Source organism: Chelonia mydas, chromosome 9 (genome assembly GCF_015237465.2).
Source record: "Chelonia mydas isolate rCheMyd1 chromosome 9, rCheMyd1.pri.v2, whole genome shotgun sequence".
NCBI classification, from domain to species: domain Eukaryota; kingdom Metazoa; phylum Chordata; order Testudines; family Cheloniidae; genus Chelonia; species Chelonia mydas.
Window position 1 is genome coordinate 41,940,238 of NC_057855.1, and position 72,089 is coordinate 42,012,326.

At 43.7% G+C, this 72,089-nt stretch overlaps 1 protein-coding gene across 3 annotated transcripts; it reads left to right on the forward strand.

Annotated features, from left to right (window-relative positions):
• Positions 1-982: 982 nt before the first annotated feature.
• ITM2C (integral membrane protein 2C) lies at positions 983-43,993 on the forward strand. Of its 3 annotated transcripts, XM_037908955.1 has the most exons (6): positions 1,008-1,469; positions 29,961-30,098; positions 33,709-33,906; positions 35,236-35,346; positions 38,996-39,146; positions 40,999-43,993. In XM_037908955.1, exons 1-6 carry the CDS (start codon positions 1,368-1,370, stop codon positions 41,088-41,090), a joined length of 792 nt encoding a protein of 263 aa, XP_037764883.1. In that variant the 5' UTR covers positions 1,008-1,367; the 3' UTR covers positions 41,091-43,993. The 3 variants fall into 3 exon arrangements, with proteins under 3 accessions (XP_043378439.1, XP_043378440.1, XP_037764883.1); XM_043522504.1 differs by lacking the exons at positions 38,996-39,146; positions 40,999-43,993 and adding an exon at positions 38,498-38,947 and having other exon boundaries at positions 983-1,469; XM_043522505.1 differs by lacking the exon at positions 38,996-39,146 and having other exon boundaries at positions 994-1,469.
• Positions 43,994-72,089: the final 28,096 nt, after the last annotated feature.

Consider the following 72,089-nt stretch of genomic DNA (forward strand, 5'->3'; position numbering starts at 1 on the left):
GAATACGAAAAGACAAGGTTTACCCTGATAAAATCAAGTGTTTGCTCATTTATGGTAAGGGCACATCATGTTTGTTCCATTAGACTTATTTATTAATTGTAAATTAACTCACTTCTTGTAGGCCAAAGGCAATACAGGATTGATTTTTGGTTTTAGGGGGGATTCGCATGAGGAGAGGATGTTATGTGGAACAGGGATCAGGGGCATCACATATAGGGGTGCACCCTGTATCTGAAGAATCTGGTCTGTATATATCTTTGAGTTATCTAATGCATATTTAAACCATAGATCACAATGCCTCCATGAGAAATATTTTTCTTAAACTTACAAGCCTGAAAAGAGAGTAAAATAAATGCATAAAACCATGAACAACTAGCATTCTCTCTTACATGGAGAAAAGCAAGGTTAGGCAGAGTCTGTGTCCTCCCCCATTGTCTCTCTTGAATCTAGGATGTTTTGTCATAGAAGTGCTAAGTTTTATTATTTATTATTAATGTAGCACATCTGGTATGCAAAAGTCTCTGCAATCCCTAAACAATGGAGGTGATCAAATATGAATTCCAGCCTTAACTTTCAGCTGTTGGGTTTGCCAATTTAAGCCAGCTGCTACACTATTTTAACATTTAGGGCTAGATTAGATATCCTTACATTGACTAGTATCATACTCCATGAGTGGTCTCATTGGAGTTGTTAAACTACTCTTGGGGCAAAGCATTAGTAAACGCCAGGAAAGGTACCAGGATCTGATTAGTGATGGATGCTTTCCAAATACGTTTAAGAAATGCATGAGAATTTTTGTTTTTAAACTGGAATACTGAAGTGAGAAAACAAAGCCCAGCTTCCACTGTTGTGTGTTGTATTAGGACTAATTCAGGGCAAGTGTGACTCTAGCCATGATGGGGGAAAGACTTTATCCATGTAACTGATCCAAATCTTTGTCATTTGTACGCGGGGGAGGGAGGGGTGTAAGTAGGAGGGAAGAAAAGGGCACAAAGAGGAATGGGGTAAAGCGTTCCTTGGCTAAGCGGTTGCAGACGCTGTAACTTTTTCATGCGTCTGATCAGCTCCTGCAGCGCAAAAGGCGCCCTGCAAACCCAGCGCGCTGGGAAAGGCTGTAGCTGTGTGTAACCGGTGTGTTGCACGGAGCTCCTCTTCTCCCCCCATCCCCTGGAGCCAGAAACCCAGGGGCGCCGTTTCCACCCAGAGAGGCCAGTTTCACAACGCGGAGCGGGTGCCCGGAGGGGAAGCACGGAGCGGCCCTTAACTCTTGCAGGGACTGACTTGCGGCGCCTGCGCCGGTGCTGCCGGGTGTGAGCGGCGGCGGCGGCGCGAGCGGGCTGTCCCGGGGCGCAGCGCAGCGCAGAGCCATGGTGAAGATCAGCTTCCCGCAGCCGGCGGCTGGGCTCAAGCCGGAGAAGGCGGCGGAGGGCGATGGGGCCCATTCGGAAATTCTCCTGCCTCCGTGCGCGGTGAGTCGGGGCGCTCTCTGCCCCGGGCCCGGGGAGCAGCAGGGCGCAGTGCGCCCCCAGCCTCCGCGGTGCCCGGGGAGCCGGGGTGGCCGCTCTGTGGGCGGCCCGTGCCTTGGGCTAGGGGCTCCCCCCTGCACGGTGAGCCTGGCGTTGGGGGCTCCAGGCAGGGCAGCGCCCCCCCCCCCTCCCCGCACGGTAAGCCTGGCGTTGGGGGCTCCAGGCAGGGCAGCGCCCCCCCCCCCCTCCCCGCACGGTGAGCCTGGCGCTGGGGGCTTCAGGCAGGGCAGCGCCACCCTGCCATGAGCTGGGGTGAGTGTCCAGATGTGTTTTCCCATCCCCTACCCGGTTCCTAATCCACCCCGAGTCCAGCTTGTTTGGGGGGAAGGTGCTACAGAATGCATCTGTGCTTGCTTCCTCCGTGTATTGTGAGTAGGGGAAGCCCCGAGTGTCTCCCCCCTCAGCCCCCCGTCCCCCTTGTGCTTTGCTAGTCTTGGTGGCCGCGGGGCTTGTGGGGTCATTTTAGGCCCCAGAGCCGGAGCAGCGAGCTTGGGGCGCACAGAGAGCGCGTGCTGGCTTGGTAAAAAATGTGCATTGCCTCCCGCGCTGGTTTGGGTCTCTTATTTTGCTACAGAGCTTTTAAAGTGAAATCCTGCTTGCGAAGGCGGTTTACCTCTTCCACCCCCTGGGCGGTAGTGCCCTGGTAGAGTGGGGGAGCCCAGAAATGATGTTCACGATGGCTCTGGTGCCTGCTTTTGCTTCGTTTTAGGCTTCCTTGATACCACCCCGCTCCGCTGCTGCAGTCCTGCTGCGTTTCAGTTGTGTTTGATCTTTTCCTTGCACGTTTTCCCTCCTACCTAGAAGGAATGGCTGTCATTTCCCTTCGAGATTTAAATAGCCCTGACTCCAGAGCCTGCCTGGAACATAAATAAAACAGCCCCCTTTACCATTTGGGCTTTGTGTGTGTGTGTGTGTGTTTGTTTCTAGATAGTTGAGTCTGTATGGGGAGATCTCTTCCTCCTTCAACTCCCAACAACCCAACCCATCCCATCCCATCTCCAGATATCCTGCTGAGTCCCTGGGGTGGGCACTGCCTTTGTCCCTGTTAGTTAGGAAACTGTCCTTGACTCTTGTGAACTGCAGCCCCCTTTGTCTGGATGTTAGATGGACTTGGAATGAAAAAGACATCAGCAGATCTTGGCACACCGTTGACTTGTCAGGTAAACGAGTCCGGATGTCCCAGTAACATGTGTTCCCCCCCCACCCCCATAGCTGGCCTCACTTATGTTTGCTGTTAAAGGGCTGCCCATTGAAACAAGGGCCCATTCTTTTCTACCTGTTCCTGAAGTCATATAATGCTGAATTTGTGACATCAGCCAGTTCCATGGCAACAGATTGTGATGACATAGGTACAAGATTATAATTGTACTGCTCAATCAGGGAGAAGCTGGGATGTGAGAGGGGGAGACATTGGGTGTTTGCTTGATGGTAGCAAAGGAAAAACAGAAGCACTGGGCAGCTTTTAATATTAATTATACCCATTTTTCACCTCTCTGCCCACACCAACTTTGACCTGATGTGAATTCTCTGTAAGCCTTTTTGGTGGGGAGGGCTCAGTGTAGCTAATGTTTGTGATTTTCTTGCATGAGCAGACACTCTAAAAGAGCCAAAGCTGTATGGCATTGTGGACGTTGGTTTGTCCTAGGGTGAGAAATGGGCACATTGAGAGGCAGCTGTGCATCCTATTGTAGGGAGTGGTCCTGCTTGGGCAATAAAAATACAAGATGAGACCAATAAATACAAACATTGCAGCAAATAATGCCTTTTGGCCCTAGGCGTACACTTGGGTGGAGGTGATCTGGGGCTAATTGTTCCTGAATGATGATCAAATTAAAACCTCTTTTGATTGAGGTTTATCATTAGCGTGGAGAAGAGAGTGGAAGAAATGAAAATCCGGGGTCTTGAGAAAATTCTGGGGTCTTGGCAAGATTAGGAGCAAGGGGGAGGAAGTAGTGATAAAGTGTAACTAAGAGTATGGCACAATTGTGTTCAGATTATTCAGTTTTTCCAAAATAGGAGTTGATGTTCCCAACTTGAATTTACTTTGCTGGCTTTGATTTACTTTTGGTGATGGATGATTGAGAAAGGAAAGGTCTTGCACAGAGGCGACTATTGGGAGGGGGACAAAGTGAGGCACCAGCTAAAGGGAAGTGGGGGAGGGGGCTCTGAGGGGGGCGCTGTGCTGCGCCTGTGGAGATTTGTTTCCTGCCAGGGACAGAGGTGTATGGGGGTATTATTACCTCCTGGGAGTACAAGGTTGTTCTTGGGATCCTGGGATCTAATTGAGGCTGATGTGTCCCAACCACGGAATGCGGTAATGTGGTAATCAGCAGTGCTTATTGCATGCTAGTGGCTGTGTATATGGTACCTCTCAGTTGGAATGAAGAACTATTCCTACATGAAGAAGTCAATATTGTCACATATGGAAAGGAACCTTTAAGTGCTCCTCAAATCACATGAACTATTATGGGCTCATCCTGCAAGGTGTTCCTTGCGAGTGGACCCCCACTTGAAGTTAATGAAGGTTCATGCAGGTGTGTGTGTGGAGGGTCTGCCTGAACTGAACAACTCACAGGATCAGGACCAGCGTAAATGACAACACCATCTGGTTTAAAATGCTTGTGAAACAGATGGTGGCATTTAAGCAACATTTTACACCTTTTCACAAATCTCTGAAAGTATGTGCAAAGTTTGATTATTTATTACATCCTGATATCCCACCGTGTTGAGAGAAATTGTGATGTATCCATCCTGTTAATATGAAACTGGGTGTTCTGAAGTGCATTCTGGCTCTGGAAAGTATCTCTGTCAAAACAAGATTGTGGAATTCTCTATGAAAGTTCCATTTATAAAGGATTATTAAGAGGTGATTTAGTAAATTGTTTAATTTTTAGAGTCCAACAGGTCAATACGTTGATCAGAACTATGATCTTCTCTAATACCAGCTACTGATGTGCTTATAACTATAGATAGAACATATTGCTAGTGTCTGTGTAACATGCTTATAACATCTATTAATTATTAACCCTTTATAAGCTATGTATAAATGGAACCTTAATATAAAGTATGACCATTTATGGTCTCTCCCTGGTTTCCAGATCCAGTTTGCCCAGTTCACAAATAAAAGGGTTATTTCTCTTTCTCCTCCTCCCGCCTCCAAATTTCAACCCTGAAAACTCAACCTAGAATTGAAAAATCAAGCGGGTCTCTTTTGGCTCGCATGTCATCTGCAATAAAGATTTCTACAACTGGAACTTAGTTAGTAATTTTGCTGATGTTGCATGAGTCAGAATAGGATTCATCTTTCCTTCCTCCGGTCTTTGAAAACAGGAGTTAAAAAGTAGCAAAAGCGTACTTAAATCAGCTGTGTTACCAACCCCAAGCATTCAAAAATCATGAGGTTGGCTTAAATCACAAGATTTAAAACAAAAACAAATGCTGGGTCATTCTTCTTTGCCTTTTGGTTTCTGAGCCTTTAGGATGCACTTGAGTCATGTTTTCAAGCTTTATTTTTTCCTGCAGCCCCGAAGAAATATATTATTTTTTAAAATGAAAGCCGGGACTCTTGAGCAGTCTCTGGAGTCCAGCAGTTGGGGCTTTAAGAAAAACACCAAATATTGCAAGATTTGTGATCAAATTGAAAGTTTAGATGCACCAAGTCGGTGAAGTAAGCAGAAATGATAACGAATGGACATAGGGAACGTGTGAGAGAGTGGTATTTTTATGATGTCACTTTCCAGACTAGAACCATACTTTAAAGGATTAGATACTTATTGATATTATCTTGTGTGTGTAACACGTGCTAACTGGACCAAAAGGAGGGCATATTTCTTTGTGTGCGTATGTTGTATGACAGAACAACTTTTACGTACTCAGTGGGGTTTATCATTCAATGCTGGGTTTTCTTGGCACAATGCTTGTTGCTGCCAACAGTTCCTGCTGTTTCACCCTGTGCTCCAGCTGCTTTGTGTTAAAATGACATTGGTGATGTAGAAACAAGGTTCTATGTGCTCTTTTTCTTTTGACCCCAAGAACTTCAATCCCATCTGTAGGAGATGGGACTGGAAAGTGATGGAATTTGGACATCACTAGTCTGTGAATTTGGGCAGATGCACTGTAGATGCAAAGATGTGACAGGGAGGACAGCAGACGCTTGAGATTCTAATACATTATAAATAGGGGTCTACTTAAATTATGGAGAAATAACACTTTTTTGTGGGTTGGTCATGGCATAGATAGCAAATTTTGTGGATATGTGACATGAATTTTGGTATTTATCCTGTGATTGACCCATGAAAAATGTGTGATTTTTTCTTCAGTATTTCTCAAGCTGGGCCCCGCAACCAGTTTGTAGGGGAAGGAGTAAGGGGGCCGCAGTATTGCTACCCTTTCTTCTGCACTGCTGCTGTTGGCGATGTTGCCTTCAGAGCTGGGTGCTGGGCCAGTAGTCGCCACTGTTCACTCTGTCTTCAGATCTGGGCAGCTGGATACTAGATTTCACGGGGGAGACCAGATTTCATAGTTTGTGACGCAGTTTTCATGGCCATGAATTTCGGAGACCCCTAATTACAAAAAGTTAGTAAATGAGGAGTCTGACAGCAAGCCCAAGTGATGCAGCATTGCACTTCCCTGCTGCACAGTTGAGATGATTGATTTCATTTGGCGAGACGTAATTCAAACTCAATCAGAAAATCCACATAATTTTGAGGCAATCACAATATTTGATGATTTTGTAGTGAAAACAGTCTACTTGTCATTAACGCAGCCTTGCTGAGTGTGGCTGCAATAGTCTTCGAGGTTATGTAGTCAGCTGAATGACTTATATTCTCTTTTATTCAAAAATATTTCAAGATACTTAACTGCTTTCAGTGTGAGTTTTAATCAGATTGATTAAAGACTGATTTTTGAAGTGGAAAAGTACAATTATATATGCAGGTATTTTCAAATACACTGATGACAAAACAGCTTATTGTCTTTTGTTTGTGTATGATCATGACACACATGTAAAATCAAAAGATTTGTCTAGTCAGACTTTAAAAAGGCACTCAAGATTAACAGACCTAAACCGTGATGGCCACAGCTCTCCACCCCAGTAGTAGTGGGTAACTATCCTACAAGGATGGTGTAAGACCTGGAGTAACGGATTTCTTAAAAATCTCTTACGGGAAAGTGGGATAAGGGGATTTGGAAGATAGCGTTGCCAACTTTTGAGTCACACAAAACCGCATACCCTTGCCCTGCCCCTCCCCTCCTCTGAGAGCCTGCCCCCCCCACTCCCTCTCCCACCATCCCTCAATTGCTCATTTTCACCGGGCTGGGTGAGGGCTCCAGCTGGGAGTGTGGGAGAGGGCTCCAGGCTGGAGGGTGGAGCTGAGGGGTTTGGAGTATGGGTGGGGACTCTGGGCTGAGGCTTTGGGGTGGGGCTGGAGATGAGTGGTTTGGGATGTAGGAGGGTGCTCCAGGCTGGGATTGAGGAGTTTGGAGGGTGGAAGGGGATCAGGGTTGGGGCGCTGGGGGTGCGGGCTCTAGGGTGGGACTGGGGATGAGGGGTTGGGGGTGCAGGAGGGTGCTCCGGACTCAGATCGAGGGGTTTGGCGGGCAGGGGATCAGGGCTGGGCAGGGGGTTGGGGCGCAGGAGGGGGTGAGGGGTGCAGGCTCTGGGTGGCTTTACCTCGAGCAGCTCCTGGAAGCAGCGGCATGTCCCCCCTCCAGCTCCTATGCAGAGGCATGGCCTGGTGGCTGTGTGTGCTGCCCTGTTCACAGGCATGCTCCTGCAGCTCCCATTGGTTGAGAGGAGCCGGAGGCTACATGTAGGAGCCGGAGGAGGGCATGCTGCTACTTCCGGGAGTCGTGCGGAGCCACAGCAGGCAGGGAGCCTGCCATAGTCCTGCTGTGCCGCCGACCGGACTTTTAACGGCCCGGTCAGCGGGACGGCAATAGGGCTCAGTATGGCTCTGGTAAGACTAGACTTCGAATACTGTGTTCAACTGTAAAAGCGACAAAGAGTCCTGTGGCACCTTATAGACTAACAGACGTATTGGAGCATAAGCTTTCGTGGGTGAATACCCACTTTGTTGGATGCATGTAGTGCATATAGTAGCCACTACATTCATCTGATGAAGTGCATATTCACCCATGAAAGCTTATGCTCCAATACGTCTGTTAGTGTATAACGTGCCAAGAGACTCTTTGCCGCTTTTACAGATCCAGACTAACACGGTTACCCTTCTGATACTTGTGTTCAACTGTTGGCTTTTAATTTTCCAGGGAGATAGATGTCAATTGAAGGGAATGCAGAAAGGAGTCATAAAATCATCAGGGGCTTGAGGGATTGATTTAAGATGAAAGATTGAAGAGCATTGTTAAATAATGATTAGATCTGTGAGATATTCACCAACACCTTTCAAATATTTGTAAACACTGAGAGGGAGCAGAAATACTTAGCATGGACTGAGGGAGCTGGGGATGTAGGAGGGGGATACAGCTGGGAGTAACTGGATGAAATTAAGGAAGGGGAAATTTTTAAATGTAAAAAAAAAAATAACAATTCTTCCTGACACAAAATGGGCAATGTGCTAACTTGGTGTGGGTGTAGGGAATTATCTAGCATTGGAAGAGCTAGCAACCTCATCCCTTTCCTATTGACATCAGATGGGAATTTTGCCATTGATTTAATGGGAACAGGATTGGGACCTAACATTTTTAATTGGTATTCATGCTTTTCATCTTGAGCCTGGTCCAAAGTCCATTGAAATCCATGGGAATCTTTGTTTTCTTCAGTGGGCTTTGAGTCATGGCTGTTCGGTTCATCACTGTGTGATGCTGGAAGTGCTTATTGTGCGGCCATGTCTGCTGCCCTGTGATTATCCTGAACCCCTTGCTGGAGCCTAAATCCTTTCCTCTGGGCTTCCCTTATGTCAGATGGACCCTCCTTTTGTGGCATCCCGATTTTCTCCCTAAAGAGTTGCTAGCGCCTACTGTAACAGCTCTGATGATGATTACAACTAGCACAAGAAGAATAGCTCTGGCTGTTGGAGTAACAGGGAGTACTTACTGTGAGCATGAGTTACCTGGCTATTAAGGCGTTAACAGTGAAAAAAGGCCTAAATTCCTTTTCTGGCAATTGTGGGGCCTTGGGGATTTTCTTCCTGGGTGACTGTACTTCTTCACTCCCACAATAATGACCCTCCCCCACTTCAGTGACTGCCATAATCAATAAAAACAACGAGGAGTCCCTGTGGCACCTTAGAGACTAACCAGTTTATTTGGACATAAGCTTTCATGGGTTCTAGCCCATGAAAACTTATGCCCAAATAAATTGGTTAGTCTCTAAGGTGCCACAAGGACTCCTCGTTGTTTTTGCTGATACAGACTAACACGGCTACCACTCTGAAACCTGCCATAATCCAATATCCCAATAAAAAACAAAAGGTCACTTTGAAATGCGGAAGGTTAGCTCTTCTGTGCCACAGTGTGAGGTGAGCATTGTCTCCTGTTGTGGGGACTGAGCATCAAGCCAACACATCCACTCTAGTTTCTTCTCCTTTCTTTTTTTCCCTCATGCTCCAGACAGGGAGGGTTGGATGTGGCTCTGCCCCTGAACTTACTAATAACTCTGTCTCTCTCAGCTGAGGGGTTCACCTGAGGTTTATAGAGTTGCTGCTCTGAGGGTGGCTAAGTTTCATATGTGACGTGATGTGTTCCCAAGGAGCTGTGATTCCTGCCACGGGACCAGTTAGCCGACATCCCTTGTTTTCTTGGTGATCTGTGTAGAGTAGAGGTGGCAAAGATATGTTTTAAATGTAAGTTTTTCTCAGCCTGCACTTCTCTTGGCCTCTCCAGTTGTTATAGAAGGTATTTCTATGTCAGGAAGAGGTTTCTTTTTTGGTTTAAGCCTTCAGTGAAGACTCAGAAGAGCACTGTCCAAGCCACGTTGGCAGAAGTGCTTGTCAAAGTGATTCTGGTGCAGGTGACACTAGGAGTTAGGGTATGTTGTGCAAATTGGGACTATGAGTTTACCTGAATTGTGAGCTGTACTGAAAAAAGTATGTAAAAATTCTTAAGATGTTTCAATAACTTAAATAACAAATGTTGATGTGAAAAGGTACAAAAGGGAGATAAAATAACTGTATTAGTCAAAACAAAAAGGCCAAGTTGATATGATTCAAGGACTATTGAAATTATGCTTGTTAAAAACAGGAGATGTGGAGTTGTAAATTAATGAGCCAAAGTTGGTATGTTGGAATTAGGCCTAACTAATGGACAAAATAACGAGGGGATAGATTGTTCCGCCCATCTCTCCCTTTTTGGGTTCTTAAAACGAAGAGCTTTTGTGAGAAAAACAACAAAAACAACAACCCAGAAGGAAAGAACAGATGGAGGCTACTGGAGCAAGCTTTGCCATCATGCCTGCCATCCCCCCCATGTCTCCTGCAACCCTGAGCCTTTGTCAGCCTGATCCTGAAAGGTATCTTGATGAGACCAGGCCAGAGAGAGGGATCCAGATGACATTGCCACCCTTGCTGGATCCAGCTGACTCACAATTACTACCTGAGATAAAACGGGATTGGATTTTAACAGCAGAGCTACAACAGCTATAGTCCATCTCAATTGATTTCTTCTCTTACCTAGTTATTACCGTCTTTAACGCCATCTAAGAGACTGTCAAACAAGGGTTTGTTTTCCTTCTGAAATGCTCTGCAGCTGAAGGGAAAGGGAACAAGAAATGTTGTTAAAATGCATACCTTACTTAATGCTTTACATTTCAAATGCTTTAACTGTTTGTCGTTTTCTGTATCTTTAATAAAAGGTTAACAGGAATTTTAATGGAGTGTTTGCCATGGTACTACACAGGCTGAGGTCTCTGCATACCAAGCCCTAAACCTTGTTTAATACTGTTTTAATGTTCGGTAATGGGTTATGTTAATGCCTTTAGCTCATATTTTCCATCTAAATTAATACAACATTTTCTGTGGTGATGGGCACACGATAAAAACCTAGATGGCTACAGGGTGTGCTTTGCCTACGTGTAAAAGCTGCTCAACACCAGGTCTAAATTAGCAGTTACACGGTGTTTAGCCAAAGTCATTCTGCCAGTATGGTTCCAGCCCTCATATACTGAGAGTCAGGCTCTGGTGTGTGACTTCCATGCAGGATGGCTTGTGGAGCAACAGTGCTGGGGGTTAAAGAATTTGGGGGCCCTGTGCACTACAGAAATTGCCCTCCCCCAGTTCCTCCACCCCTTCACTCAATTTGGTCTGGCACCCAGCTGTCATGATGCAGGTGCAGCCAAGCCACATCTTAACAACACTCTGACCCCGTATGCCAGGTCATGATCACACTCACTCAAATTTGGCCTGTCTGCCGCACCATCATAGCAGAGGGATGGCTAGGCCAAACCTGAGCAGCGCTATGAGCCTGTATGCCAGGTTGCAATGCCGCCCGCTCAGACTGGGTGGTCAGGGGGTCCTCTGAGATTGAACCCAGTGCATGTGTACCGAGTGCACATCTCTTAGTCCCAACCTGGGGAGCAAAGAGAAGGGGATGTAAATAACATCATATAGCAGAGACAGTAACACAAGCATGTGACATCTAAGTAGGTTTATTTTGAATATGCTCATCTAATTTTACTTACAAGCATTAGAGTCGAGTTCAAGCTTCTGAAGTTGTTTGTACTTTCACCATGTTAAAGTAAATTAGATGTTGCTTTGAAGATGTTTTGTTTTATTTTTTCTTTATCCCCAAGTCTTACATATCCAGTAGGGCTGAAAGAACTTCCTCTTCATTTTGCTGCATTGGTCATGAGACCAGAATCTGATATTTTAAAAGAATCATGGTCTCTGGTTATCAGTTTTCCAGTGTATTGGGGAGAGGGGAGGAAGGGCACGCAGAGGTGGGAGGATTAGGAAGGCATTGTTTGAGAAATGGCAACAATTTCCTGCAGGATCCACTCTTGTGGAATGATAGGATATTAACTGGATTTTAGACATTGTTGCTGGATATTCTAATCAAGGATAATATAGGCTGCTGCTAAAACTGGAGGAGAAAAAAGTTGTTAAAAAAGCTATTTCTAGCAGAAGTGCTAAATAATACTAGGTTTAGAAACATGGGAATCTTTTTCAGCAAATGAGATGTAGGTTGAGGTGTTGGAGGATTTCTGAGCCTGTGAATCTTGGTTTCTTAAAAGTTAACCCTCAATCCGAGTACACTCTTTTAAAAACTGAACAGGATTCCAAGTCAATACAAAATTGTAAATATGTGTGTTTCTAGCATGAAAACGGATCTTTCATTTACCTCCCTTCCTTACTGTACCTTTCCCCTTAAAAAGTTGGTAGTACAATAAGCATTGTGGCAAAGCATGGGGATATAGTTAAGTGCCTCAAAAAGGGATAGTCATTTTAATAAGCATGAGTGGAATGAATGTGAGAAAGAGGCAGTAAGCTTATCTCTATGTAGAATGTAGTCATCCAGCTGCCTCCCCCATGCCTCCCAGGGGACTTAAGAGTGATTTTTTTTCTTTTTAAGTTTGAGACATTCCTTCTGAGATGCAGTAAGCTCTCTGCCAGTCTGTCTGAAGACAGTATTATAAGAACATAAGAATGTTCATACTGGGTTAGACCAATGGTCCATTTAGCCCAGTATCCTGTTTTCCAACTGTGGCTGGTGTGAAATGCTTCAGAGGAAATGAACAGAACCAGGCAATTTTCAAGTGTGCCATCCTCTGTCATCCAGTTCCAGATTCTAGCAGTCAGAGGTTTAGGGACACCCAGTGCATTAGGTTGCGTCCCTGACCATCTTGGCTAATAGCATATCATGGATTTATATAGTGGCATTATGATATTTTCTGTCTTATTACCTATCCATTTCCTAATGGTTCCTAACATCGTCTTAGTTATTTTTGACTGCGGCTGCACGTTGAGTGGATGTTTGCAAAGAACTATCCACAATGACTTTCAAGACCTTTCTTGAGTGGTAACAGCTACTTTAGACCCTGTCACTTTGTATTTGTAGTTGGGATGATGTTTTCCAATGTGTATTACTTTGCATTTATCAACATTGAATTTCATCTGCCATTTTGTTTTGTTTTCATCTGCCAGTCACTCAGTGTTGTGAGATCCCTTTGTAACTCTTCACCATCTGATTTGGACTTAACTGTCCAAAGTAAGTTGGTATCATCTGCCAACTTTGCTACATCACTGTTTACCCCCTTTTCCAGATCATTTATGAATATGTTGAACAGCACAGGTACCAGTATAGATCCTTGGGGGACATGGCTGTTTACCTCTCTCCACTGTAAAAAAATGTTTAATCCTACTCTTTCATAAGAATGGCCATATTGGATCAGACCAAAGGTTCATCCAGCCCAGTATTCTGTCTGCCGACAGTGGCCAATGCCAGGTGCCCCAGAAAGAATGAACCTAACAGGTAATGATCAAAGTGATCTCTTTCAAAGTGATTCCCCTCATCTTTTAACCAGTCCATTAAAGGACCTTCTGTTTTATCTCATGACTGCTTATTTTGCTTAAGAGTCTTTGGTGAGGGACCTTGTCAAAGGCTTTCTGAAAGTCTAAGTACACTATATCCACTGGATCACCCTTGTCCATATTTGTTTGACCCCCCTCAGAGAATTCTAATAGATTGGAGAGGCATGATTTCCCTTTACAAAAGCCATGTTGAAAGTGTTCCACAACAGATGGTGTTCATCTGTGTGTCTGATAATTCTGTTCTTTATTACAGTTTCAGCCAGTTTGTCTGGTACTGAAGTGAGGTTTACCAGTCTGTAATTGCCAGGATTGCATCTGGAGCATTTTAAAAAAATTGCATTAGTTATCCTCCACTCGTCTGATACAGAGGCTGGTTTTAGTGATAGTGATACCACAGTTAGTAGTCTGCAATTTCATATGTGAGTTCCTTCAGAACTCTTGGGTGAATACCATCTAGTCTTGATGACCGTGATGGGATGGATTAAGCCTTGAGGCTCTGCCACACCCTGCCCCAGAAAAGGGCAGTAGAGAGGTCCTCCAAGATGTCTAAAGCGGCTGTGTGTGAAGCAGCCAATCAGGGCCCAGCAGGTCAGTATAAGAAGAGCTGCAGGGCCAGAACGAGTTCAGTTCCTTGCTAGAGGTGGAGGAGAGTGGATGATGCTCCAGGCTGGCTGCTGGGACTCCACAAGGACAAGGTCCTGAGGTAAGGGTGAAGAATGTGTGGGAGCCATGGGGCAGTGGCCCAGGGAATTATAGCAGTAACACAGTTTATTTAAAGGGATGTTGCGGACAGCTGCTATCTATAGGGTCCCTAGGCTGGGACCTGGAATAGAGGGTGAGACTGGGAAAGTGGCCTGGACTTTGAGGCAGCCCAGAAGGGGAACTGAACTGTAGTGGCCCAGCTGAAGAGCTTGGGCCAGAAAGGCCCTGAGAGGGCAAAGACACTGCCTCCAGGGAAGGAGCCCTGGGGCACTGCTCTATTCCGGAGCAGGGACAAACTGAGAGAGACATTACAGAGGGCACTGAGAGAGGCCCCTGTTGGATTTGTACCCCAAAAGGGGTTTGTGTTGCTTTTATCTGTGAGACTGACTGTTTATGACTTGGCCGGAGGGCTGAGTCACTGAAGACCCACCACAAACAGAGTGAGTGTGCAGGCACACTCACTCCGCCAGGGAGCGCTCACGAGAGGTGAGTGTGACCCCGTTACAGTGACTTATTACTGTTTAATTTATCAATTTGTTCCAGAACATCCTCTATTGACACCTCAATCTAGGACAGTTCCTCAGATTTGTCATCTAAAAAGAATCACACAGGTGTGGGGATCTCCCTAACGTACTGTGCAGTGAAGACCAAGGCAAAGAATTTATTTAGCTTCTCTGCAATGGCCTTGTCTTCCTTGAGTGCTCCTTTAGTGCCTCAGTCGTCCAATGGCCTCGCTGGTTGTTTGGCAGGCTTCCTGCTTCTGGTGTACTTAAAAAAATTTGCTGTTAGTTTTGAGTCTTTTGCTAGTTGCTCTTCAAATTTGTTGGACTGCCTAATTACACTTGACTTGCCAGAGTTTATGCTCTATTTATCTGTTCTATTTTCCTCAGTTTGATTTGCCTTCCAACGTTTAAAGGATGCTTTTTTGTCTCTAACTGCCTGTTTTATTCTGTTGCTTAGCCATGGTGGGTTTTTTTGGGTACTCTTACTGTTTTTATTATTTTATTTTGGGTATACATATAGTTTGAGTCTCCATTGTGATGTTTTAAAAAAGGTTTCCAGGCAGCTTGCAGGCATTTCGCTCTTGTGACTCTTCCTTTTAATTTCCATTTAACTAGTTCTTTTTGAACTTAAATGCTGTTGTGGTGGGTTTCTTTGGTATTTTCCACCCTACAAAGATTTCTAAGTACTATATCACAGAGTAGTCTCTGCTGGTCTACAAGTCCTGTGGTTCTCTAAGCCTATGTTACAAGCTATAATCAAAATACATTTATCATGTTGTATCTTGTTGAAACCTCTCTTGCTCTCTCTGTCGTTATTTTTCTCTGACCATTACCTTCATGACCGTGCATTATTACAGCTGGAGTAAGTAGCTGAGATAGAAATGCTTATTAGAGATTTCTATCTCAGCTACTTATATGGCTGCTGTCATTGGGGTATTTGAGCACTTCCCAAGTATTTAGAAATAACAGCAATCTCTCCTTTCCCTACCTGTAGGCAAAATAGCTTGACAAATAGTTGGGTTTTTTTGTCGTGGTTTGTGTGAGAGTGGGGTATGTGTCTGTCTACTTGTTTGAGAAGGAATTGTTGCAGGAAAGCTAATTGAAAGAGATGGATTGTGTATAGTTTCTGAACACAGTGAGGTTAATGGTTATTCAGTGATCTCATCTGGACATGAATTCTCTCCTTTGGCTGGGACCAGCTCCCATGACATTTCTGCCTCTTGCACTCCTGAGCCACTCGCTAGTGATCAGCGTTATTTTGGTTCCAGTAGAACACGGCTGTTTGATTGGCCATGCCCACTGAAGAGGAAGCCATCTCTTAAAAGGGACATGTAGAATATCAGGATGGAGGAGGTGAATCAGATTGTGTTCAACCCAGTTTTAAACTCCAAAGTCAAATCAAGCCTTTTCTTTTCAATCCCATAAAGGTGTTAATTGGATCGCCACCTCTCCATGAGGTCTGGGAGCCATATAATAGCAACACTGCTGTTGCTGCTCTCCCCCCCGCACTCCCCAATTTGTTTATTAAGTCTTTTTCCTCTGTCATAAAAATATACGGTGTATACCTATCTTTCTATCTATCCATATGGCAATGACTTGTTCAGAAGTCCGGTGTTTTGATTATTATAATACACTGCTGCTCAAGTGAGGGCAGTTCTTCTAGTTAAGAAAATACTAATTGTAGATCAGAAAAAATTCTAACCGGGTCCTTTGTAAGGAGGATGCATTGTCCTTAGATGCATTTTTGCAAGTGATCTGTTCTTGTGCTTGCTGTTTGTTTGGACAGGCATGAGGTTACAGGGAAGATTCATTTTCCTTTGTGAGACTGGTGTTTTTTTCTAGTGCTACGCATGCTAGCTCACAGAGTCATCAGTTTTGGCAAATACTGTTCTAGCTTTTAAAAAAAAAAAAACAACAAAAAAAACCCGTCCCTGATTTTATTTCCTTTGCTGTCTAGATCATTAGTGAGCTATCACCTAATCTCCTAACTCTGAAGACTCTTACTAACAAACCTGAGAAGACTGAGTTTGTCTCACTGGGTTTTTAAAAACCGAAAACAATTCCTGTGCGTGGTAAACTTTCTAGTGCAAGACTTATTTTGTCAAGCTTTTTTAGGTACTGTTGCAGTCAGTGTAACTTACACAGAGAATTACAAAAAGGGTCTGTCACAGGGTGGCTGGCCCTTGTAACTGAAGCACATCCAACTCCTCTGTGACAGAACAAATGCTCCCAGTTTGGCCAATGAAGAGGGCAAGGCAGCACCTGGGGGCTGTAAAAGGTTAGGGAGAGTCCCAGTGAGTTGGAGAGTCCTGGTGAAAGTCAGGGCATATCTACACTGCAGCCCTAAGTTGACCTAACATAGTGTGGCTGATGTCCACACTACCCTCCTTCTGTCAGTGGGGCGTGTCCGTGTCCTCACCAGGAGCACTTCCACTGAATGAAGAGTGGCAGTGTGGGGGTCTGAAAGCCAGGGCTCTCCGCTCCACACAGATTCCTGCCAGGAGCCCAGCTGCCCCCCAGGCTTCCCACTCTCATCCAGTAGCAGATAAATTGACTTCCAAGCACTCTCCTGTTGACTCCGGTACTCCACTAGGGTGAGAGGCGCAGGCGGAGTTGATGGGAGAGTGTCAGCTGTCGACTTACCACAGTGAAGACACCATGGTAAGTAGATCTAAGTATGTCGACTTCAGCTAAGTTATTCATGCTCCCCCACCCCCAGTCTAGACCAGGTCTCAGTGTAGTAGGGCACTTACATCTGTGGGACAAGGCTGTAGTCTGTACGCTGACATAATTAGGTTGATGTAAGTTGCCTTATCCTGACCTAACTGTGTCGTGTAGACCAGGGTTCAGTTAGGAGGTTGGAGCAGAGAGCTCCCCAGGGAGGGCCTGCTGAAAGCTCTCTGCAGGCTCTCCCTGGGAGGGAGGAATTGGATAGGAGACTATATGTTTGGGACTTGAGAGAAGTCAGGAGAGCAGTGAGAGGGGTTTGCTGGCTGCCGTCCCTAAGCCAGGGAGCCTGGACCGGAGAGCTGGAGAGGACTGAAGGCAGGAGCAGCAGCAGAGGGATTTGCCTGCTGGGTCTGAGGTGGAGCTAGGGGCTGGTGGGGGCAGAAGAGTAGTAGCGGAGGAGCTTACCTGCTGACATGTTCAGGGCCAGAATGCTGGACCCAGAGGAACCATGAGAGGGTCGGGGGAGTGAAGGATGCTTCCCTGGCAAGGATGCTTCCAGCAGAGAAACTGTAGGGATTATTGCTGGGAAGAGTGGGGTTTTGCTCCAGTCAGAAGGACCGGAGTGCATGTCCTGGTACAAGAGCTGTGCTGGAGAGCTGGGGTGTGCCTGGTGGTGAGCACCGGCATTGCACTGGAGAGCTGGGGTGAGGTGGGAGATGCCAGGGCATGGTGGGGGAACACTGGGGCTATATTTAATGTGTTGGGACTATGGAGTTGGGAGGAGTTGTGTGCACGGGGGGCTTTCTTTGGTAATAAATTAACCCAGCCAGGGCTGTTGGCTCTAAGAGAGTGGACTGTTTCAGGGAACACTGAAAAGGGAACCTGAGGCAGTCATGCTGGTCATACTGTGGCCTGCCGCAGGAGCATGATCCAAGTGGCATGGCCCTATGACAGGATCATGGGCAAGATTTCTGGAAGTGAATAATGGTTCAGTTTTTTGTGTCCAACTGAAGACATATTAAAGATTTCCAATTTTCACAAAGCACTGAGCTCATTATAGTCTGAAAATCTTGTTCCGTTTATTATTTGTATAACCCTATCTCCTAGGAGCCCTAGTCCTGGGCCAGGACCCCATTTGCTGGCACTGTACAAACGCAGAACAGAAGGATGGTCGCTGCCCCGAAGACTTTTCACTCTAAGTAGATAAGACAGACCGGGGTGGGGCGGAGAAACACACAAGCAGAGTGAACAGTGTGATGGCAGCAATTGTCATGTTCCATAATTTTGTGGGGTTTTTTGGGTGGAATTAGTTAGGAGGGGATCAGTTACGAGAAGGGAAATAGGGCATTGAAGGATAGGGGGTGGAGGGGCACAGGGAAGAGGAGAAGATGGTAAGAGGAGTAACACTGAGGTAAAGAGACTGTGTGGGGAGAGGGATGGTTGGAGCAAACAGACAATCAGCACAGGGCACAGAAATCCAGTCAAAACGGTAGAACGTTCTCCAGGGCCCTGTTTCTGTTGCATTGTAAACCTGCTTGTGGACTCGGTGTTTCCAAGGCTGTACTTGATTGTCCATTCTGTGTTGTAAACCTGGGCTTACAATTGCTGGACCAAGGTGTCTCAGCCGTGCTAATGCATCCATACTGCACTACGCAGACCACTTGTTTCGGGTCTGTGCCTTGACCTGTGTCCACACTGCAAACTGACAGGGTTGGGACTGGGACTTGGGCTCTGACCTACCCTCCTAACTGGATCTTAGGACTGGGTCCTGGGTTCTTGCTGACCCGAATCATACTCTTGGGGGAATTCTGTGCCAAAAGATTTAAAATTCTGTGCCAAAAAAATTAAAATTCTGCACACGATATTTTTAAATTCTGCACATTTTATTTGTCAAAATAACACTACATAATCACATCAGTTTCAAATATTTTGGTAATTGATTTCAAAATACTTGTCAGCAAATATGTCTGTAACAATGCAGAGCCACACAAAAACACCCGCACCTCCTCCTCCCTAGAGCCCAGGGATCTAGAGGGAAAAACATCTGGATGCTTGGTCCCAGGCTTGTGTGGAGTTTCCTGTGCGTCGCTGTCTCCTTCCTTCAGGGCGTATGGGGAACTGCAGCTGCTAGGAACCCTCTACTCTCTCCCCCAGTCTTCCCACCCCTCCCAGCAGTGTCTTCTATGTTCGAGCTGGGCTCTTCCAGGTTCAGAGACTCCTAGTAGCCGCCAGCAGCACTGCAGCCCATTTCTGTGGGGGAAAGGAAAATCTGCACAAAACCCATTCATTTCTGCAAAATTCTGCATTGCACAGTGGTGCAGATTTCCCCTAGGAGTAGAATCAGACTGATTTGTGTGTGGTCAGAAATGGAGCTTGGGCCCAAACCTGAGTCAGAGCCTGACCTAGTGAGTGTTCAGTGTAGATATACCTCAAATAGGATTGCCGACTTCCTAATCGCACAAAACCGAACACCCTTGCCCTGCCCCCTTTCCCAAGGACCCGCCCCTGCCCCTTCTCTGAGGCCTATCCCCGCTCGCTCCGTCCCCCTTCCCTCTGTTGCTCGCTCTCCCCCACCCTCACTCACTTTCACTGGGCTGGGGCAGGGGTTTGGGGTGCGGGAGAGGGTGATGGCTCCAGCTAGGGATGTGGGCTCTGGGGTGGGGCCAGAAATGAGGGGCTCAGGGTGTGGGAGGGGGCTCCAGGTTGGGGTGCAGGAGTGGGTGCGGGCTTTGGCTGGGGGTGTGGGCTCAAGGGGGGGCAGGGATGAGGGGTTGAGGGTGCAGGAGGGGGCCCAGGGCTGGGGTTGGTGTGTGGGAGGGAGCTCCGACTGGGGGTGTGGGCTTGGGGGTGGGGCCAGGGATGAAGAACTTGGGGTGCAGGAAGGTGCTCAGGGCTGGGGCAGGGGGTTGGGGTGCAGGCTCTGGGAGGGAATTTGGGTGCAGGAGGCGGTTCCAACTTGGGGCAGGGGGCTAGGGTGCGGGAGGGGGTTTGGGGTGCAGGCTCCGGCCAGGTGGCTCCCGGTTAGTGGGGCTAAGGCAGGCTCCCTGCCTGCCCTGCATCCACGCAGCTCCCAGAAGTGGCTGGCATGCCCAACTCCTAGGCGCAGGGGACAGAGGGCTCTGCATGCTGCCCACACCTGCAGGCACTGTCCCTGCAGCTCCCGTTGGCCGCGGTTCCCAGCCCATGGGAGCTGCAGGGCCAGCGCATGGTGCCTCCCCGTGCCTAGGAGTTGGACATGCCGGCCACTTCTGGGAGTCGTGCGGAGACAGGGCAGGCAGAGAGCCTGACACAGCCCTGCTGTGCTGCCGACCAGACTTTTAACAGTCTGGTCAGCGGTGCTGACTGGAGCCGCTCGAGTTCCTTTTTGACCAGGCATTCCGGTCGAAAACTGAACGTTTGGCAGCCCTAACCCCAAAGGACCAGAGGCCCCTCTTTTGGCTGCTTCTGCCTTTAGCAGCTGAAGCCTCTGGCTGGCTCCGCTTTGCAGCTTTCTCCTAAATCCACATGGTGGGGAGGAGGGGAGATGCCCTGAGACCTACTGCCCCCATATTGTACTAGGGGGAGGGTCTCCCTTGTACCGTGTTGGGGGTAGGAGTTGCCCCAGCTGGGCTCCTTTTTAGTGTGTGTCAGTTGATTGTTGAAAAACAGAGGCATCCGAAATTACTAATCATTTTTGCAAATCTCAGCCTATATCTTTACAGAAGCTCAAATTTGTTCTTAAATTGTACATTTATTTGGACCTGAAGTGTACTAATGGGACTTGGAGTCTAAGGGGAAAGCATTGCTAACTTCACTGATACAACAAAGCAGTGAAATGCCCTATTGCTCATGTACAAAATAAAAAATTCCCCCAAGATTCAAAAACACTAGAAGAGATGAATAACTTCAGAAGGGTGAGGGATAGGTCAGTGGTTTGAGCATTGGCCTGCTAAACCCAATGTTGTGAGTTCAATCCTTGAAGAGGCTACCTAGGGATCTGGGCCAAAAATTGGGGATTGGTCCTGCTTCAAGCAGGGGCTTGGACTAGACAACCTCCTGAGGTCCCTTCTAACCCTAACCTTCTCTGAACCTTCTTATCTATAAATGCAAAACCCTTTTGATGATGGGAGGTTTTTTGGCATGTTGTCTGTTTCCAAACATGTCAAGACTGCAGAGCCTTTTCTTCTTCTGCAAAATTCATTAGCGCATCATAGTAAGTCAATAACCTACTTGGCTTTTGTTTTGGCATTGCTTGGACAGTCAGACCAAAAATGGCTGGTCTTCTCTGGGTTGGTCTACGCTGGGAAATTAGGTCGACCCAGCAACATCGCTCAGGGGTGTGAAAAATCCAATGATGTAGATCGTGTCTACACTGAAGCACTACTACAGCTGTGCTGCTGTAGCATTTTAAATGTGGACAAGCCCTCTGTTGGAGTTGTACATGATCCATTGTGGCATTTGTATTTGAAAGGAGATTAGCAGACTTTCTCAGTGGAAGGTCTCCGCAAATACGGGGAGCTGCCTGATCTGTATTTATCTTGCTTTTGTGGCATTGAATCGTTTGTTTCCTTGTTTACATGTACTAGATAAGGTTTTTTTCACATTTTTTAAGGACAGATTTCTCAAACCTGGGTGCGCAAAGTCATGCTCTGAATCCATACCTAAGGATCTAAATAAAAGTGGCCTGATTTTTCAGTGTTGTTGTGTGCCTGCAGTCCTGTTGATTTATGAAAATCAGGCCACTTTTATTTGAATGCTTTAATATGGCCTTCGGAGCCTTATTGTAAGTACCACAACCATTTATTCTCTTCTGTCTTCACTTCTGTTTTACTTGGGGATTGGAAATCTTGCTAAGAGTCGTACCAGAATAGGCTTTGTTAGTGCTGCTAATACCTTACATGGTTTTCCTCCTGGGAAACCATGAGGGAAGCTGGAAGAAGTTCATCTGAAAGCCATTATGCATCTGCCAAAGAGATATATTTATATAAATGCAACAAGTATCCCCTACTCTTCACTAAGGGGGAAAATAGAACAGCCCCTTGGTTCCCCGAATCTTTGAAGGAAGGACAAGTTGGGGAAAAGAGAGGGTTGAATACCCACCCCCTTTTTACTGATTGGAGAGAATGAAAACATGATCACACAACTCTGAATGTCACATTAAGTTCCATATTTAACATCCTTCTATCTTTGTCATCTAGCAGCAAAGCCATGTTTTAATTCATTAGCTGTTAATGTTGATATTCTAATTCACATTGCTGCAAAAAGGCTAGAAACAGGCAGTTAAATTTTATTTCTAGTCACATGCGGTTGTATTGTTTAAAGATGTGATTAGATTAATTGTGTGACCTTTTTGCCTTTAAATGTGGTAGTCTGTTAATTATAGCAGTTTCTTTTTGTCTCCTGCACCTCTGTGTCAAAAAAACCACTGTTTGCGTTCTCAGTGGAAGTGCTGCATTTGGGGCCCTGTACAAACATCTTGTATAAGTACTTTGCGCAGGAACAACTGGTTGCCTTGGAAACTATGATGCAATATTTTTCGTTTCTAAATCAGAGCATTAAAAATGCTTCCCGATCCATACGATGTCTGGATTCTTTGTTTTGCTACAGGAAATGATGTTGTGGACCCTTCATAGTATTGCTGTACTATGGCACCTCTGATTCGCACCCCTGGCGATATTCAAGACACTGTCTCCTGCTTATATGTCTTTTCCCATTTCTGTTTATTTCACTGGCCTCTCCTACCTGCTTATAACCATTTCTGATTATAGAAAGCAGGAGCACTTATCCTAATGTATCAGGAAACCTTTTCTTAGTGTGGGAAATTGTTGAAGTGGTTCAGAAGAAATTTCACCTACTATAGATCTTAGCCTTCTTAAATTTGCCTTTTAAAAATGTTTACCCCTCCTCACCCATTAATTCATCAGCCCATTCCTTATCTGCACCCCACTAGATTTTCTTCCTTAAGATACCTGTATGTAACTTGCTACCCATCTCTGACATCAAACCTTGGATGACTACTCCACTGTTAGCTGTTAACTTCCCCCCAGAAGTACTTGGTTTGAGCTTCTATGGTGTAGATGACTCCTTGGTACTTACCTGAACTTTGTAATGCCTCTAAGTATGGAAAGCACTGATACTGAATGCAGATTCACATTGCCAGAGTCTCATGGTATGAAGGTAATGGACTGGAGGATTGGTGGAAGGGAAGTATGCTTTGGTGTTGGAAGAAGGGGATTCGGGGGGGGGTGTGTGTGTGTGTGTGTGTGTGTGTGTGTGTGGAGCAGAGCTTTGGGACATTTTTTTTCCTTAGGAAGATGATCTAAAAGATTTTAGTAAGTATGCTAGAGCTTTTCTGTACCTTTTCTGAGGTCTGACCATCACTACTATATGCACTGCACTGTGGCTAGAAGACTCACAAGAGTTAAGTATATTTTATTTCTTCCCAAAGTAGTCAAAGGTGTTTTTCATACAGACCTTTTAAAACTCCATGAAGTGGTTGCTAATGTTGGAGAAATTGGACACATAATGATGGTTGCAAATCCTGGATATGGGTAGCTTGACCCTTTTATCTCTTCCCATAATTGACACTGACCTTTGGTTGCCAGAATTAGAAAATTGCACCATTGTGTAAATCTGTATTTGTTTCCAGAATTTCATTTTGCTGTGTGCTCCCATGGTTTGCAGTCTGTCTGGTGTTTATAGTTCTGTTACCATACCTTACACTTCCAGAATACAGACTGTTCTTTTAAAACAATAAACAACTGTCTGAAGATAGCCAGCATTATTGTAGATGCTGCTCTGTCTTACAGATTATCTGTTGACTTGTAGAGTTTCCTCTTAAAGCTTCATCCCACTTTAAGGTTCTACTCCTAAGTTTCTACCTTCAATTCAGTTTAGAATATCAAAATATCTTATCTTATATTGAATCCCCCAAATGTGCCCCGCTTTTGGGATGCATATTTAGAACATTTGTCAGGCAGTCTCTCTTACCCATTAAACCCTGATAAATCTAGGACAAAGGATTCCAAATCTGAATAGCACGCAAATGTAAAAAAGCAAAGGAAATAGTTGGTATAGAACTAGACAAGCCCTTAAACAGCTGAATACAATTAAACAGCTAATTTTAGTATTGCATTATCAACAGGAATATGTGTTTATTTTAAAGTAATTGCAGATCACACCAAAATGAAAGGGGAATGTCTTGAATCCCCCGCAGAAGATTTCAGGGGAAAGTGATAAATAATGACATTCTTCTATGTAATTAGATGCCATTCTGGTGGAAACAGAGTGCTGTACTAAAAAACAATATGCTTTGAAGGGCTGAATGCCCTTAACGCTTTTCTGGGGATGTTGTTACAGTCCCATGTTTTGATCTCTTGGCAGCAGCTGACAAAATAAGGCAGATAGACCTATTTTAAAAGCCAAAGAGACAGGTACAAGAAAAGGGCAGGAGTTAAATCCATCTCAGCTAGAGGACTCTGGTAGGGTATGATTTATGAGAGGTGTAAAGTGTGACATGGCACAACTTCCGTTCCTTCACTTTCATTTATCATCCCCATCACATGGTCATTAGGAAGAAGAGATCGAACCTGATATCTTTTTTTCATAACCCTGATGCAGTATTCATAAGCAAAGCTAAAGACCAGGCTAAATGGTTGCCATTACTATGCTTTGTTAATAATACTCTAGTTCTCTAGGCCAAGGATTGCAAAGAATGCTACACACATTTAGGGGGAGATGTTCAAAGGCACAAAGGACACCTAGGTGTACAATTCCCATGGAAAGTCAGTAGGGGTTAGGTTCCTCACTACCCTTTGTGATTCTGAGCTTTGACAAGTTTCCTCTCCTGGTTCTGCTTTTTCTCACTTCAACCTCAGTTCCAACATTTTGCCTTCACAAAGCCCAATTTCAGCTCCATCATTCTCCCACCCAAGGAGGATTGAGTCACGTTAGAGCTCTTCTCCATCAGGCATCAAAAACCTAGACTGCATGGCTGCCTTGTAATGTGAGTTGATGAATGTTCTGTCTCTGCAATGCTCCGCTGATCACCTGTTAGCAGAAACCTGTGTTGGACTTTGTATTCTGTTCCTCCTTTCCCTTTATGCATCCTTCCCTATTCTGTATTGCAGATGTCCTTTCCTTCCGCAGCCTTGTGTGTGGTGCAAACGTACAGGAAACATGCAAGCCGCCCCGAGTTCCGTGATGCAAACAGCCACTCACTTGGAAGCATGCCTAACGAGAAGGGGTAGTACAGATTTGCTGCATGCTCTCTTGGAGCTCAGAGGGGAAGCATGTATGACTGCTTGATGCACTTGTAAGGAAATGGATATTATTTCCCTTCCTGCAACTTGCCAGCTATTCATGTGTTGATGGGGAGCTTCATCCCCATTTTCAGTTTCCATTTCAAGCACACAGATTGGTGCACACTGTGAGTTTGTGCATGTGTGTATTAGTATTGTTATGACTATTTATTGGTATTGTGGTAGTGCCTAGCAGGCCCGGTCATGGAGCAGGATCCCGTTGTGCTAGGTGCTGTACAAACACAGAACAAAAGGACAATCTCTGCCCCAAAGAGCTTATTATTTTAAAAATCATTGTAGCTATTTATTTATTTTTTGGGCCAGGTACATGCTGCACTTGCCTTACTTTGTCAGCACCCCACCCTAGCTTGTTCCCAGGACTTCCCCCTCTCAAATAGCTTGGCACCACCCCTCACCTTAAAGAACTCCATAAGGTCTAACCTGTCCCAGTTGCAGGAAGCTTCCCTATCCAGCTGATTCTCTCTGTTCCCCCCTCTTCCCTTCAGTAATAGGAAGCACCCTGACCCCACTCTTCCAAGTGCTGCAAACCCAGCCTATTCAGCTGTCTAACCCTCCCATCCCAGATGTGTGCTGTGGTTTATGGAAGTCTGCCTGAGGCCCTGCATCAGGCTCTACAAAACCTAGCACCAGTTCTACTTGATTGCTTCCCCATTTTGATATTCTTTAGACCTTGGATCTGTCACTCACTGTGTTCACAGATTCTGTCCAATGCCTAGCCCAACCGAGCCCTGCTCTTTTTGGCCCATAGGTGCAACTGCTATATGTGTTCATAAATAGTTAAACAGGACACTGTTGATCTTGATCTTTTCTTCCTCAAACCTGCTGCCTGTTTATTTAAAATTAAAAGAATAACCCCAAACAAAGAGAGGATTTTTGTATCTGCCTTAATTTTAAGCACTCTCCCAATCAACCTGTAAGGTGACTTCATGTCCATGGAACCGCCCTGAAAGTAAATCGGAGATGTTCAGGATATCTGCCATTCTGTACACGCATGCTGCTCCTCTGCTCTGTTCTTGTGAGCAGGCAAAGCACTGAACCATACCAAAGAGCCTGTTTTATGAGAAAACAGGAATTCTTGTATATTTCAATGCCCTGTCTGCTGGCAGGGATTTAGAAATATTTTCAGCGCATGCATGCCTGCAGATCAAACCAAAGTCAGCGAGGTTGATTATTCAGGTCCACTAGCTTAGATTGCCTCGCTCTATCCCTGTGCTGTGCAGAGTGTTCACTAGAATACTTGGGTAGAAGCCAATAGACACAAGCTCCCTTGTTTAGTAATGGACTATTCCCTACCCCCACATGGGAAAATGTTTTTGTGCTCCTCTCCGCTCCAGACAGTGAGCAGTGTGAGTTTACTGTTAAATCCATAATGCAGACATATCCCAGATTAGCTGGTTCTTTTTTCAGTAAGGCTGCCCTGGGCTCTGCTGTGTTTAAATATTCTTTGTCAGTACTTAAATGTGTGGTTTGCTCACTACAGTGACCTTCATTGTACTACTAGATTGTGTGCCTTGTGTTACAATGTTAAATTAGCATTATCAGCATGTAGTGAAATCCCAGGGACATAGGGGACAATGATGTAATGTCACACACCAGATGCTTCTACTGTGATTTACACTGGTTAGAGCCCTCATAGCATACACTCTGTGTTAGTGTTGAACTCTTATCCCCTTCCTGTGGTTTGCCTTTCCATTAAGCTGACACTGTCTCAGCTTTCTCCTGAGCTTGGCTTGTTCAGAAGGATTCTCCCTCAAGGCCCTTCTCTTGCTGCCCCTCGGTCACTCTTTCCTCTCAGACTGCTCTGGGGCTTGAGCTAATGAGCAGCATCTGGTCTGATGTGTAGGAGTCAGCAAAATAGATCTTGGTGAACAGAAATTTGCACACGAAATATTGAGACACATTTTTAACCTTGTCAGGTTATAATATTGACCTCCCAAGAGAGTGGTTCTTTTTGTGGAAGACCTTTTTATATTTTATTATTTTTTTTAAAAATGCTTCCCAATGCTAGAACTATGAAAGGTGGGGAGGATGGTAGCCCTGCAAAACGTGCAGTAAAGAATAGTGTGAGTATGATATGTTACTGGGCTTCCCTGTGGTGTACTGGTTCCTTTTGAGATATGTGCTCTGTCTAATCCCGAGATGGACTGACTTTCTTATTAAGATTAGTTAAAGGAAAAACAGCTTCCATTTTAGGGAGTCAAACATGCTCAGGGCAAGAAGCTATTAATGAATCAATTGCGATGAATTTTTTTTAAAGAGAGTCTAATGAGCAATTTCCATTTGTAATACAGGAAGTGGCTATGTTGCTGAGAACATACATACTTTGTGACTCTAGCAGTGTGACAGCCCAATAGCAGATGTGGATGCTTTTTTAAAGCGTAAAGATGTGGTTAAAGCAGGTTGTACACCAGTTTTTCCAAGAGCTTCCTTTCTGTCTGTTTCATAAGTGACTCTGCCTGTGGCCCAGAGGCTCAAATGCAGATTGTAATTTAAAAGCAAATAAGTGTCAGTTTGTTCATGGTGACAGATGCTGCTTCTCACCTTACAAGTATTTAATCTGCTGGGCTGAGATGATCGGTGGGGCAAGTGATCTTTACAATGTATTTTGTCATGGTTAATGGTTCTCCTTTAACTGAAAGGCAGCATCTTTAACTTTTGCTTGCTGAACCTTGCTCTACTAGATCATGACGGCTGGTGAGTCAGTTTCTTTTCTCACGTACCCTTACTTTCTTCATTTACTCTCTGGCTTTACTCTTCCATGGTTTCTTTGCTTCTCCTGGCTCAAGCAAGTTTTTTTTTTTTCTTCTGCAAAATTCCAAGCATTTTTATCTTGCCACAAGGATGCTTTGCAGAGATCTGAATTCCATTTTCTGTTGTGTCCTTGTGCTAGAGAGAGCAGCCTGTTGTACCGTTCCTCTCACAGAGCAAGTCTGCTCTCGCTGCACTGTGAAAAGGCAAATGAGAGGGGAATTTGCCCAGTTCAATTGATTTTCAGGTGAAAACAATCTTTAAGTTAAGAGTTTTATGTGCTTTGACATTTCTGAATCCTCTCCAAATGCTCATACCCCAGCTTATCCTCTCCATGCAGTGTTAGCATCCACATGAGGCAACTTGCTGAGAGAGCTGTGGATGCACTTTCTGTTACAGGAACCTGGCACTCGTTTTAAGTAATTCACTCATAAGCGTTAATATTTTTTTTGGCTGTAGTTGCTTGAGTAGCATGACCACCATTTTTTTTTTAAATCCACCCTCACTCACTCTCTCTGCATCATGTCTTTGATCACTAATATTCAGCCAAGTCTGTTTTTTCACGGCCGTTGCCACGTGGCATGTTTTCCCCACTTCAGCATTGCTGGTAGAGATTCCTTAACTTCCTTTATGAATGTGATTGTTTGGGTTTGAATAGTCACTGCTTTGAACTGCTCACTCTGTGATGGGAGAGAGCTTAAGTTTTCTTCAACTTCCTTACTCTCTCGATGAAGAAGGAGTGAAGAATTGATTATGCACTGATCCCACAGCCTTGGGAGTTGTATGTGTTGTGGAAGCAAGGGGGGGAAAACAAATTTAGGTTAGCTTCTCCTAGAGGTGCTTGGGGATTGCAGTTCTTCTGACACCACTCACATTCTTGTCTTTGCAGATATACCTGTCTGAGTAATAATAATTAAAATATCTGTCCCGTTTCAGCTGGGAATTAATCGTGCAGTGAAGTTGTGTAAAAATGAGGTTAACAGTGTAGATCAGATTATTTGCTGGCTGGGATAGTAGAGGTGGGACTATCAGAGCCAGTCATTTTCCTGGAGACAAGTTAGAGCAGCCTCTAGGCTGTTCTAACATACACCAGATGGTAACTGTCCTTCTTGCCTTCCTGACATGCCCGTCTGCACTGGAGGTTGTGGAGAGGACGGTGTAGGAACTGGCAACTCTGTCTCTACGTCTCATCTGGCCTATGCTATACCAAGGGAATTTCCAGCTAGGAAGATAGTCTGCCGAGCAGAACAAAGGGAACAGTGGCCAGAGCCAGCTGCTTCACAGGAAAGTGCTAAAGTCCCTGAAGTGGGAAATTATTGAATCACCTATACTTAGGGAAAGTTTCTTCCTACCTCTGTCAGAGATTGCCTGATGCCCTGAAACATGAGTTTATTTCCCTTTCAAACTCTTTTCTCTTTTGTTCCAAGCCCCATGTACCTTGAGTGTGTGTTAAAGGTGTATTGGAATATGATTCGTGGGAGCTAGGGTAATGTTTTGAACACAGATGGTTGATACAATCATTGCACCCCTATCATTAGGCAGCTCTTTAAAACAACTGTATCCCTGTCCTCTCTTTTATTTACTCCAAGGACTGTCCCTGAAAAATTCAGCTCTTCTGATGATTTTCAGACTTCTTAAAAGAAAGTTGTGCACAAATATAGGAGAAATGCACTTACATTGATCAGGCATTTTATTCCATAACTTCTAGTTATATAATTTTCCTGTTTGCTTTGTTGTTGATCCTTATCACAAATAAATAAAAAATGGTGAATCTCTGGAATCTGACCAGCTTGCTGAGAGTAATATGTATATAAGAAAAGGTATGAAATGTGTCCTTGTCATCCCTGCTGGAATGATATTGTCACATAAAATTAGCAGGATACCCATGTGAGATTACCTTGAAAGACCCTCATCTGCATTTATTAGCTCTGCTTCATAATACCGTGTGTGGGCTTTAAACAACATGTTGTTCTCTTCTGATCTCCTCCTACCTCATCTGACTAATGTTTTTGTTCTTCCTTTTCACAGGAGGAGCTGCCTCCCCCAGTGCAAACCAGGAGGTCGTCTCTCAGTGGGTTATGCTACTTGACTATGGGTCTCGTTGTTTTGCTCATGGGCCTTGTGTTTGCATCCATGTATGTCTACAGATATTTCTTCATTACCCAGGTACTATACAATCTGAAAATTCCAGTTCTCTTGCCTCGCCGCCCCAAATAAATTTAAGCAGCCACAACACATGCCTCATTCATTTTTTTAAAAAAGAAACTTTATTTTGGTAGCACCTGCCTGTCCCAGCCTAGATCAGGGCCCCATTGCACTAGGGACTGCACAGACACACAATAAGAGACAGTCCCTGCTCTGAAGAGTACATGAAAACTTTCCAAAATCAACAGAACTTTTTCTTGCAGCATAAAACAGTAGGACAGTTTCTCTTTGATTTTTCTGTACTGTGTCACAACATAACTGGCTTTGCTTAAGCTATCTATATCCCTGTCTTGTGATTAGCAGTTATATTTGATATAGTCCATTCCATCATTCAGTACACACAAAGCAGGAGCTGTATGTGACTTTTATACACGAAGTTGCTTTAAGATGATTTTCAAAATTATGAGACTGATTTCCAGCAAGTAGAGTCACATACATTTATCTACATTTGATTGTGCATGTGCAGAGTAGTTGCATAAGCAAATATATGAAGCTAGTCTGCGCTTATATGCAAATGCACATGGCTTTTGCCGATTCCTGTTGGGCTATGTGTTTGTCCACGCCTACAAATGCACTGACTTGGGTGGACACAAAATGGGCATGGTTCTATACAATCTCACCTGTATATGGAATAGCAGGAATACACAGTCCAGAAGCCTTTGGTTATTCCAGGGTAAATGTAAATGTCCCGTCACTCCTATATCACAAACGTAACTTTACTAGTCTTAGTCATAAACGATTTTTAAAGAGTGTTTTGCCAGGAGGGAGCAAAAGAGGTTGGAAAGAACAGGGAGCTTAAGAGACTGACTCTCTCTCTCTCTCTCTCTGTGATCTGTTTGTACAGCACCTAGCACAATGGGACTCAGGCTTCTGGCCCTACTGCAGTACACATAGCAAATACTAGTACTAAAGCACAATAGGAAATGTTATTGGCAAATCAGTGTGGGTTTTCCATGAAGCCTGCAGAGGTTAGGTGCCTTCTGTTAGGTGCCTCCTTCCTAGTCTAAGTACACAGCAGTTAAACAACAGCTGTTCAATACACTGCAAAGAATATACATGTAAGGGCCCCTTTAAATATGCATGGGGGGGGGGGGGGTGGAAATTGTTTTCTGTTATGTAGGTCAGATTGCCCTCAACTCCAGAAAGAGATTGGTGTATTATTTATATTACAGTAGTGCCTAGGGACCCCATTGTGCCATGCACTATATAAATACATAGTGAGAGAGACAGTTCCTGTCTCAAAGAGCTTAAATCTAAATAGACAAGGGAACCAGGCATAGACACGTGAAATGACTTGGTCAGGGTCTCTCAGCAGGGTAGTGGCAGAGCTTGGATTAGAACTCAGACCTCCTGAGTCTCAGTTGAGTGCTCTAGCCACTTGGCCACACTGCTTCCCAATATAATGCTATTTAATGTGAAAGCTGGGATCTTTTTGAAACCTCTTGAATGTTCAGCTCTTCTCTATCGTGGCAGAGGTAATTTAAACAAAACTGTTCTATTCAATTAGTGTTATCTAATGAGTCCCTAGAAACGTTTGAGGACGATGAATTAATCATATTCTTTGTTGAAAAGGTGACTTGTAAAATATAGCTTTTGGTGACTATTAGGATCTGTGTGCTGGGTGGGCCAACCAAAATTCAGTTGATTTTGGGAAGGAGGGAATGTAGCTTATTTGTAGACACGGTTCTACGGCAAAACCTGCCAGCTATTTCAATCTTGACTTGGAAATTTCTACCCCATTGGTGGCCAGTTGTTGCTGCTTGTGGTAGTGCCCTGAGTACTTTCCAGACATACAAGAAGGGATGGCCCCTGCCCTGAGATGCTCACAGTCAATGAATGAGACAGACAAGTAAATGGAAGTCAGGGAAGAGGAACAACAAGGGGATTTTCTATACAAATCATCTAGTCATTGTAGGCAGCATATTCAAAGTGGGATTTTGAGAGAGAGAGATCTTAAAAATCTAGGGGGCAGAGCCTTGTGGTTAATTTAGGTGGGGTCAAACCACACATAGGAGATGGCATGGAAGAAAGGACAGCTAGGTGATTGCTCAGGAGACTGAGCAATGGCTGGATAAGGGTGAGAAGCTCAACAAGGGAGGGTGAGGGGAAGTTGCAGTAAATTAGTGCCCCAGATTCAGATCACCACTCGGGTCACAATCTAAGTTGTCCACATAAAATAAGAAGCCAGATCTGTGTATGATTGATGGTTTCTGCTCAAAGGAGACTTGACTGAAGGACATTGATGGAGCTCTTGTGGGGAATTCTGTACATTCTGTGCTTGTGCTGAAGCAGAAAGGAGGACTTCCCCTCCCCCAACCATTTTCATAAGCGCTGAATTCACATACTTTGTTTAAAAAAGGAAAATCCCTTGCCCTAATTTTAAGAGGCAGAGTGCATAGCTTTCTTGCTAGCTGAATTTCTAGCCAAAAATACACCGAGTCATAGCTGTATAGGGGCTTTGTGATGAGGACTGCTGTCTGTTGAACAACTGTTACCAGATTAATTCTCTGAGGACTGCAGGATCTGTGTGTCCAGCTTTTATCCACTCAGCAATTTTGTCTTTTATATGTTCCCTTGATCAATATATTGCCTTGCTGCAAAATTAATTTCTAATCTTCATTTTCAGATATACAAATAGGTTATCTCCGTCTGTCTTTATAAATGAGCTTTAAATCCCGCGACAAATTTCTGACATTTTTTTCACATCTTACCCGTAGACACAATTGCTGGGGTTATTTTTATGTTGGGATTGGTTTACAAAAAGCCTGATGTCACATAACATTTAAGCTGACTGTTGACTGGGAGGTGGACAACATCCAGTATCCCTGCTATCAGAACAAAAGGAGGTGATCTGCTTGCGGAATAGCACTAAGTGTAAGATGACCCATTTAGTGTTTTACATTGGACATCTTAATTGTGTGCTGCATGCAAAAGCAAAGGATAGTTTATATCCAATAACAGAAGCCCACTAAACATTGACTGTGGTGCTTACTGGCATCAAGGCTGTGTGTGCAAGGTCTCCGGTGGTTACAGTTTGCCCATCTGGTGACGGAGATCAGACTCCATCCTTTTATCCTACTTTTGTTGTTTGTTCATTAACCCACGGATTACAACAGGGTCCAGTGGTGCCTGCTTGTAATGAATTTGGGTAGAGTGAAACCATATCTACAGTAAAGTAGAAAATTCCTAATGGTTTCAGTGCACTGAAGTGTGCAAACTGCAAGTCCAGTTAGAATGAACCTCTCTGCTTATGGCAACCGTAGCTGTTCTATGGAGGAAGATAACACTGCTGTAAACTCTGTTCCATTTGGGTTTGTATGGTGGGTGGGAGGGTTCTGCTGCTTCTGTCGGACTAGAAAACAGCTGCTAATGAGGGATGTTTTTGCACTGCAGTGACCCGACTAATAAAACAAATTGACAGACTTGTTCCTAAATGTTCACAGGGACATGTTCTGTGAAACAAGCTTAGTGGCATTTCTTTGTGCCCTCCTTCAGTGCCATGTGAAGTGTTGTTTCTCTCTATGAGATTTGTAATGGAGTGTGTGTGTGTGCCATCTCCACTTTGTTCTAGTTTCCACAGCTTCCCCGGGAGAGCGTGTTCCACTGTGGGGTCCTCTTTGAAGACTCTCTCTACTCGCCATTTAAGGGGAAGTTGGAGTTGCATGAGGATGTAAAGATTTACATTGAGGAGAACTATGAGCAGATCAACATCCCAGTGCCCCAGTTTGGGGGCAGTGACCCTGCAGATATAATCCACGATTTCCAGCTGGTGAGGAATTTCTGTAGGCAATGGTTTTTCGTTAGTATAGTTAAAACATAAGAGCTGCCATGCCAGCGCTGACTGATCATCCACCAGAGTCTTGCCTCCGACTGTGGAAAATGGCAGGAGTTTAGAAGAAGGCACAGAAAGTATTAATCACCTAATTGTGTAATACTAAACCATGTAGGAAATTTGTTCCTGATCATTGATGTTCCTAATCATCTGTTGGTAATCGTGTTATGCCCTGAAGTATGAGAAGTGATATTGTTCCCACGCATAACCTTATGTGAAATGTCCCAAGCTGTTTGCCTCAATATCCCTGAGCACTGAGTTCCACGGGCTAATTTGGTACTCAAAGTAACTTCTTATCTCTCAGATTTTTACTTTCGATGTTATGAGTTTGAGTGCATGACTCAGCTTTTGGTTTCTGAATGCACCTTTAAGACTTAAGTATGACATCGAGACCATATTCGTAAGAGTTGCACACTCTGGACTCCTGTCTAAGTGCCTCCAGGTTCCTGTTGGAGTTCCAAGGACCCCAACTATTTCCAATGCTTTACCGGCTGAAGGTACTGTCACAACGACCATCCTTTCAGCTGAGTGTTACTGGGCAGGAATCCTTCAAGTCCATTGGCATCAGTTCATAATTGACGAGAGGTTTCTGTCAAGTGCTGGATTGCATGGCTTCTTTCTTGAGGTTTAAGTGAGTTGCTTCTGCTTTACACCCAGCCCCAGCAGCAGGGATAGCACATAACTGGACTTTGAATCTGTATCTCTCAGAAGGCCGTGCAAAGCCACCACTGTTAAATGAGTCAGATGACTAGACTGTACAGATGGGATCCCTTTAAATCCCATAAATTCAGTAATGATCCAGCTTACTAACCTCCCACATACAGTATATAAGGCTAAATCTTTGAAAGTGTTTGGTTCCGCTGTGCCCCGCTTGAGTGTGCAGATCAAACCACAGTGCAGAGAGAGACCAAACAGGTGTTCTGTGGAGTAATGGGAGAAGTCAGGCTTAGGAATGTTCTGGGACCAATGAATCCCTCTGATATTCATGTTTCTATGTAAGTACTGCTCAAATAGCTCATGCAGCAGGTGGCACAGTAGCTGTACAAGCAGTGATGTCAAATATCTGAAGTGTAATGACTTGGTGTAAACCCAGGTTGCTCACACGCTCACCCGCATTCCACTAGTGTGTGTAATAGCATAATTTAGTCTTTAATCGATCCTACTGGTGGATGATGCCACTGCTCTACCCCATTTTATAGGGTTTTGTAATTTTTAGTTCACTCTCCCTTTGGACGAATTAGAAAGATCTCTCTGTTTTGGATCTAGGGGTTGACTGCCTATCATGACATAGCCCTGGATAAATGCTATGTCATTGAACTGAACACCACCATTGTGATGCCACCTCGCAATCTCTGGGAGTTGCTGGTTAACATGAAGGTATGTCTGGGTGCTATTTTTTTAATAGACTTCTGTTGAGTTAGCTCCTGTGTGTCAATTAGAATTTTCCCTTGAAAAGCAACTGCTGTCTCTGTGAAAATAGGCATCGGATACAGCTGTATTTCTGTGTACAGTTAAGGTTTCAGAGTTAAGGTTTCAGAGTTTAACTGAAACCTTATTTTTTTTGCAAACAGCATGGTAACTCGGGCATATATAAATTTGTACAGGATGATTTTTATCCTTCCTGCTTAGGTTTGTATCTGTTAAGAACAGAGAGGAAATGCTCTGATACCTTTTATAGATTATATAATTGTAGCAGGTTTCAAGGACAGTTTAGTTTGTTTCCCTGTTATATTCTCTTATCGCTAAATGTAACCAATCCCAAGGATAGAAAAAACCAGAAGAAACCAGTTTATGTATACTGACAGCAGAGTCTAAGGAAAAGAGGGACCCAGAATCGCTGACTGCATAACAAAACAATAGAGAAACAGAAGAGCTAATATTAAATCTAGTCAATGAAAATGCCAGCTTGTCCTTGCTGATAGCTAAATAACAGAGGCAATAACATGCTTTTTCTTACATGGGATTAAAGGTCTGACATTCAAGATGTGAGTGAAACTATATGCAAATCGGGTATCTGTTTGTAAATGTCTGTTTAGCTGAATAATCAGTCATTTGCCTGGGTGAATGCTCGACTTTTATGTGCATTTGCACATGTGTATCTTTAAAATTATGCCCTACATGTGTTTTAAGTGTAGACCTAGTTTTGCCCAGCTTTAAACCCTTCCCTTTTGGGTGAGCTCCCGTCTTGGTGACCTATTGGATTGATAAATGTTAGAACACCCCCTCCCTTCCGGGAAGCTCACTGTGTTCCGGGTCCCCCCCGTCGTAAGCATGCCTGAGCTCCTCTCAAGCTAGTGATTTTTTTTTTTCAGAATCCTTACTGAGGGAACTGGATGGCTCAGGTTGGTCCTGGGCCTGACAGCCTTTTACCTCTGGTCTGCTGATTTGAGTCCAGCCCAAGTCACCATTGCCCAAAATTTATAATCTGATGACTGTTTTGTGATCTCTGTGAAACGAGTTTGAGGGTCCCAGTCTGGTTCCTAGACTGATGTCTTCATGAAAGTCAGTACAGGCAGCCCTTTGAAAATAATTGGGTAACAATGTCATGACCTCCTAACTAAGTCCTGGGATTGAGGAACAATGGTGCTCGATCATTTTAGCTCCCAGAAATAACTAAATCTAAAGACTGAAGAAACTAGATTGACTGACTGACTGTCTCTTTTCCCACACGTTGGGGACAAGAGGAATTCTGATCTCCATCCTTGTATACTAACATGGTAGGTTGTGCTGGTAATTGAACTCGTCATTTAGTCTCTTTCCCTTCCTCTAACGCAGGTGGATCAATAACCTAACTTTTATAGAACTGATGTGTTAGCATATAAGAACTTCCACTAATTGATTGATACTGAAGTATTGCAAGAGAGTTTTATTGATCCAGTAGACTGTGCCTGTCCAGCAGAACAGCACTGTGTTAAGATGGCCTGTTTCCCATTCATTATCTAAGGAGATAACCAGTTTTTTGGCCAGTGGTAATTAAAGGCCTAGGATCTGAAAACTTGCTCTCATTGCTTGATTTTTTTTTTTTTTTTTTCCTGACCACATTGAAATTGGCAACTATCAGGTTTGTAGAAGTAAGGGTTGATGGTGAGCAGAGGATTTGTTAAGAAGAGTTAATGTAGACTTGATGAAGGACTTAAGTTAAAGGTTACCATGCATGAAGGACTTAAGTTAAAGGTCACCATGAATAAAAAATGAATCTTCAAATAAAGGCACAACTAACTTTGAGTCTGTATTCTAAAGCTCCCAAACAAACTGCATTTATAATACAGATCATTCTCCTTCGGATCCCTTGTATTGCCAGTACAGCTCTGGCACAAATACCTGATCATTCCTCAATGTGAAATCACGGCTGTGTCTGAAAATATATACAAACACGTGTATGATTATTCTCTGACTGTTGTGAAGAAAAATTGATAGATGCTAGATGGATCCTTCTCCTTTCTAGGAGTTGGAAGGCCTACCATTATACTGCAAAGTGCAATTTATAAAGATGGTGTGTATGGGGTGAGCTGTCAGAAATGATTTGAAATGGTCACTATCTAAAGCCGTCAGACCAGGGAATAGATACAGTAATCCTGGATATTCTAAAGAAATCAAGAAGTGGAAAGAAACATGGAAGGCCAATCAAGCTTTTGAGGTGTGTTCAGTGTTTGAGCAGTGTTTCTTTTTGACCTTTAAAATGAATTTAAAATATGGGCCTTGATCTGGATTGAGGCTTGGGGGCATTTAGGCCTCAAATTGTGCTTGAATAATGGCTTAAGATTCTGTATCCTAATGTTTTAATGATACCAGTATTTATCATAACTCCCTCCACCCAAACACTCATTTATTTATAGCCCTCCATTCATTTTGCACCCTGATGCCTTGTGTATACCCCAAACCATCTGGTTTCTGATGCTTTTGGTCAATTTCCCACAATGAAGTGGGAACAATGATTGGGTGGATGGGATGTATAAAATCCCAGCAAATGGAGCTTCAGACCTAAAATATTTTGATACATCGATTTCAAAAAGAGTAAGCTCTTTCTGATGAGCTATGAGGAGGCAGTTCTGTTTGTTTTCCTGAAAGGGGGTGTAGCTTTATTATATCCTTTTGTCTGGGTTTGTTTTGTTTTGTTTTATTATAATAGATGTATAGCTTTGCATTAGAGTATTTTTGGCAGTAATGCAAGGAACATACTGGCCACATCCTGTATGAGCTAAATCAGGTTAGCATACGTATGTTTGTGACCTTTAGCATAGATAAGTGACCTGCCAATTGCACTTAACAGGTCCACCAGAAAGAATGTGGAAATAACCACCACCAAACTGATTCAGGCGAGAAATAACAGATGTAAGAATGAGCTAATTGTCATTAATACATTTGAATATGCTAGCCTATGGAGTAAGTGCCCCCCAATATTACGTGGGTGAGGAAATTAAGTTTGGACATGGAAGGGGGGGCACAGAGTGCTCAGGATCTATAAGAGGGGCAAGCCATCATGTTGAGTTGTTAGTTTTAGGTTAGGTTTTCTTGGGTCTTTCTGTAGCTTTCCAGCTCTTTCGCTTCTCCTGAGTTTTTCGTCTTCCACTTGAGACTTGAGGAACCTGGACCATCAGACTCTTGGCATGCCGGATATGAGGTTGGTCCTTTTATCTCTTACCCCCAGGTTATCAAGGAAGGCTGTGACTATGTTAATCTTGGAAGTTCATATGGTAAATATGACCACATACCTCTAGGACAATAGTATTTCCTTTTTCATTCTGGTTGATTTGTTTTCCATTTGATTACTATTCCATTTATGTTAGTAAAAGTCTTTAAGGCTGCCTTTTGTTCTCAGTGTCCTTGTCATACATCCTGAGGGTCCTTGCAAAACTGTGTTGGGGGGCAAGAATCATATTCTTTTCTGATCAGATCAATTGGCGAGCCCATAATCTTTATTACATAAACAATAATATTAATCCGCTAAAAAATCCGGCAACAGGACCTCACATTGGATTATCAAACTGATTTTATTTAATTTTTGAAAAAAAAAATGTCATTTCAGAAAGGGACATACCTGCCTCAGACGTACATAATCCAAGAGGAGATGATTGTTACAGAGCATGTCAATGACATGGAGCAGCTTGGCTCCTTTATCTACCGCCTGTGCAGCGGCAAAGAGACTTACAGGCTGAAGCGGAGGACTGCTAGGAGACGTAAGAGCCTTGTGGTACTTGATTGTATTAACCCTGTTTTCCACTGTGTCACAGCTGCTGACAGCAGCAATTGACTCATGGTGATGAGAGGTACAGACTCTTTTGAATAGCCACAAGCTTTTCAAAACTTTCCCACCGTTGCAAACACCAGTTCAGATCCACCCCTATTTGTGACATTGGAAGCTCCTGTGTAATTGTGTACTGGCTGCTGCAGGAATTTTTACCAGTGTGTGTATTAGCCTAATGGAAAGGTTGATAAAATGCCCATAAGAGCCATTTACATGAGAGCTTCTGGAACTGAACTAGTATTAGGAATGCGGGGAAATTTTTCAAAAATATCCCTAATATACACACCTATTTCAGTGGTAGCTATTGAGAGCAGCTAAAATCTGCAAATAGACTTTAACTGAGCCCTACTGTGGGGCTTATACCGCCAATAAAATAGTGAGACTGAAGAAGTGGTGAATGGGGAGCACTAGACATTGTCTATGTCGGGATTTATTTCAGAATATTCAGGTATTCCCGATTAACTATTCCACTTTGGAAGTGGATTCGGTTAATTTGGAATAAGGCATACTGATCCCAGAATAAAAGCATCCGTACACCAAATTAACCAGGGATAGATAATCTGCTTTAAAGTCACACCCGACCTTATTCTGGATTTATTTTCAGGTATAGACAAGCCCTTAGACTATTTTAGTCCCTAAGGTGATGCGAAGAAATTCATCTGTGAGTGCCTTATATTCAAAGCTAATGTAGTCACAAAAGCTTTTTAACCCCAGCATTTTTAACTTACTCACTATCCGAAGTCCTTATTCTTCTACAATTGTAATATATGTTAGATTGATTGGATCAGATTAGATTTTTGACAGGCAGGGAAAGAGGAGGGTTGCAAGCCTTTTAATATGTTGGTTAGAATCTCCATAGCTTGAAGCTCCATTTATCCCAGGGAGTCTCAGCCTGATTCTTGCCTCACCTACCAGTTAAAATATTTATTCTACATCTTCTTTTGGAACAAAACATACTCATCATTTCCTGCTTCCTTTCTCTATTAACTTACTGCACCAACAAGGGTAAATGGGTACTGTGATGATACTATGATTCTAGAAATGCTGATAGATATAGATACAAAAATAGGTAATCACGGGCTTTGTTGCAGCAGTGTGGAATAGCTGCCATGCAAAGCTGTAATGGAAAATAGGTTCTGCAGTGCAGAAAACTGTTAAGATATTAGGGATGCTGGCATGTGCAATACTTGTTTTCTGAAGAGGTTCAAACTTACTCCAGGACAGTTGAATAAACGGAAACTTAACCTGAGGTGGCAAGGATTTAAGCACTCATTAGCTTCACTGGGTGCCCTGTCGGACTGTCTCTTGAGTCAGACTATCTGGGATGATTTAATTGGGGATCAGCCCTGCTTTGAGCAGGGGGTTGGACTAGATGGCCTCCTGAGGTCCCTTCCAACCCTGATATTCTAGGATTCTATCTCTTGATTTTTGAACTAATATTAAGAAGCTGTGCACTGAAACCAACTTTTCCACACTACTCCCTATCCCTTTCCCCTGCTATTCTGGCAAATGCACTGGGTCAGTAAGGGCTTCACTCTGGTGCAGGGATCCACCCACTTGGTTCTCATTGCAGGATTGTGGCCTAGATATGACATCTGTTTTCTGCGGGAAGTGAATTTGCGCAGCTTTCCTTGGTTGATATACAGTTGTTGCCGTATTTCAGCATGCTGGAGTGGTTTGCATGTCATCTGATTTTTTTTTTTTTTTTTTTCCCCTGCCCCATCCCAGACACACCTACATAATGCAACTATTCTAACTTGGCTTTTGTTTTTGGTCTCTTTTAGGTATCAATCGACGTGAGGTTGGAAACTGTAATCACATTCGGCACTTTGAAAACACTTTTGTGGTTGAAACTGTTATCTGCAAAAAGTCATGAAGCAGCTCTTCAAATGTAACCCTCTGCTTTGCTTGCACACACGAATCCTCTCCTTAGAAGTGATAATCTGTCTTACTTTTTTACTCTCTCCCCTGCTTGGGCAGCACTAACTTCTCAGATCCCTTGTGATTATACATTGGACTCTATTGTCTCTGTACTGTATGTACTACTTACTTGGGATTCTTCGTTGGGCTTAAATTTACACAGTAATCCAAAATGCGACTCAGAATAGACACAGCAGGACAGGAATTCCATCCTGGAGGATACATGCTCTGGGAAGTGCAGGGATGGAAACGGAGGGTAAGAAATAGCATGCCGCGTAGAAATGTTTCATTCTGCCGGAATTAGTGGATGGTTTCATGCGGATGTAATGTTGGCACAGAAAAGCCAAAGTAAAATAATGCCATTAAAGGCAGGTTACCATTTGGATGTAATAACTAGCAGAAGGCTGTTAGGTGCAGTAAGAAAACAGGTATGAGGTTTGCAAATGCTGCATCTAGGGAAGTTCTGCCAAACTAAGTAGTAACCCTAAAGTGTAAATTCTTGTTCCAAGTCATCCAGTGAGTGTGTCTGCTAAGAGCCTATTTCACAAACAACAAATGGAGCCTTTACACACTGCTTGTGCACATTGCTCTGAAATTATCACAGTGTACTTTTCTGAGGAAGGACTATCTGATTCGGTACACATTGACCATTCTGCGCCCCTCAGCTGATCTGCAAGCAGGGGGGTGGGGAGAGGGGAGTGTGGATTCTAGAAGGAGCCAAAGGAAAAAGAGAGTGACTAAATTGAATGGAGAGTGATTCAAGCTTCATTGCTTCATGACCACAAAGCAGTGAATGGTACGCAAGTATATATGCCCCAGCACAAATAATGGGCCCATCTTTGGGTAACTTTTGATAGCACATTGTGATATTTTCACCAGGAGGACACTGTTCTTCAGCATTTAGCCCAACATACTGAGCAGACATTTATCTATTTATACTGGGCAGACAGGCCTTCTCTTTCCATATATTTTCCTGAAGTAAATAAAGGGACAGCCTCAAGTGGTGTAAATTGTCATTGCTCCATTGCAGTCCCTTTAACTGGTCGTTGAAGTCAATGGAGTGATGAAACTTTACACTGGCTGAGAATCTGCCCCATACAGGTCTAACTACTATAATCCATATTGGGGGGGGGGAAAAAAATTCCATGCTTATTTTCTATCTGAATGTTTCCACTGATTTCACACTATCAGAGGCTCTTGGTCCTAAACCATTTCACATGTCCCCTCTCTGTCTCACAGTCTGAGCTATGGGGTATTCCCCTTTTCCATGGGGCATGGAGGCAGACCAGCTAATTGGTTGTATGCTAGGGGCAAGGAACAGCCCAGCCCTTCATTGGAATTCAGCAGAGTTCTCTGCCTCCACTTCTATGCAAGTGGCATGTTAAGGGGGTCTGCTTGTTTGGGGACTTTGAAGATCTTAATGTAATAGTTAAGCAGCTTTTTCAGTTTTTTGACATTCGTTTTCCTTACTTTAACCTGTCAGGATCTGTAATGTGCCCCTAGCCCATCTTGCAAGCACAGCCAGTGACCCCAGCTGCAGAGCTTGTAGAGGTAGCAGCATCAGCATGAACAGTCTGTTTTTGAGAGACTTCTCTTGCATAGTGTGAAACAGTCCTCTTTTTGTAGCATCACAAACACTGGTGTGGGCTATTTTTATGCCAATAAGTATTGTCTAGCCATGTGCAGTCTTGCAGAACTACCTGGCCTGTTAAGAGAGACCACTCAACACCCATATAGTTTTTTTTTTTTTTAAAAATGCTGATCTACAGATGTGATGGAATCCCAGTATAGACATCGGAGCAAGACCAAGATTTGGTTGATCGATATACTGCATAGAAATAGTGTGAGCTGAACTGCATGTCTCTTGATCGGCAAAAAGAAAAAAAATTGTAGGGTAATTATGTATTTTTCTCTCTGCTCTATAAATCCAGTTAAATTAAGTAGGTCCTTGAAATGCAGGCCATTTTTTTTTTTTTTTTTTTTGCTTTTGTGAATGGGGTGGATTTAGAATTGGCACAGTCTTTTTAATTGGTTTCCAAATCTGGACTTGTTCCCCATCTGTTGAAATGAGCTTGATGTTTTAGAAAGAGGAAAGATAAAGTAAAAGCAAGTACAATCATTAACTCCACAGAACCAAAAAAAGAGATGTTTTGTGATAGACAACTTTAAAGTAGTAATGCTGTGAATTAATTATACGAAAGCAAAAGTTTTAGGCAAGCATGCAGCACAACGGTAATTTGTCTGTCCTGAGATATTGAGGGTTATTTATATAAACTTATAAAAAGGAATGGTTAAATTTTAACCCATCAGAATGCAGACTTTTTAGACTTACTCTAATGTTTACGCTTATGGAAAAGGAAAAGTCCTGGACAATTTGCACCGCTTAGTAAGGTATGTTTCCCCCAACACCAGTAGAGTGTGTGCTTTATGTAGAATAGAATTTTGTGTTTTGAAAATTTAATCTGTTTAGTCCTAACCCTGCTTTGCAAAGTGGATCACTAACGTGTACTGGGAGCGGGGGAGGGAAATGAGCACCTATCAGTTTGCTTGATGGAAATACAGCAAATTGGTAAATTTAAGCCCTGCATTTATTTTTGCTTTTAGGAATGTCAGCCAACCTGCACTCAGGTAGAAATACAGACTTCCTTCTGATTCTGCATGTTTTAGCTGGTCATTAAATATGCTAACTATGTGCAATCCCTGAACTTTAAGAATAAGGCCTTAGTTCTTTAGCGTGAACTAAAGTAATCACAATTCATAGGATCAAAACAGCAGTTGCCTAGTAACAAAACTTAAAATGCTTTGTATATTTTGTCTGTTAGAGAAATCTGACCTGTTAATAAAATCTTTTACCTCTGATTTCTTAGTTGTTTCTTCTTTATTTAAAGGGTCAGGTTTTTCTGTGATGCGGTTGTTGAGAGATACCAGATTGTTAGCTATGGAAACTGAAATCACCTATTTTGTCCCAGAACAGATCAAGCACAAATAGCAGCATTGGAAACTGCTATACCAATGTGCCATCATCCTTAGTTTGGAGGGATCACCTCTAGGGATGACTGAGAAATGCAGTCACCAGTGGAGTAGGAGTGAAGGTAGGAGCTCAGTTGGCTCTGTCTGACATTTAGGGAGCACCTGACAAAGGATGACTCCTCTTTCACCATCACCCAGGGTGGCCCAGAAGATGGGGGAGAGAAGAGAATCTGAGAATCGTGGAGTGGCAACCAATTATGTCTCCCTGATAGTCTGCCCCAGCCTTAGGAGCTACTCTAACTTATGCCAGCTGGGGAGAACATTACTCTAGCTTACTTTCCCATCTTCAGGCCCTGGAGCTGTAAGGTGAGTGGCATAGAAGTTGGCTGTGCTGGCTCTGTGTACTCCTGCTGGGGACTTCTCCATACCAAGGGAATCCTCAACAGGGGAACTTGCAGGTATTTTCGGCTCCCTTCTTCCTGCTTGCATAGTGCAGAGGGACAACAACAGAGCAGAGAATCTGCCTCAAGTGTTGATTGTGGCCAACTAACCTTTCTGTAATATTTCGCCTCAAGTTTGGACACTGCTCCTCTTGCTCTCTAATCATTCTTACTGGTCTTCTCTGAATTCTATCCAATTTATCTCCCGAGTGAGGTGTCCAGGATTGTACTTTACTATATTGTTTCTTTTTCTAAATCCACATTCTGGTCAATTTTTGAAGTACTGTAGTTGATTTTTTTTATTCTCTTACATTTAGATTCTTTTATTCTGCTCCTCACCAGGCTATTCACCACAACTATGAGAGTTCAGTAGAAAATATGTATCTTATAACAACTGCAGTCTCCAAAACTGGCTGCTCTTCGTGACTGACCATGACCAGACATCATCAAAAGCTAAAATGTTATAGTTTACAAAAATAACGTGGAGTCCTTGTGGCACCTTAGAGACTAACTCCTCGTTATTTTTGCTGCTACAGACTAACACAGCTACCACTCTGAAACCTGTCACCATAGTTTACAAAGTTAGCTTTCTGGCATTTCTCTGGATGAAGCTTTCTACTGCATTCCTTTGCAGTCAAACGACAGGAAATTCCTACAGTTCTGAAAAAGAGAACTATTAGTGGAAGTTGAAGATCTGGGCTATGCATTGTAATGAGAGATTTTACGGCAAATATCAATTTATTGCCCTAACGTGAATATTGACTGAGGAGAAGCTGAGGTCAATATTTATCTCTTGTGACAATAAATCTCAATATTAATCAAAATAAGAAATCAGTATGTTCTAATTGTTTTCATAGCATCTGGAAATCTCTCCACTGTGGCCATTACTTCCTTAAATCTTATGCCTGGCAGAATAACATCTGAAGGATAAAGGAAGAAATTGTGGAAAATCCTATTACAATGGACTTTTAATGAGTCTGTCAAGAATATGTGAGAGTAAATAATTCAAAAGACAACTACTTTAACAAATTCCACCAATCATTTTGCTCAAAGAATATCAGCAAGAAAATCCTGATGTCTGAATTTATTCCACAGAGGCATTTTTGAATTTAATTGTCTATACAAGTTAGGAATGTTGTAAATTTGAATTGTGTTGCCTAGTTGCGATTGGTCAGATGAGTCACATGGTTGCACAGGATGAGCTTCAGTATTCACTCTTATCCAAACATTTGTGCCTGTGAATTGGACCAGAAAACAAACACAGAAGGGAGGTGTGAACATGGCCAAAGGGAATGCTCAGATGAATATCCATAGTTTTTTTTTTTTTTTTTTTTTAAACAGCATTGATTTGTCCCTTTGGTCTGTGAGCAGAGGTTAGCCCAGGCTCATTACTTTGTGGAGATGGTCTGTGCCACTTTCCATACAGGGCAGGGGAAGAGGTGCTCCATTGCTTGAGCCTAAGACATGTAGGGTCCAGCACAGGATTGCTCCCATCTCATGAAATCTTCAAATATATTTATGGGGAACCCCCTCTTCCCAACAAGTGGTGAATAGAAAGGTGGGATAAATCCAGTTGCGGGGAGTCCTGTAGAGCCTGGGAAGGAAAAATCAATTTGATGAGGAGGCAGCTAGGAAGGAAAGAATCAATTTGCAGGAGACTGAGAAGACACACACACAGTGGGGGCAGGGAGTCCAGAGGATGGATTGAGTGAGCATTTGGAGGTAGAAAAGGATGGGTTGAGTGGGGACCAGACTATGGGTTGATGGGCCTGGTAGGGTGGAGGATATGCCGAAGGCCAGAGAAATGCTAAGAGGGTAGTGATGGTGGTGGGATTGATTGGAGGCTTGATTGAATGGTTTGAGATGGAGTAGAGCATCAGTTGAATGGTGGAGCTGGGGGGCAGGCAAAGAATGTGGGCCAAATCTAGAGGGTGGATTGGAGGCTGAGGGGGAGGACAGTATAGGGGTTTGCCTTGGGCAGAACTTGACTGGAGGATCTGGGGAGGCTGAGAACTATTCAGGTGGGCGGGAGGAGGGAACTGAATGGTGGGCATAGAGCTGGGATTGGGAAGCCTGCAGGAAAAGAAAATACATTGGAGAGTCGAGGACAGAAGCTAGATTGTGTACATGTGGCTGGGGGAAGTGAGTGGAGAGGCTTGTGGGGAAAACAATGGATTTGAGGACAAAATTAGTTGGGGGCAGAAGACTGCTGAGGTTGGAGGGACAGAGAATAGATGGGGGACAAGAGGTGGATGGATTGGGGCTGGGGGTCCTGGATGGCCTGGTAGGGTTGGGGGGAGGTTAGTGGGGGTGGAGGAGGTGGGGAAATGGAGAAGGCAAGAGAGAGATGAGCGGTAAGGACAGAAGGTAAGAGATTATGGAAGATAGAGGGAGAGAAAATATAGGTAGAGAGCAGGACAGACGATGGACCATGGGGGATTGAAGGGCATGAAGTGAAAAGAATGGGGCAGATGGGATAAGGGGAATCGGGGAAAACAATATACTCTGGACTGGGGTCCATGGGTTGTGAGAGCTGGGGGTAATGCAGGCTCTAATGTCAGAGAGGGGAGGGAAAGAAGCAGGACAGAAAATTGGGAAGGTAGCAAATAAAAGAGAGATTTACAAAGCAAATGTAAAGTGTTACAGTTTGGGTGCCTTAATGAGCATTTCCCTACCATAACATGTTTGGTTTTGTTTTAAATGTTACCTTACTTGTGAGTTTCCTGCATTTGTAATGGTTGATCTGGGGATCACTAGTATCCCTATAATGTGTTACTCACACATGTTCAACCTTAACTCCAGTTTAGAATAGCTGCTTATCTGGGAATGTGAGCAGATGAATGGTGTATCACAGGGATTTTGGTTGGGGTTACACAGGGAAGCTATCAATGCACATTCCAGAAGCTTTCCCAAAGTGAAAAGTCAGTTGTGGTCTGAGTAGCTTCTGTGTCTGGAGTGGGAAATGAGGTCCTAGACTGATCTGTTGAGCAGCTGGAATGGTCAAGTAGTTGTTTGGAGGCTCCATTTTCACCCCAAGGGAATGAATAATAGATCTCACTGAGGTTGTGGACTGTTACTTGAAGGGCAGCATCTCCAGTTTTTGGGAGAGGGGTAAAGGTTGGGGCTTCAAAGGCAGGGAGGGTTGTGGCTGCTCCCTGCCCACAGCTCTTGGGCCATACCACTTGCATGGCATTATTGGAATGTTCCAACTGTCCCATGCTATTACTGATGGTTAGGACCTCCCTCTGGCTGTCCCTGGGAGCAGCTGCAGCCAGTCCCCCTTCTGGCTGCTCCCTCCTGAGGGTTCCCGCAGCATTTCTAGCAGATTGTGGGTTGTTTGTCAGTTCCCCATGCAAAGCCCCCTTTTCCCCCCCTGGGGCTGTCTTCCAGGCTACCCTCAGCCAGTTAAATTTGGCAGCAACTTCACCTTAGCAGGAACTGGCTGGAGAGGTGTGTCTGCCTCACCCTGTGCAGGCTTGATGCTTTTGGACCCCCCACACCCATTAAGCCCCCGACCTGTGTTGTGGGGTATTAATGTGTGGTCCTTGCAGAGCTAAGGAAAGCTTCTTTGAACCACTCTTCCTCTGAGCCTGGGTGTCTAGCACAGGGGGGCATTTTCTTGGGGGCAGTGATGCCATCTGGCAGAGTGAGCCAGGCCCTAGTGAAGCCTTTACCAGCTTGACAAGGATAGGTTGAAGCTGTGGACTCAGCTGGGATTTGTCTCCAAGGCAACCTTTTCGACCTGCCAATGTCATTCCCACACCTGCCTCACTGAGGACAAATATACAACTGGAGACGCTTGCTGCTATGCTTCCAATCTCCATAGCTAACAACAAAAATTGGCCTGGATCAGCATTTTAACCTTTCACCTGCTAAGGGACCTGACATTTGGAGGCAGTTGGGCTGTACCCCTCACCACGGGAATGCGCAGGTGCTGAAGGGCATATGGAGAGGAGGTGGTATAGCCCTCCAAACCTACACTCAATGTTAAGGGTCCTTGGGATGGACTAAAGCCATTAGAAAGTTCACTCTGTTTTTTTTTTTTTCTTTTCATTTGGCACCAGTTCCCAGAGCAGTGCTGTCACTGAGATGAGCACGTCTGGATGACTGACTTTGTCTATTACCCAGTGCTGTGAGTTGGTTGCCTTTAAACTCCATGGGCCATCTTGAGTTTCATCTGATCCAAGGAAAAGCAGCCTTCCAACTGAGACATTTCAGTTGCAGGCTGCCAAGAAGGCTATGCTCCAAAATTGACCAAGCTCTGTTTCTTGGATTCAGCCTCTAGCAAAGAATCCTCCTTTGGCCTCTCTCTTGCTGAAGTAGATGAGCATAAACTAGCTAACCGACAAAACAAAGTATTTTATGTTGACTTCAGCCTTCCTCATACCACCCAGGGTTGTGCTTGTGCTTACTCTGTTCCTGTGGGATCTCGCAGACCTTACTCTCCAAGAGTGAGAATCCTGGGGTAATGGTATCTCTAAAATAAGGGAAACGACCCCCCTCCCTTCCATTTGGGGGCTCTGCCCTGTGAGGGAGTGTGATGTGTCACAGATATCATCTATTGCCTTGTGTTTATCCTGACTGGGGACATGCTGCTATGCTTACAACCTCTGTGGCTAACAACACAGGTTGACCCTGATCAGCACCTCAACCTTTTACTCCATAAGGGAACTGCCTGGTGGAGGCACTTGGGCTGTTCCACTCACAACTGGAGTGGGTATGTGTGTGTGGAGTGGGCCTGATGCAGTCATCTCACTTTGGGCTTTCCTGACAGAAGGCTTGGGACCTGAGAGTGGGAGTCCTGTGAGGATATTGTTCTCAAAGAAACAGTTACATGGGTAAGTAGTTTTCCCTTGTCCATTTAAATATGGATGTGCTGATGCAACATAACTTTAATTTGGTGTTTCCTGAATATACTTAAGTGTATCTTCATTTAGTGATTTTTTTTAGAACATTCAAGCTTGGTTCCCTATTATGGTAAATAGCCCCTGGCTACTTTTAGACTCTAACTCAATTCTACTTTTTAATTTGTGTCTCTGCCTGATGGAAACTGCTTTATCTGAACTAACAGCAGGAACATGGAAAAGGATAGGAAGCAAATCTACCATGATTGCTTTTGAAGCATTCAACAGGCCAATTTAAACACTAAAAATAAGGGTTAATAGGGTCACAGCTAAAAACCAATTTGTTTTGCCCTTTGATTAATAGATCCACCAGATGTTGCAATAAGAATTGGAAATTGTCACTTCCCCCTGCAGTGCAATGCAAAGTGAGTTTAAAGCTTTGGTTTAAGTTTTGCACTGCAATTAGTATCAGCTTAAAAACTCCAACTTGGTTTAGAAGCCTTTATGTAGAGCTGCAAAATTAGATAACTGTTCAGCAAGGTTAATTTTAAGACAAAGAAATTTCAGCAGTGTCTCTTAAAATGTGAGCTCACAGTGTTTCCTTCAAGTCCTTCACCGGTTTATTCTGTCAATCGTGTCCAGTTCAAAACTGACTTAGATTTCGTTAAATCTAATATGTGGTCTCCATTGCGATATCTCTCTTGATTGTCTAGATATTTTAAAGCACCCAATTACCATCATATAGAAGTGCTATTCAATCCTAAAGAATTAGCATATGAAAAAGGCCTTAATTAATTGTCAGAAGTCTGATGTACGATGATATCACTGTAGCATTTCTCCATGTATTGGCATGTTTGTTTCTCCCAGTTTTGCCATCTGTTTTCAGGGTGAAAGATGTGGGTCCTTCAGGCAGTTTGAAGAATGTACATTTATTGTGTGGCAAATAATTAACCTGTGAAACTGCTGGCCTAACACACACACATGTAAAAATTGAATAGTCCGTGATGTTTTAGATTATGAAATTGAAAATTATTCTTCTTTGGAAGTATAAAGGATCTATTCAGTTGAAGAGATTATGTAGCGACGAAATGCAAGACAATTCCCATCATCAGATCTAATATTATCCACTCTACATGAGAGACAAATCACCATCTGATATTCCACATCAATGCAAAACTAGTGAAATCCTGTTCTCCACACTAAGTGTATATTTTGCACATTGAGGGGCCTGAACTGTTCCAATTCATCTCAATGGTTCTGACGCGTAATTATGATATTTTAAATGTCAGTATTGTTAACTATTGCCCTGCTGATCAAAACTCCCAAGATATAAGAAGGCCAATCATATTTTGAAGATCTATACATGGTACTGTGAGAAGCATCTCATTTTAGTGGCATGAGAAAACAGAGTTAGTGGTATTCTCCCAAGCTCTGCTCGCAAACCCATCTTTTTCCCTTTGGACTCCTGTTACAAATGATACCGATCTATGTGCTGTTTGTGGTGATGGCCTTGATGCACCATTGAAATGAGTACTTACAATGGGGACTGCTAGGCAGAAGAAAGTTTGCCCCCCCCCCCCCCCCCCCCCCCCAGCTGAGCAGAAACAGGAGAGAACTGGATGGACACTCAAACATTTCCATGGATGGTACTGAGACATAACTTACTGAATTCTCAGCTCTTTCACTGGGCCCAATTACACATTGGGCTGAAGGGTAACACTTGTGGTAAAAGCTGTATGTCACATCTTTTGGTTGACACTGATGCTGGCGCTCACCTCCCCAGTTAGTGTGACTCAGAGGATTTTTAGCATAGTTGACTTGTGGCATCCTCGCAAGGTTAAACCCCAGTCATGTAGTGTAGCTTTTTCCCCCTGAAGTTGAATTTACTTGTCCTTGGACACAAAATACAAATAATAATGTTCTGCTTCCCACTTCCCCATCTAGGGAATCGGCAATACTCTTTCCCTGTACCCAGGGATCTAAACACGGTTGGATGGGGTGGAGGGTGGGAGGGGGGCGTTCATCTTTGTATTTTTCCCCACAGATTTTCTTTGACCAATTGGGAAGCATTTATTTATGTTGTTATCCTAATCTGAATCTTCAATGTCCCCAAATATTTCACATACTTGAGGCTGAAACCCATATTCTGACTATGAATGCTTACTGTTTGACCCATATACCACTAATGATATGTATCTTTGCCAAATGACATCTCAGGTGACGACATCCCTAACTACAAAGTATTTAAAATGTGCATAGGAATTGTTTAGGGTTGCTCCAGGGGGTTATAATTAGGTGTGATATAATGAATTTAAGGAACACATAAATTAGGCTGCTGTTCAGGAGATGCTTTTTTAACAGACTTTTCTAAAGGAAGTGGTGAAATCTCATTGCTTAAGAGGCAACTAGACTAAACAAGGAACTAGAGAATGTACTGTATTGAACAATCCTGTAGTGGCACGAGCATGGGCTTAATATGTGTTCCCCATCTCTAAATTTGATGATATCTTGATTTTTATTTAAAAAATGACTAGAAAGGCAGCTTCTGCTACAATGACCCTGAAAATATTATAATTAAATAAAGAGTATTCCCAAAAATAGGGATACAGTTAGGGGAGACCGCTAATTGAACCTCTCCATTATTATCTCTGACCGCTCCCATGGTCCTGAGGCCCTGGCCTCTGTGTCCCTTCTGTTGCTTCAGGGCTTTGACACTACCTTGGAAATCTAGTTTGGTCTCACTTGTTGCCTGTGAAAGATAAGCAGGTAAATGTTTAACAATGATCTAAATCAGACTTTGCTGCAAGAGTTGTCTGTTGGCCTGTATCATTTTGGAGCTGTGGACACTTTAGAGGTAGGAGAGCATCAGAGCAGAACTCTGTCTTGGTGACAACATGAGACCCCCTTCTGATAATGCCTGACTGACTTGCTCCAAGCCAGTTGTTCTCAACCTATTTACTATTGTGGGCTGCATATGCAGACCACAGTGTGTTAACTTATGTGCGCGGCATCCAATACTACCGGTATGGCACTGGGGATGTTACATGGGTCACAGCTCTGTGCTGACTGGGCTGTAAGTGGCCCATGGGCTGCAGATTGAGAACCACTGAGTTGTCCAAGCACTAACTGAAGAGGCTCAGAGAAGGACTCTGATGCCATTCTCAGGAAGCCTGTGATGGTGTTTTTAGAAGAAATTCTCAGTCACTTTGGGTGTCTCTGGAGCTCCTGGATGTCTGAAATAAGTGTTCACGTGGGAAATAAGTGTTCGTTCTGAGCAGAAATTCACTGTAAAGAGGCACTGACCTTTTATTGTTGCTCTCTAGGAGGCTATTTCCATATAAAAGGAAAGTCTCTTCTGATTACCAATGGGTTGGAGTCATTTGCTCAGAGACAGAGGCTTCAGGCAGTTACTGGAACCCCATGAATACCACTTGCCTGTGCCCTATGGGAGTATGTTAAATCCTTTCACACAGCCACTCTTTCTAGGCATAGGGGTTCTCATTATAAAGATGCATGTTTCACACTGCTACACTCATGCACTACACCTGTCAAGTGTAGGTAACACTGCCCTCCTGTGGCCAAACATATGCACATACACTGACAAATGACCTGGGAAGAGTATAAAAATATTGCTTGGGCATGCAGGAGTGAAATCAGGAAGGCCAAATCACACCTGGAGTTGCAGCTAGCAAGAGATGTTAAGAGTAACAAGAAGGGTTTCTTCAGGTATGTTAGCAACAAGGAGAAAGTCAAGGAAAGTGTGGGCCTCTTACTGAATGAGGTAGGCAACTAGTGACAGAGGATGTGGAAAAAGCTAATGTACTCAATGCTTTATTTGCCTCTGTCTTCACGAGCAAGGTGAGCTCCCAGACTACTGCACTGGGCAGCACAGCATGGGGAGGAGGTGACCAGCCCTCTGTGAAGAAAGAAGTGGTTCGGGACTATTTAGAAAAGCTGAATGAGCACAAGTCCATGGGGCCGGATGCGCTGCATCCGAGAGTGCTAAAGGAGTTGGTGGATGTGATTGCAGAGCCACTGGCCATTATCTTTGAAAACTCATGGTGATCGGGGGAGGTCCCGGACAACTGGAAAAAGGCTAATGTAGTGCCTATCTTTGAAAAAGGGAAGAAGGAGGATCCTGGGAACTACAGGCCAGTCAGCCTCACCTCAGTCCCTGGAAAAATCATGGAGCAGGTCCTCAAGGAATCCATTCTGAAGCACTTTGAGGAAAGTGATCAGGAACAGTCAGCATGGATTCACCAAGGGCAAGTCACACCTGACTAATCTAATTGCTTTCTATGACGAGATAACTGGCTCTGTGGATGAGGGGAAAGCAGTGGACGTGTTGTTCACTTTGACTTTAGCAAAGCTTTTGACACGGTCTTCCACAGTATTCTTTCCAGCAAGTTAAAGTAGTATGGGCTGGATGAATGGACTATAAGGTGGATAGAAAGCTGGCTAGATTGTCGGGCTCAACGGGTAGTGATCAATGGCTCCATGTCTAGCTGGCAGCAGGTATCAAGTGGAGTGCCCCAAGGTTTTGGTCCTGGGGCCAGTTTTGTTCAATATCTTCATTAATGATCTGGAGAATGGTGTGGATTGCACCCTCAGCAAATTTGCAGATGACACTAAACTGGGAGGAGAGGTAGATACATGGGAGGGTAGGGATAGAATAGAGAGGGACCTAGACAAATTAGAGGATTGGGCCAAAAGAAATCTGATGAGATTCAACAAGGACAAGTGCAGAGTCCTGCACTTAGGACAGAGGAATCCCATGCACCGCTACAGACTAGGGACCGAATGGCTAGGCAGCAGTTCTGCAGAAAAGGACCTAGGGGTTACAGTGGATGAGAAACTGGATATGAGTCAACAGTGTGCCCTTGTTGCCAAGAAGGGCAATGGCATTTTGGGATGTATAAGTAGGGGCATTGCCAGCAGATCGAGGGATGTGACCGTTCCCCTCTATTCAACATTGGTGAGGCCTCATCTGGAGTACTGTGTCCAGTTTTGGGCTCCACACTACAAGAAGGATGTGGAAAAACTGGAAAGAGTCCAGCGGAGGGCAACAAAAATGATTAGGGGACTGGAACACATGATTTATGAGGAGAGGCTGAGGGAACTGGGATTGTTTAGTCTGCGGAAGAGAAGAATGAGGGGGGATTTGATAGCTGCTTTCAACTACCTGAAAGGGGGTTCTAAAGAGGACGATCTAGACTGTTCTCAGTGGTAGCAGATGACAGAACGAGGAGTAATGGTCTCAAGTTGCAGTGGGGGAGGTTTAGGTTGGATATTAGGAAAAACTTTTTCACTAAGAGAGTGGTGAAACACTGGAATGTGTTACCTAGGGAGGTGATGGAATCTCCTTCCTTAAAAGTTTTTAAGGTCAGGCTTGAGAAAGCCCTGGCTGGGATGATTTAGTTGGGGATTGGTCCTTTTTTGAGCAGGGGGTTGGACTAGATGACCTTCTGAGGTCTCTTCCAACCCTGATATTCTATGATTCTTACCTTTCCCTCTACGTCACAATTTTTCTTAAGGGTGGCTCGCTAACAGATAATACCACAGTGTACAGGACCATTGCAACAAAGTTCAGGGCTACAGCAGATTTCATAGCTCCCTAGCTCGTAGTTTAGTGTGTTGTTTAATCATCTGTTGGAGACAGCAGGAGGAATAGTCCCTATAGTGTAGTGATAATGTGCAAGAATACAATAAGCAAGAATGAGTGTAAAAATAAGATTGTTTGCCTCTTCTATCAGCAGGTCTGCTCCAAGGATGGTCCAGGAAGTGGGAGTGAGATCCAAAGAATGCTAGCCAAACAACAGAAATACAAGAGGGCATAGGGTGAAAACTTACTACTTCTGGGAAATTAGTATCACTTTAAATCCTTCACCCTAGATGAAGCTCCTCTAACAGTGTAAAGGTGGTTAAGCACTGGAATAAATTATCTACGGAGGTTGTGGAATCTCCATCATTAGAGATTTTTAAGACCAGGTTAGACAAACGCTTGTCAGGGGATGGTCTTGCTAATACTTAGTCCTGCCTCAGTGCAGGGACTGGACTAGATGACCTATGGAGGTCCTTTCCCGTCATAATTTCTGTGATTCTATTGCTAACCTCAAACATTCAATTGGTTAGGCCCCAGAAATAGGAGATTGGTTTAAAAATCATGAGATTTTTAAAAAATACATGTTGGATTCTTTTTATTTGCTTTGATTTGAACCATCGGAGGCCACATTTTCAGGCTTTTCTCTGCAACCATGAGGTATAGAAAGTTACTTGTTTTTCAGTGAAAGCTGAGATTTACAGTTAATCCTTGACTCCAGGAGCTGGGTGCCATAAGAAAAACATCAAGTAAAGTGAGACTCCTGATAAAATCATGAGAGCTGGCAATACCTGAAAAGACGTAATGGCTTCCAGGCCCACCAAGAGACTTCCAATGTTTTGGGATAAGGACCCTGTAGAGGTTCAGGTAGGTGTCAGCATCTGTGGGAGGAGAGGTACCAGGTCAGGGTCCTTTGAGATTGGGAACTTCTCTTCACATGTTGTCCACTGGGCATCGGAAGGGAGTTGTGAGGGGAGCTGAAGGTTTTCTTCATTCTCATTCCCCTTGAGTAACAGGATGGAAGTTAAAGGGGGAATGGAGAGCTATTTAACTTCTGCATCTGGCTAGAGACTCCAGCTCTCTGATCTTAACTCTGGCTGCCCACAGCCCTTCCTACTCCAGCTTTTCTGGCTCCCTTGTAGATTTTCTTGAAAGTGCTTTGCCTACTGGCTGTCATTAGAGGATTTTCTAGCTGCTGGATGGGCAGGCAGAAGGAAATTACCCTCTCTCTTCCCTGGCCGGCCACTCAGCCTGCAGTGGATGCATATGAGGAAGACACAAGATCAACAGCACTGGTCCCCATCTCCCACTTCGGTTTCTAGTCCTCAAAGAGGGGACACAGAGACAAGAGACCTATAGGGAACAGAAACATTAAGACAGCGAGCTAGAAGGGAAAGGACAGGAGACAATACTGGATGGATGTAATTAACAGGGATTTAGACTTAATGGAGGGGGGAAATAGAGGAAGAAGCCCTCCAGTGAAGGGACTCTCTCTTCATGTTTGTTCAGCTCCCAGCACAACAGGGCCCTGATCCTGACAGAGGCCTTTGGATGCTACCATTCAATACATGATGAATAATGATAGTAACAATAAGATGAAGGAACTCAGGAAGGAGAGAGAAGAGAAACCCAGAGGATGAGTGAGGGAGTTGCACCGCCTCACAGAGACAGTGGATGAGCTGCCCTGTGGTTGCTGTGTGTGGGGGAGGGAGTACATTTGTCATCTGCCCCTGAGGACACAGAGATGAAAACATGCTTCATTTGCCATTGTGGCAATGAGGGTAGGTGTTGGCATTCACACTTATGCAATTATGACCTTGGGCTTTTTGAGGGCCTGGTTCTCGAGACACCTAGGAAAGACTAGTTACCCATCTGCTGTTAGCAATGGGTGAGAGGACAGCATTGGGTCTTTTCACCCCTGTCCTTGCACAATGGGAAGGACACTGTGTAGGAACTCCTTATCCCGGTGTCCCTTTGTTCTTTTGTTCTTCCCTGGCTTCTCTAGGTCTATCCTGTGGGTCTTTCCCTTTTTCTCTCTCCTGCTGTCCTATTGGGTGACCCTCCCTCCCCATACTCTCTCTCCCCTTGGAGTCCTCATTTCTCCTTATCTCCTCCTAACCCAGGGTCTGAAAGCTGAATTGCTCAATGTTTGTACAGAGGCTAATGGAATGGGAGTCCTGGTCCATGACTGGGGCTCCTAATTACTATGGTAATACAAATAATAATGGTGATAAGTTAACCATCATCTGATTGAGTTCTCACCTGACAGAGAAGATGGTTCAGCTGTGGCCATCTGTATATGCATTAGTTTACTATCACACAATGGCAGTATAAGAACTCAAAGGAGATGTCTCCAATGCAAATCAAATACCATGTAGCACAGAGTAACTGAAGCTGCAGTGAAGCACCTTCCGTTATGGCATCTGCTGCACAGAAAACCTGAGAATTGTACATGTTTTCCCAAGGATATGCAGATCTAGTGAAGGGCGTCATTTTGCTATTTTCACCAGTGAGCCAAATTTTTCACAATGTAAAATAAGCAAATGCTGCACGGAGGCCTGGTGTGCACTACAAAGTGAGGCTGACGTAAGTCGCCTTGCATCAACCTATTGGTGCATGTGTAAAATTTGTCTCCAGACGATGTAAGCACCCTGTTACTGCGGTGCAGTGACACCACAGCCCCGAACGACATGGAGCTATTGTCAATCAGCAGAGGTCAACACAGTGCAAGAGTAGATATCGCATGACCTATGTCGACCCTAAGTGTCCTCCAGAGGTTTCTTACAATGCACTATTCCCTGTGACAGTGACCAATCTGGTCACAGTTATAAACTCCACTGCCCCGGGGTTATGGAGACTGGGAACTACACCCCTTAGCATATTTTTGAACTGTCTTTTCCTGATTGCCCGCCTTGGTGAACATGCCCAGCAGCTCTCCCTTTTTATGTGCAACTGCCCAACCAACCACACCAGCTCCACGCTCAGAGAGGTACTAGGTGCGCTTCTGCCTGGACTAGACAGGGTATTGCATCTCCTGGGCCTGTGGGATGAAGCAACTGTGCAAGCACAGCTATGGGCCAGTTGTAGAAATGTGGACATCTATGAAAAGATTGCGCAGGGAATGCAGGCAAAGAGGTATGACAGGGATCAGCAGCAGTGCTGGGTGAAAGCAAAGGAACTGTGCCAGGCATACCACAAAGCCAGGGAGGCCAATAAATAATGGATCTGGTGCTGAGCCACAGACCTGCCACTATTACAATCAACTGCATGCCTCGCTTGACAGAGACCCCCCCAAGTACCCCACAGACTACCATGGGTACTTTGGAGGTGTCTGAGACAGAAACCTCTGCCATGAACAATGAGGAGGAAGAGGGAAGAGATTCAGCGGCGGGACCCAGTCATGCCACAAGCTTGGGCTTCCATCACAGTCTAGCCAGTCCTGCCAGCTGAGCATGAACGAACCCAATGAAGGGAAGGGACTTTGGGTGTGTGTATGCAATGTTTAAATGTAAAGATGGTGCCTGAGTTAACAAGACACAGGCATAGACTTTTCATCAACTTTTGTTTTATTTGTATGAAAAGAGGTAGCAGTATAACAAAGAGGTAGATTTGGCAGCTGCTTTTCATTCCCCTGTTGGATTAGGTGGGGCATGAAGAGCACTTTGTTTATCATTGTAAGCTCCTGAGAGATCTTGGTGCAACTTTCACACTGATACTCTGCAATCCATTCCTGCAGCCTTATTTCTTCCTCTGTGGTAGGAGACTGACTTTCCCACGCCACTCTGCAATGAATTCAGCTGGCACCATTGCAGCAAACAGTCTAGTCGCATACAGCCTTGGGCAGCTTCAGGACGACCAGTAGCAGCTATGCTTTCTGTGATCTGAAAGGAGTGAGACTTCAGCTAAAACCACCACTACCTGTGAAAATTTGTGCCAGTGTTCAGCACCATTGGCCTATACTTGTGCTGATGGAATAGGGGCTGAAATTATATTGTTTCATGCACCTGAAATTTCTCCCCCCTGCCCTGGCAGGCCATACTCACCCTGGCAGGTACGGGAGTGCTGGGCAGAGACACTCCAAAGCTGAAGTGTCAATAAGCATGTCTTATTAAAAGTTTCATGAAAATAAGGGAAGCATCTTTTTTCCCTTTCCCTTGTGACTGTAAATCCCACAATACTTCTATTTTCATCAGTAACTTCTGGTTTTGTTGCCTTCAGGGTTGACCCGTCCACGCTCACAGAATGCTTGACTCTGAGGAGGAGGAGAAAGACGAGGACTAAGGAGGACTGGTTCAGTGCGATCCTGCAAGCCAGTGCTTCATTGGACCATGAACAAAAGGCCTGGAAGGCCAGCATGACAGACAGCATAGAGAAGGAAAGGGCAGACAGGAGGAGAGGCCCAGGAGTCCCATCAGGAAAAGGAGTGGGAGATGCACCAGGACATAATGGGTCTTCTGGTGCAGCAAACAGAAGTGGTTGACCTACAGGTCCCCAAATCCAAGATTCAGTCCTTAGAGAATGCCATGGTAGCAGCTTCCTATGCTTCCCAGCATACCACGTGATGTCATGGGCCACATCCTTACCCCTACCATTCCAGGACGTCCAGTGAGCTGTAAGAACAATGGTTGGTATCTGTATAGTCACAAAGGATGACATTAGTTCACTGAAATAGTTCACTGCTGCCTTTCCAATTTTAAAGTTCCGCTCCAGTCATTTATGTTAAAAGTTTGTATTGCATTGCCTGCAGTTTTTGCACGTTGTTTTTCTGCACTTTTTTGCCACTTAATAATTTTATTCTCCAGAAATAGAAATGTGTCTCTCTCACTTCACAACACTTATTGCATAATGCCTAGCACTACTCAGAGCACACAGTACTTGTAAATTTACAGCAAGCCCCACAGAAGTTCTAGGTTTGAGAAAGCACACATAGGCGCCAACTCTGTGAGTGCTCCAGAGCTGGAGCACCTATGGGGAAAAATTGGGTGCTCTGCACTCACTGGCAGCTCCCTGCCCTGCCCTGCCCCGCCCCGCCCCGCCACCTCAGCTCACCTCTGCTCCGCCTCCTCCCTGAGCGTGCCTCAAGCACTGGGAGGGATGGGGGAGGAGAGGGAATGTGGAGCGCTTGGGGAAGAGGTGGGGCCAGGGCGGGGATTTGCGGAAGGAGTCCAATAGGGGCAAGGAGGGGGCGGAGTTGGGGTGGGGACTTTGGGGAAGGGGTTGGAATGGGGGAGGGGCAAGGGTGAAGTTGGGGCAGGGGCAGAAGGCAGGGGGGTTGAGCACCCACCGGCGCCGGGAAAAGTTGGTGCCTATGAAAACACTCCTATTTATAAATGTACAGCAAGCACTGCACAGTTCCAACAGCACCCAAAGCTTCCATTTATGCAGATCCATCCATTGTGTCCTGCACATTGCCAAGCGTGTCAGTCCTGTGTAGCAGGAGATGATTAATGGCCCTGCACACTTGCATGACAATGGCCCCCACCATGGATTTTCCAACTCCAAAATGATTTCCCACTGACCAGTAGCAATCTGGTATTGCAGCTTTCCATAGCGCGATTGCCACTCGCTTCTCCACTGTCAGTGCGGCTCTCATTCTGGTGTCCCTGCTCAGGAAGGCTGGGGCAAGCTCAGCACACAGATCTAGGAATGTGGCCTTTTGCATCCAAAAGTTATGCAGCCATACTTCTTGTCATGAACCTGCATTACAATGTGATCCCACCCATCTGGGCTAGTTTCTTGGGCCCAGAAGTGACTCTTCACCAGCTGCAGCTGCTCTGTGAATACCAAATGCAAAAATTGTGGGACATAGATGGTATTATGGGATGGAGAAAGTAGCGTGCTGTCAACTTGACCCCTAGCTCCCAGAGAGCTCTGAGTGACTCATGTGTACCCCTCAACACATTGTGAGAAATTCCCAAAAGGTTTTGCACCAGACAGTGGTGTGAGGCACACAGGGATACCTCCTTATAGAGCCCCGCCCCGCTTGTGGGTACGTGCAGTGCTGAAGCGAGCAGCCAAGTATGCCCACTCAAACGTTGGCAGTTAATCAAAGTTTGTAGTGTTGCTGTGGCCTGGAAGAAACCACAAACTCTTAGCCTGAGTTTGTCAGCCTGACAGTCTTCCCCTTAAATGAGGACTCATTCTCCCCCTACATACTTGTGGGTAGGGGACGACACTGATATTGTAATGTAGCTAACAGGAAATAAAATGAAAATTTCTGTTTGTGATGTCACTGTAGGTTACATGGAAAGAATTATAATGCTAGCAAGAGGCCTGCAAATGAGGAACAAACAAGTCCACACGCAAAGATCCTCTTATTCATTAAAGAATGCAGGAAGACACATACAGCAAATATGAGGGTCATCTGCAGAACTACAAAACTTTTTTCAAAGATTTCCACTTATAGTCATTTTAAGAGCCTGATCTGAAAGCACACTGAAGTTGTGGAGTTTTCCTATTGATTTCAAATGGTTTCTAGGTTATTTTGTTTTGAAGATTTCTCCTTTAAAAGATGTTAAAAATTGCTCCCTTCGAAAGAGTATGAAAAGGAGACAAGTGACAAAAAGAAAATTAAAGCATATCTGATACCTGTTTTTGGTAAAATCTGCCAACGTGCACCTAAGGATACAAAAGTGAATCTAAAAACACCTGAAATTTTTGTTTACAGTTAAAAGAGCAGCTGATGCCTCATGAAAAACATTCTGTTCAGCAACAATCCTGCTTCTTTGTCCCTAGATAGTCTTTCTCTCTTCTCTTGTTCTTCCTAACTGACTACATTTGCATGAACACTGATCTTTTGTTTCTTAAGAGTTAATCCACCCCTGCAGCTTGTTCCTCATTTGAAGCCTGATCCAAAGTCCATTGGTGTAAATCAGAGACTTTCTATTGATTGCAGTTGGCTTTAAATCAGGTCCTTGAAGCTTTAAGCCTCTGTGACACTAGAATCATCTCTGTATATCAATCTCCTCACTGTATTTTCCACTGAATGCATCCGATGAAGTGAGCTGTAGCTCACGAAAGCTTATGCTCAAATAATTTGGTTAGTCTCTAAGGTGCCACAAGTACTCCTTTTCTTTTTGCGGATACAGACTAACACGGCTGCTACGCTGAAACCTGTCATTATGCAAGGCACTGCATTTAGCCTATGGAGTGGAAATCTATCAACTTCATGAAAAAACTCGTACAGATACAGACCCACATCATCTTCCTTTCCAAATGCAAACAGATGGACATCGTACCAAAAGGACTGAAGGTAAAAAATCCATTACAATCTACATACCACAAAGACTATGCTGACAGCTTGTGCCACACGCTCTCAAAGAAACTGCGGAACCACCTGATCAACATCCTCTACAGCAAACAGGGAAAGATTAAGAATGAGCTCTCAAAACTGGATACTCTCATAAAAAAACAACCTTCCACACAAACTTCCTCGTGGCTGGATTTTACAAAAACTAGACAAGCCATTTACAACACACACTTTGCTTCTCTACAAAAGAAAAAGGACACTAAACAATCTAAACTACTACATGCCACAAGAGGCCACGGCAATGGTTCCCTTAACCCGCCCAGCAATATTGTCAATCTATCCAACTATACTCTTAGGACAGATTCTTCTGCTGGGCGATCTCGGGGCCTCTACTTCTGCCCCTCCACCCCCACGAACATGATGCAGTTCTGTGGTAACCTAGAATCCTATTTTCGACGTCTCCGACTCAAGGAATATTTCCAACACACCTCTGAACAACATACTAATCCACAGAGACCTTTCTACCAACACTACAAAAAGAAGGATTCTAGGTGGACTCCTCCTAAGGGTTGAAACAACGGACTGGACTTCTACATAGATTGCTTCCGCCGACATGCACGGGCTGAAATTGTGGAAAAGCAGCATCACTTGCCCCATAACCTCAGCCGTGCAGAACACAATGCCATCCACAGCCTCAGAAACAACTCTGACATCATAATCAAAACGGCTGACAAAGGAGGTGCTGTCGTCATCATGAATAGGTCGGAATATGAACAAGAGGCTGCTCGGCAGCTCTCCAACACCACTTTCTACAAGCCATTACCCTCTGATCCCACTGAGGGTTGCCAAAAGAAACTACAACATTTGCTCAAGAAACTCCCTGAAAAAGCACAAGAACAAATCCGCACAGACACACCCCTGTAACCCTGACCTTGGGCATTCTATCTGCTACCCAAGATCCATAAACCTGGAAATCCTGGACACCCCATCATCTCAGGCATTGGCCCCCTGACAGCAGGATTGTCTGGCTATGTAGACTGCCCCCCAGCCTGAAGCAAATACTCACCAGCAACCACACACCACACAACAGAACCACTAACCCAGGAACCTATCCTTGCAACAAAGCCCATTGCCAACTGTGTCCACATATCTATTCAGGGGACACCATCAAAGGGCCTAATAACATCAGCCACACTATCAGAGGTTCGTTCACCTGCACATCTACCATATGATATATGCCATCATGTGCCAGCAATGCCCCTCTGCGATGTACATTGGGCAAACTGGACAGTCTCTACGTAAAAGAATAAATGGACACAAATCAGATGTCAAGAATTATAACATTCATAAACCAGTCGGAGAACACTTCAATCTCTCTGGTCACTCGATTACAGACCTAAAGGTCGCAATATTACAACAAAAAGACTTCAGAAACAGACTCCAACGAGAGACTGCTGAATTGGAATTAATTTGCAAACTGGATACAATTAACTTAGGCTTGAATAGAGACTGGGAGTGGATGTGTCATTACACAAAGTAAAACTATTTCCCCATGTTTATTTCCCCCCCCCCCCCCCACTGCTCCTCAGATGTTCCTGTTAACTGCTGGCAATGGCCCACCTTGATTATCACTACAAAAGGTTTTCTCTCCCCCCCTCCCCCGCCCCGCTCTTCTGCTGGTGATAGCTCATGTTAAGTGATCACTCTTCTTACAATGTGTATGATAACACCCATTTTTTCATGTTCTGTGTGTATATAAATCTCCTCACTGTATTTTCCACTGAATGCATCCGATGAAGTGAGCTGTAGCTCACGAAAGCTTATGCTCAAATAATTTGGTTAGTCTCTCAGGTGCCACTAGTACTCCTTTTTCTTTTTGCGAATACAGACTAACACGGCTGCTACTCTGAAATCTACAGCAACTAATTGTGATATAATAAAAAAAGGTTTATGACTTCAGATAGGTGAAACAGTTAGCATGAGCTGAGGCAACATGGTTCCTTGGTTACAAAGAATTAGGGAAGACAAGAACAGAAAACATGCTATATCAGTAGAACTATCTCTAAATGGGGTATTTTCCCACAGTTCTCCAAGAGGCAACAGAACTTGTTTAAAAATCCAAACTTTCATATGCAGCTTCATGTTCTGCATAAAATTCCATCTTATTCCCACCAATGCAGAAAATATGTTAAGAATGTAGGCCCCTAGAGCACAGTCAATGAATTGTTCAGTTCCAAATAGACCAATACTTTATCACAGAGAGTTCTGGATTTAAAAAACCCCAAACAATGCCTTTATAATTTTAGAAATGATCCATACTGTTTTTGTTTCCCGTTTCAATCTTCTGAAGCTAATTCAGCACATTCCTTCCCAACCAGTCACTCCTCCAACTCTATTACATTTTGGCCTTGTCTACACTCAGCAGTTGTATTGTTGTAACTACACTGGTGGTGTTAAAGCGGTTTAACCTCCCCAGCTTATATTGGCAAGGCTTATTCCCATACATGGAGGGTGTTTGCAGGTCTGAACATTACACCTTGTGACAGGGCAAGGCCAGATGGCTATAGAAAAGTAGTGGGAGATAGATATATTAGCTCCAGGCTAAACAAATCCCTGGTACCAGGATAAGTGAAATGGCAGCTGCTCCAGGTCAATTAAGACACCTGGGGCCAATTAAGAACTTTCCAGAAGGCAGGGAGAAGGCTAGGTTGATTGGGACACCTGAAGCCAATCAGGGGCTGGCTGAAACAAGTTAAAAGCTCCCAGTCAGCCCAGTGGGTGTGCATGTCAGGAGCTGTGGGAGGAAGTTGCGCTGTTGGAGAGACTGAGTAGTACACACCATATCAGGCACAAGGAAGGAAACCCTGAGGTAAAGGTGAAGTGGAGCTTGAGGAAGTGAGGGCTGCTGTGGGGGAAGTAGCCCAGGGAATTGTACATGTCATGTTTCTAAAAGGTCAGCTACCATAGCTGATACTATTAGGATCCCTGGGCTGGAGCCTGGAGGCTAACTTTAGCCAGGCAGGCTTTCCCAATTATAAGTCAAATGTTTAGAGAAGCTTTTTGGGAAAGACAGGGTGAGAGGAAATCTTCCTAGAAGAGGTTCCCATAATATATGTCAAGGGAGGTTTGATTCCTTCTGAGCTTGATGATCCTCATTAAAGGTGGACGTAAATATAGAATCTGTCTACCTACATATTACCTGCTAATCATCATATATGAGCACTTTCCATGTCAAATCAATCACAATAGTGAAGTTCCCAGTGAATGCTGTGGTAATAACTGTACTTAGGGTATTCTTTGTTTATTTTGATTATGAATAAACAAATCATGTTTGTAAATAAACTTCCCTTGGTTTACTGTCTTTTGAAGACTGCTCCTCATCTGAAGGCCTTTTGACTGGGACTCCCAGCTTACCTTTACAGCTGGCTGGGAATTTTTTGACAAAATGTTTTTCCACTGAAACATATCTATTCATCATAACCAAAACTTCTCACGGAAAAGGGTTGAGTCCAACAAATTTCAAATTTGTTTGGAAAAAAGATTCAGAATTGTCAAACCATCCTATTTTGACATTGCAAATTTCAATTTTTGGTTTGAATCAACTTATATTTCAAAACAGTTAACTTATAGTAAAACAATTATTTTCGATGGTCCAAATTGAATGAAACTTTTCAAAATGAATGAAATGAAATTATTTTGAATGAACCTAACCTTTTTTTTTTTAAATAATTATATAAAGATTTTCATTGTGTGAAAAATTTCAAGATTTTAACTTTGTCTCAATTCAGGATTGGAAAATGTTTTGAACATTTTTCCTGGGATTGCAAACCTGTTTCCCAGCCAGCTCTTCTTACCTTAAATTAGCTGGTGGGCCCACATGTGCAAAAGCAGCCATAAGAATGTCGAATGGGTCACTGCTGGAGGACTATCTACCTCAGCTGTTCTGTCTCAGTTTTCAACTAGATTGGGGTGAGTAACCACTGAAATAAAATACAAGGGAAAGTGGAGGATTCTCCGTCTCTTGAAGTCTTCACATCAAGACTGGTTGCCTTTATGGAATATATGCATTAGTCAAACACAAGTTACTGAGATCAATACAAGTTCATCTTGTATGGCTTGTGTTATATAGGAGGTCAGACTAGACGGACTAATGGCCTCTATGAAAACAGAGAAGATCAACTTATTCTAAGAAACTGGTGCTTGTGAAAGCGTCTGCAGTAGAAGTTTTGTTTATTGTAGCCAATCTATATTTTTGGGCTTTTATTTTAATTCCACTGTTCTTTGTCTTTTTCCATTTGGCTATTTGGTTTATGAGACTGTCCGTATCGGATACTGCCTCTTTTGAAGGTTCTTAAAAGGTATGAAACATCATTCATTTTCTCTCCAGTGACAGGGTGAGAATGGCAGAGGCATGAAAATTGAGGCACATGGAAACTTTGCTGCTGAAAGTTGCCAGGTAACCTGTCCTAAGCCTGCTGGTGATATGTGTTTATACAAAAGGCAATGAAACAAACTACCGGGATTCTTCTGTAGTGGAAGAGGCAATCAACTATGAGAGCTGTGGTTAACTCTTAGAATTGAGATCTGCCAGTGACAGTGATTACAAATCAGGACTGCAAGAACCTAACTAGAGCTGGTATCATGATTTGTGTTGTGTGGTAGGTCACCCAAGCTATACATTATTGTTTCTGTTCTCTGATGGTATTTGAATCTTTTTCAAATAAGAGTACTGAATGACAAATAATGCAAATCCAGTATATCAGACAAATAATAATTCTTGCTAAAATCCATTAAACTTTGCAGGTTTGAGAATATGCTGAATATCTAATGGTTATCCAAATTATTATTCGTATTCATAGAGGTTGGAGGTCAGAAGGAACCATTAGATTGTTTAGTCTCACCTCCTGTATATCACAGGCCATTACATTTCACGGAGTTACCCCTGTATTGAACCCAATAACTTGTTTTAACTGAAGGATAACTTGTGATAACCATCTCTTCCAGAAACGTGTCTAGTCTAGATCTGAAGACATCAAGAGTTGGAGAATCCACCACTTCCAGTGTTCTGATGGTTAGCCATCCTAAAAAAAAAAAAAGGTTAAAAATTGGTGCCTAATTTCTAATTTGAGTTTGTCTGGTTTTAGCTTTCCATCATTGGTTCTTGTTATGTCTTTCTCTGATAGATTAAAGAACAGGCTTGGTGAGATAGGTCTTTTTATGTCTTGATGAGAACTGGGTGGCTGGGGTCTTTGGGTCTTTGATCAGCTCATGTTTGAAGCTTCTGAATGGTTAATCCCTCCCTTTTAGCAACAGGATGGAACTAAGCAGCAAGGGTTAGTATATTAGTTAGCTGCTAGGTTAACTCCTGAGTAGGTGAACATGAAAATCAAATGGGAATTTTGGAAGAGTATAAAAGGCATTCTTCTTAGATACAGTTCTGTGATCAATACCATATGGCCAGTGGTGGAACAGTGGTTGTGTCCTGCAGTGGAAGTACCATGTTTTCTTTACTGCTAGAAACCAGTAGTGCAAGTTGATGGTTGCAAGTGGATGAAGTGCAAGTTGATGGTTGTGTTGGAAGAAAAGGTTTGTTGTTTGGAAGGATAAGTACTGATAGTGCAGAGAATGAGAGGATGAGGAGTTCTTGAATAATCAGATTTGAGATTTAATGGGAAACCAACTTAATTTTAAAAGTTCACACTGTTTCAAAAAGTCCTTTGAAATTCCTAACTTTTCCCAAAGTTTACCATAGTCATGTCTCTTAGAGAAGTTACATACAATTCCACAATAGCACATAAACAATTACATTTTTAATACTATATATCCCAAAAGTATTACATTTAAGACAATAAGGCTTAATTTAATTTGGTAAGTTTTATCCAGGAGATTGCCCTATTTGTCACAAGGATGACTGGATCTTTAAGGATCTATCTATAATATGTAGGGAAAAAAGCTGTATGATCACAGGGAACTTCAAGCTGAGTGACATATGTTGGAGGTCTCCTGTTGCGGTGGCAGAACAGACTAGATCGTACGTGAAGGGCCACATCTTGGCTGGTGTAAATTGCTCAGGCTCTGGGTCATATCAAATGATGATGGGCAAAGTTCAAGTTTCATAGTTAGGGTACCACTTTCAACACCCAAAATTTTGGTTACTTATCTAATGCTGATCTGAATTCATTTGAATTTGCAGAATTTGCCAGAAATCTCATGGGAACAGAATCTTTTGCAGACTCTCTGAGCACGGTGCACTTTTTGTTGTGATACTGTATTTCATCACCACTGGTTTAGGTCCATCTAGAATCCTGAAGAATAGAAGTGAGTGAATGTGAACAATAAAGAATAAATGTTAACCAAATCTTTCAGACTAGAGCTGGCCAAGCTTTAGGGCATGTCTACACTAGAAACTTAAGTTGACCTATGTTAGGTCAACTTACTGCCACTGCAATAATTACTATGGTGGTTCATGTCCACACTACCCTCCTTCTATTGGTGGTGCATGTCCTCACCAGGAGCGCTTCCACCGACTTAAGAGGGACAGTGCGGGGGGGCTGAGGGTGCATGCAGCTCCCTGCCCAGAGCCCAGCTTCCCCCCTGGCTCTTGGTTCCCCACTCCCTGCCACTGGGAGTCCAGCTACTCCCCCGGGCTCTTGGATCCCTGCTCCTTGTGGAGCCAGGAACTTTGGGGCAGCCACCAGGAGACAGGAATGGGGAACTGGGCAGGCGTAGCCTGGCTCAGAACTGGGAGCCGGGAGTGGGGAGCTGGGAGTGGGGAGCCCAGACAGCAGCCAGGCTGGGGTAGCTGGGACTGGGGGACAGCCCGGCTATGCGTGCAGGGGAGAGTGGCAAGCACAGCCCATCCCGGAGCTGGGGAGGCAGTGGGGCTCTAGCTGGAGCCCCCCCCCGCACACCCTGGGGTGACAGCCCAGCTTTTTGTCAATTTCACAGCTTTATGCTGTGAAATTGACAAGAATGACAGGGGACAGCCATATAAGTAACACAGTGTCTACATGCATTGCCCTAACTACACTGACATAAGCCCTACGCCTCTCATGGAGGTGGAGTTATGTCAGTGTAGTAGGGCATTTACATTGGTGGGAGCAAGGATGTAGTGTGTACATGGACATAATTAGGTTGACGTAAGCTGCTTTATAACGACCTAGCTCTGTAATGTAGACAGAGTCTTAGTTAGGAACAGTACTTGTTATAACTTAAGTCTCAATTCTGGGCAGTGAATCATTTCCAAACCAATCCTGATTTTCTTCAACTGTGTTCGTTACTGGTAAATATTTGCCAGAAAGTTTCCTTGACTAACTTTCAGATTACAGGCTATTTGTGAATTCTTTATTACAGCTATTTCCTAGTATTATATACCACTGGCATTCTCTAGTTAAACACAAAAAACACCATATCCTCTTTCAGCAGGTATGAAAAGGCATGATTTATTCAGATATAAAGTATCAATGGTTGAATAAGCTCTCACATCTAGGAGTCCAGTTCTCCAATGGGATTATTCGTGTGATTAAGGGCTGCAGGATCAGATCCCAGGAGCCTTTCAAGCATACAAGATTTAATCTGAAAAATGGTGTGTGTGAGAGAGACCAAGTAGAAGGTAGATAGTAATTACATCTATCTCTTATTTTAATAAGGCCCCTTTATAATTCTTGGGAGAATCAGTAAGAATCTTGCTCTGCAGCTAAATATTGACTTGGGTTACAGAATTCTAACATAGCAGCTTTCCATTCAAAGTACCCTGCCACATAAAGAGAGAATTCAGAAAGTATGATTAGTCAGATGTAATATCACATTTGTTTCAACCATAAATTCCGTTGAAGTACGGCCATTTCTCTGTCAAAGGAGAATGAAACCTTTTTTCAATCCCAAAGGATAAATCAGAAATCCTGACGAGTTAAGGTGAAATAAATAGACCAACTCCTGCTTTCAGTTTAAATCAACTGTGCTAGTCTGGTTTAACACCAGTATAGCTGTGAGCAGAATTTTCCCATGACAGGGATTTTCTGAGAAAGAAAGATTAATTTACGCTACATGTCAACAAGATTTTCCTTGTTAGAAACTGCACATAACTCATGCAAGTCACATATGAACGTCAAATTCACACATCACACTTATATTGCATCACATCACACTGACTGACCTAACTCCAGGCTGCAACAGTCCTATAAAGAGAGGAAGCAGAGTTTCTAGTTCTTCAGAACTATCTAGACTGTTTCATAGTTTATGATAGAGATCATATTGTTTGGGAAATAACAAGAATGGTCATGAAAAGTAGAGAAATATGTTGGATGGATCTCTGACCAGCAAAAACAATCTCTTAGGCATGTTCAAATTGTCCTACATTAAATGTTAACTACAGTTAATTAGAAAATATTAATCCTTTGGTTGTCATCCCATGCTAATTTTAACAATTATATTGTTGCTGTGGAAGGTATCTGAGAAGCCAAAGGGTTACTATAAGTAGTAGTAATCTTCTTGCTACCTAAATGTACTTTAAACAGGATTAAAATTACAGGGAGTTGTGTATGAATCTGTTGGAACTAAGTGGCAACAGGAAATGGAAAAAAACATGAAATATAGATGAAGTACAGATTGGGTTTTGCTTCATTTACCAACATGGCTGCTGGATACTTTTATTGTACACACCTAAATACTCAGATTCAAATCCTTAAGAACAACATTACATCAGTTGAAACGCTATTTAAAAGAAGACTGGTGACCTTTAAGTGATCTTTGAGATCTAAACAGGAGCATGGATTGAAATCTATGTAATTTTTTAGTCACCTTTCAATAAATGTATTTATGGAAATTTTCAGTTGAAATCTGATAAATAGAATGGATGACCACAAATGAATTTCATTTCTTCAGGCTGGAGATTACATAACACAGATCACTAGCTCATGGAAGAAATTGATGTAATGTTTGTTCATTGTTACCCCTTATACATGTACAGTGAACGGACTGTTGAAAGGCTGGGTTTCTTTCCTTACACAACAGCCAATAATGCATGAATGTACGACATTTTTAAGATTCTGGCCCAACAGGACTATGGATATCAATTACTTCAGTCAATGAACTTTTTAAAGTGAGATAATCTATTTCTTATGAACACAGGCATTGGTGAACCTTAGTCCTTCCTTTCTGTGTAATTTAGCTCTTATATTTTTGCTATCAGTTAAATAGGGCTAAATAGAAACCCAGTGCACACAGAAAAAACTGAAACTGAATTAAGGTACTTTACCCTACAGAATGTAATCCACATGGAGGGGGAGGGAGGGACATGCACTGTGCAATGTGAGTAAAGTCTATCTTGCACCTGTCGCACCAGATTGTGATCTCAGCAACGTTGTTGTAGATCCTGAGCAGGCATGATTCTGTTTTGACGTACACCTCTGTAAATCAGGACTTCTATTATACTCACTAGAGTAAGCGAGAGGAGGGTCTAGCCCAATTACTCTGAATTTACTGAAATAAGAATATGTCTCACCTTGTACAGCTGAGTTGGATCGTCTCAAGATGATTATAATTTGGTAAAGGGCAATGAAATGAGTTTGTGTGACAAATAATCAATAGATAAGGTAGATTTAGTGAACGGAAGATTTTTTTATTGCCTTGTTTGTTTAGGCTCTGGTAATACTATACCTCCCTCAGGAGCCTAAAGAATTTTTTCCCCCAGTGGGTTGTATATGTTACTAGTTGACAGCACTGGGTTCAGGGGTATTTTGGCCCCGCGTCTCTGAATGGTATGGAAGTTCCTTTCAGACACTGGTGCCTGCACCACTTTAAACTTGACTTTCAAATTTCATTCCCTTGTTTTTGTTTCTGATTTTATTAATAA

Coding starts and splice junctions, on each gene's coding strand:
- ITM2C (XM_037908955.1), top strand. CDS start 1,368: ATGGTGAAGATCAGCTTCCCGCAGCCGGCGGCTGGGCTCAAGCCGGAG. Junction 33,907..35,235: donor TAATCCACGATTTCCAGCTG/GTGAGGAATTTC, acceptor TTTTGGATCTAG/GGGTTGACTGCCTATCATGA. Junction 39,147..40,998: donor GCGGAGGACTGCTAGGAGAC/GTAAGAGCCTTG, acceptor GGTCTCTTTTAG/GTATCAATCGACGTGAGGTT.